At 38.4% G+C, this 72,089-nt stretch overlaps 2 protein-coding genes across 6 annotated transcripts; both read right to left on the bottom strand.

Annotated features, from left to right (window-relative positions):
* Positions 1–15,207: 15,207 nt before the first annotated feature.
* On the bottom strand, positions 15,208–54,661 carry LOC104084645 (uncharacterized). 5 transcript variants are annotated; one of them, XM_033653022.2, is made up of 22 exons: positions 54,405–54,661; positions 53,664–54,010; positions 53,436–53,470; positions 53,216–53,337; positions 48,681–48,770; positions 48,455–48,574; positions 48,220–48,303; positions 42,202–42,279; positions 41,000–41,125; positions 40,836–40,925; positions 24,300–24,335; positions 24,155–24,210; positions 23,375–23,522; positions 19,245–19,689; positions 19,038–19,129; positions 18,346–18,895; positions 18,019–18,154; positions 17,845–17,886; positions 16,944–17,109; positions 16,766–16,849; positions 16,021–16,155; positions 15,208–15,546 (listed from the first exon to the last, which is right to left on the bottom strand). In XM_033653022.2, exons 2-21 carry the CDS (start codon positions 53,960–53,962, stop codon positions 16,057–16,059), a joined length of 2,898 nt encoding a protein of 965 aa, XP_033508913.1. In that variant the 5' UTR covers positions 53,963–54,010; positions 54,405–54,661; the 3' UTR covers positions 15,208–15,546; positions 16,021–16,056. The 5 variants fall into 5 exon arrangements, with proteins under 5 accessions (XP_033508913.1, XP_009586854.1, XP_033508914.1 ...); XM_009588559.4 differs by lacking the exon at positions 15,208–15,546 and having other exon boundaries at positions 15,577–16,155; XM_033653023.2 differs by lacking the exons at positions 15,208–15,546; positions 48,220–48,303 and having other exon boundaries at positions 15,577–16,155.
* Positions 54,662–66,518: 11,857 nt separating this feature from the next.
* On the bottom strand, positions 66,519–66,989 carry LOC138896238 (uncharacterized). The gene has a single exon (XM_070181029.1). It carries the CDS (start codon positions 66,987–66,989, stop codon positions 66,519–66,521), a length of 471 nt encoding a protein of 156 aa, XP_070037130.1.
* Positions 66,990–72,089: the final 5,100 nt, after the last annotated feature.

Here is a 72,089-nt window from a genome sequence, read left to right as displayed (position 1 = left end):
AAATCATCAACATATACCAACTGATCAGATGGTGGTGCATATATAACACCATAACCTTTTCCATATCCAATATACATATAATATACGCGTATATAATGGCATCTGGTCATGAGTCAATGCACATGTATAAATGCATAAGAAATACGTTAATAAGATTTTCTCAAAATGTCATAAAAATAATATGCCAGCCGGATACATTTTATCAAATACATATTTTTCTGAGACAAATGAACAGAAAATATAATAATAATTCACATTGGGAATCAAGAATATAGACACCCCTAATATTTCTATGAATAGAGTCATTTATGGAAATTGTGCATTTGCTCGTTTCGTTCGTGTCGCTTAGATCATGCCAAAATAAAGAAGGAATAACCTTAACATACCTGGAGTAGGAAAAAATTCGTATGATATTCTTGGAAAAGGTTGCACCGTACTTCTTTTGAACCGCAAAATTTTACGTTGCTATTGTGCTAAGAAATCTCGTTGGTTGAAGAAATCACGTTGTAGTGTCTTTGTAGGAACTTGTAGGAATTGTAGGAATTTGTAAGAAATTATGTTGCTAATGTGATAAAGCTCACGTTCTTGATTGTAGTGTTGTGTAAGGAATTGTAGGAATCTGATTGTAGTGGTTAAGAATGAAATGTTGTTTGTATTCAAAATCCTAGAAATGAAGTGTCTTGAAATTAATATATTAGGTTGCCACCTAATCACAAATGACCAAGCTTGCTACCACGTGGGTTGGGGGAAGGGGCTTAATCTTATCCTATAACCAATTAATTAATTAGGTAATATCCCGCTACCCGTATTTCCCGAACTATCTGTAATGCGTGGCGCATAGGGTTTGAACGGTTGCGTCAGGTCACCATTGACGGTGTCAGAATATTCCATCAAGTTCAATAAATTAGTCCGTCATACTCCTACTTTGCTTCCTACAGCCAGAGGGCGAGTCCACAAACTCATTAAAGGACTCAATTATGATCGTAAAATTTTGTACGACTCGGGAGCTACAAGCTGATACTTCATTTCTGCTAGTTGTACAAATTGCCAAGATATTAGAATGTGTTCGGGGTGAGGAAAAAAGGAAACTAAGGAGACCAAGACGTCTCGAGGTTCTGGGAGATTCAGTGGATTCTACTCTACAAGTATAAATCATTATAGAGGGGGCTCGGGCAGTCGGCCAGCCCAGTCCGCACATCGGATTACTCGGGGTGCTTTAGTAAGTTCTTTTAATGCACCACCGACATGAGTTCCTATAATGGTTATTCCAGTTATCTGGCACAGACTCAATATGAGCATCCTAACCCGCAAAGGGGTTGTTATGAATACGGTGATACTAGGCACATCATGAGAAAATTGTCCCAAACTTGGGAGAGACTTGTTTCATCAAAGCACTCAGGCTATGTGCCCCATTGTAGTTACTACACCACCCACACGACCAGTTAGGAGTGAAGGACAGATGGGTAGAAGGCGTCCTAATGGTGGAGACCCAACCGTTGATATATTTGTTTTATGGTATGGAAGAGGTTGCTACATCAGTTGGTGTCATTACAGGTACGACCTTGATATAATATATAGGAATAATTTTCTTAAATTGATTCGGTTCTGAGTATCGAGACGAGTCCTCCTATTGTGCTCCACTTATGAGTGAGCTTCATAATTCTATAATTTACTTATGTGTTTACCCCTATTGGGAGATTTTATGGAGATAACTATGCCTATCATTTCGTGTTGGTCACTAATAAGAGCTGCGAGGCTAAATGTGGCTTTCTGTTACTCATTTCGGTAAATTTTGATGTAAATTCCGAATAATTAATTGCAAATTGTGAATTATATGCCCTATCAGTGTGGGGTTCATTATGTGTTGTGATTTGGTGTAACCGAAATTATTTAAAAGGAGAAAATTAAAATTTTCAATTGGCACAATGTGCATATTACTTGTGATTCAGAACTGAGGATGAGATCCTTACATTTTTATATAAATTGATATGTTTAAACCGGGCTAGGAGCTGCGGTGGAAGTTATATAAGGACGAGATCCTTGTGAGGAAAATTCTTGTGTTTAAGTTCTCCCTTGTGAAATTAAATTTGTACTATAATACTAATAGGGAGTCATGCCTGTTAGGCTTATTTGAACATTCTTGTATGAAATTCTCTGTGCATAGTTGTCAAATTCGTGTTGTAATTATTAATTTTTAACCTACGAGGTAGGTGCCCGCCCAGGTGGCGTTAAATGTGACTCGTTAATGAAGGTAAATAATTATGAGGTCTTCATGCCTCGTATCTAGTTATCAGTATTGTGAAGGTTTGTAACGAGATATTTGTTAACATGAGGTTAAATGACGATTCTGTAATTGATTATGAACAACTATTAAGACCAAATTGACCCAAGAGGGTACCCCATTTACAGGGTCAGACGAATGTGAGTTGATCTTTCAGAAGCTCAAGATCACATTGACTCTGACACAAGCGTTGGTATTACTTACATGTTCAAGGTCTTATATTGTGTATTGTGACACGTCGCGTATTGGTCTAGGCGCGATGTTGATGCAAGATGGTAGGGTGATTGCCTACACGTCCAGACAGTTAAAGGTACATGAGAAGAATTTTTTGGTCCACGGCCTTGAGTTAGCAGCTATTGTTCGTGCCTTGAAGAATTTGGCAGCATTATTTGTACGGTGTCCATTGTGAGGTCTACACCGATCACCGAAGTCTACAACATCTGTTTAAACAAAATGATCTTAATTTGCAACAGCGGAGATGGTTGGAGTTGCTTAAGGATTATGATATTACAATTCTCTATCATCCTGGGAAGGCCAATGTAGTGGTCGATGCCTTGAGTCGTAAGGCGGAGAGTTTGGGCAACTTAACATATTTACCGGTAGCAGAGAGGCCTTTGGCCTTGGATGTTCAGGCCTTGGCCAACCAATTTGTCAGATTGGATGTTTCTGAGCCGAGTCGAGTTTTGGTTTGTGTGGTTTCTCAGTCTTCTCTTTATGATCGTATCAGGGAGCGTCAGTATGATGACCCCCATTTGCTTGTCCTTAAGGATGCAGTTCAGCACAGTGATGCCAAGGAAGTCGCAATTGGAGATGACGGTGTATTATGGATGCAGGGCAGGCTATGTGTGCCTAATGTAGATGGTTTGCGTGAATTGATTCTCCATGAGGCTCATAGTTCGCGGTACTCCATACATCCAGGAAAAATTGTGAATTATATGCCCTACCAGTGTGGGGTTCCTTGAGGCAATATTACTGATGGAGGTGGATGAAGAAAGACATAGTGGAGTATGTAGCTCGGTGTCTAAATTGTCAACAGGTAAAATATGAGCATCAACGACCGAGTGGATTGCTTCAGAAGTTAGAGATTCCATAATGGAAATGGGAGAGGATCACTATGGATTTCGTTGTTGGGCTTCCATGTACTCAGAGGAAGTTCAATGCATCTTGGGTGATTGTGGATATATTGACTAAGTCAGCTCATTACAATCCTGTGATGACTACCTACTCTTTCGAGCAGTTGGCTCGAATCTATATTCGCGAGATTGTCAGATTTCACGGCTTACCGGTATCTATCATCTCTGACCGGGGTACGCAGTTTACATCACGGTTCTGGAGGGAAGTACAACGTGAGTTGGGTACTCGGGTAGAGTTGAGTACAACATTTCACCCTCAGACGGACGGGCAATCCAAACGCACTATTCAAATACTGGAGAATATGCTTCGTGCGTGTGAGATAGATTTTGGGGGTGCTTGGGATCAGTTCTTACCACTTGCATAGTTTGATTACAATAATAGTTGCTTGTCAAGCATTCAGATGGCTCCGTATGTGGCCTTGTATGGTAGGCGGTGCCGGTCCCCAGTGGGTTAGTTCAAACCGGGCGAGGCTAGGCTATTGGGTACAGACTTGGTTCAGGATGCCTTGGAAAAGGTTAAGTTGATTTAGGATTGACTTCGTACAGCCCAATCTAGACAGAAGAGTTATGCGAATCGGAAGGTTCGTGATGTTGCATTCATGGTTGGTGAGCGGGCATTGCTCCGGGTTTGGCCTATGAAGGGTGTGATGAGGTTCGGGAAGAAGGGCAAGTTGAGCCCTAGGTATATTGGGCCTTTTGAGATTCTTGAGAGAGTTGGAGAGGTGGCTTACAAACTTTCACTACCACCTAGTCTCTCTGCGGTTCTTCCGGTATTCCATGTTTCCATGGTTTGAAAATATCACGGCGATTTGTCTCATGTGTTAGACTTCAGTTCGGTTCAGTTGGACAAGGATCTATCTTATGTTGAGGAACTAGTGGCTATTTTGGATAGGCATGTTCGAAAGCTGAGGTGAAAGAATATTGCTTCCGTGAAGGTTCAATTGAGGGGTCATCCGGTCGAGGAGGCGACTTGGGAGACCGAGCATGATATGTACAGCTGTTATCCACACTTATTCACCAGCTCAGGTACTTTTTCTAACTCCGTTCGAGGACGAACGTTTATTTTAAAGGTGGAGAATGTGATGACCCAAAATGTCATCTTTCAATTTAATAATTAATTTTGTATTATAAGACCTTGAAAAGCACTATTTATCATTCCTCGACTTGTGTGCGCAGTCCGTAAAATTTTTCGGAAAGTTTTCAGGTGAAAAATGGATTAAAATGTGAAATAGAGCTTTTAAACTCAACTGAGTTGACTTTGGTCAACATTTTGAGCAAATGGACTCGGATCAGTGTTTTGACAGTTTCGGTAGGTCTGTATCGTGATTTGGACTTAGGCGTATGCCCGGAATCAAATTCCGAGGTTCCTAGCCCGAGATATGGAATTTTAATAAGAAATTAAAAGTTTAAGTTCAAATAGTGACCAGATGTCAAATTATGTGCAAACGACCCCGGAATAGAATTTTGATGATTCCAACAGCTCCGTATGGTGATTTAGGACTTAGGAGCGCGATCGGAATTTTATTTGGAAGTCCGTAGTGAAATTAAGCTTGAAATGCCAAAAGTTAAATTTTTGGGAAGATTGACCGAGGGGTTGACTTTTTGATATCGAGGTCGGAATCCGATTCTGGAAATTGAAATAGGTCTGTTATGTCATTTATAACTTGTGTGAAAAATTTAAAGTCATTCCGAATTGATTTGATGTGTTTTGGCACAAGATATAGAATTTGAAAGTTCAAAGTTCATAGATTTTGATTTAAGGTGCGATTTGTCGTTTTGATGTTGTTTGAGGTGGTTTGAAGCCTCGACTAAGTTCGGATTGTATTTTGGGACATGTTGGAATAATTGGTTAAGGTCCCGAGGGTTTCGGGTGGATTTCGGAAGGTAAACGGAATGGATTTCGGACAAAGAGGGTTGCTGGAAATTTGCAGAAATTTCTGATGCGTGGAGCCGACTTTGAAAGTTTATATCTCGGAATTCATAAGGAATCGAAAACATTTTAAAACATGAAAGTTGTAGTCGTTTAATTCTAGTTTCCAGAAAGTTATACCATTTATCATTTGAACATTTGTACATAAAGTTATGATCAATTGAAGGAAGGCTAGTACAAGCAAGTTCTGGTGGACTTTTAGTGACGGAAAATGCACTTTTAGTGACGGATGGGCAGAAACTTAAGAACCAAAAATGGTCATTTCCTTCGTTTCATTTTTGAATTTTTGGAACACGGTTCTTGGGTGATTTTTGGGCGATTTTTACGGAAAAATATTGAGGTAAGTGTTCATTATACTATATTGATTATATTTCATGATTCCATACTCATTTACATCATGAATTCGAGATTTTTGCAAAATCTTCCAAAAACGAAAATTTAAGATTTGGAGGGCGAGTTGTTATCGGAATGTGATAAAATTAGTATGGGTGGACTCGTAATTGAATGGGTTATCGGATTTTGTAAGTTTTGCCGGATTTCGAGATGTGGGCCCTACTGGCAATTTTTGAGCTAATTTCGGATTTTATTGAAAATGTAATATGTTCTTATAAAATTGATTACTATAATTTTTGTTGACTGTGTCGAATTAATTATGACTAGATACGAGTCGATCGGAGTCGGAAAATCGAGGAAAAGCATAATACTTGGTTAAATTGGAGCAAGTCGAGGTAAGTGACTTGTCTAACCTTGTGTGGGGGAAATTCCCCCTAGGATTGATAATTATAATGTGTGGAAAATCGTGTACACGATGTGACGAGTGTGTACACGGGCTAAATGTGAAATATTATGTTTTAAATTATGTAGATCACTGTTGCACATTAATTTTATTTTGTTATATTCTTCATTATTGATTTAATGTTTATATTTTAAATTTGCTTGACCTTTTCCTGCTAATTATTTTATTTGTTTAGTTGGAACTTGGTTTATTTTATTATGTGCATTATTTGAAGGTTGATTTTCTTTAAATTAAATATTATTAATATGAAGTATTTGACATTTTTAAACTTGATATTGAAGCAACGTATTAAAGATTTTGAAATATTATTTTCCTGAATTATTTACTCCTGAATATTTTTGTAAGATTTTCGTACTCTTTGTGATGGAGCAGTGAGCTCTTTATTGTGAAAAAATATTATTATTGAATTATTTTGACATAGCCGTGAGCTATTTATTGTAGAAAAATATTATTGTTGAATTATTTTGACATGAGCCGTGAGCTCTTTATTATGAAAATTATTGTGAAAAAATATTATTGTTGAATTATTTTGACATGAGCTGTGAGCTCTTTATTGTGAAAAAATATTGTTGTTGAATTATTTTGGCAAGTTAAATTATTTGAGCACCTGAGGTGTAAATTGTGATATATTGTGATATTGATACACATGCGGTGGTATAAGATCTAGGTATTGAAACGCATGCGGTGAGATAAGGGTGGCTTGATATGCATGGCTAGTAGGGGGAACTACTAGAAGTCGGTGTGATAAGGATGGCTAAAACGCGGGATGCTATTTCGGGAAAAATATTTTCTTTAAAATAAATTGTGAAGGCTCCCGCGGTGAGATAAGAAAATGAGATATTGTGAATTTATTTATGATTTGGGACTACGAGGCGGTACCTCGGGAGTGCCCTTGTTGATATTAATTTATGGCCGCAGTTGCCTTTAATTATTTGTTGTGATTTTTTTTGAAGTTGAAAGGAAATTTTGTTTTGTTTCCATGAGATGTTATTTGTCATTATTTTGTGTAATTAAACGGTAACATGCTACTTGATTCATTTTCATCGTAATTTTATTTTATTATATTGTTAAATATTTTACCATGCCAATTATTATTTTTCAGTAGGGCCTGACCTGACCTCGTCACTACTTTACCGAGGTTAGGCTTGGCACTTACTAGGTACCGCTGTAGTGTACTCATTCTACGCTTCTGCACATCTTTTTGTGCAGATCCAGGTACACCTTATCAGACCAGGCATCAGTAAATTAGCTGTACGAGAAGACTTCGAGGTATATCTGTCAGCGTTCGCAGACTCCGGAGTCCCCTTCTATCTTACTATGTTGTCTTCTTTATTTTCTTTAGACTCTGATGTATAGAGACAAAGAGAATAAATTCTTAGAAGCTTGTGACTTATTTATATCGGGTTTTGGGAGTTGAAATTGTTTGAATTGTAGTTTATTTATTTCAGATATTTATTATTATTCTGTATTGATAGGCTTACCTAGTCTTAGAGACTAGGTGCCATCACGACCTCCTATGGAGGGAATTTGGGGTCGTGACATATTTGGGATACCTGCCGAAATAGTGTGTGACAATGAAAATTTATCGGCAGCAAAGTGACGAAATTCCCCGAAGACCACAAAATAAAAAGGATATTATCAATGTCGTATCACCCTAGTGGGAACGGACAGGCCGAGTCGACGAACAAGACTATTATTCAAAACCTAAAGAAAAGGTTGAACGATGCTAAGGGGAAATGGAGAAAAATTCTACCCGAAGTCCTTTGGGCATATCGAACAACGTCAAAATCCAGTACGAGGGCAACCCCGTTCTCCTTAGTATATGGCTCTGAAGCCTTGATTCCAGTCGAAGTTGGGGAACCCAGTGCAAGGTTTCAACATACAATGGAAGAGTCAAATCACGAAGCTATGAATACTAGCCTCGAATTATCGGATAAAAAACGAGAAGTCGCACTCGTTCGAATGGCTGCACAAAAGCAACGAATCGAAAGATACTACAATAGGAGAACCAACCTTCGCCACTTCATAGTCGGGGACTTAGTCCTGAGGAAAGTCACCATCAACACTCGAGATCCTAATGAAGGGAAGCTCGGCCCAAATTGGGAAGGACCCTACCAAGTCCTTAACATCGTCGGAAAGGGATCTGATAAGCTCGGTACGATGGACGATGAACAAGTACCAAATAATTGGAACATATCGCTTCTCAAACGGTATTATTGTTAATGTATGACTTTATTCCCTTTTTTCATTTATATATTCGACACTAACTCACTGCAGATGATCGATCGAAGATATCGAGACCTCGGGTTTTAAAGCACGCGTTGCACTCTTAGATCGGTTTTTGTCCCAAGTTGGTTTTTCCGGCGAGTTTTTTAACGAGACAACAATTATGTGCTACCTGAGGACGATTCAACAGTATCCAAGGCTTCTTTACAATCAACCTCGAATACTGGGGGGTATCACCCTCGTATGTTACATTTTCGAGGAAAATACTTCGTGTCAAAGGGTCTCGATAGAGAAACTTTGTAATGGGCCAAACGGTCGAATGAACCGTGTTTGTATAGATTAGTCGAACCCCGATGGAAAAACATGTACGCATGGATAAATTATACAAAGAAGCATTCTTTCTATATCAAACATCTTGTGTCTTGAAGAAAATTTTCTACTATACAAGCTCCATACTTATGATTTTGTGAGAAATGGCTCAAAGGCCAAGTGCAAATATACCTCGTACACTCGGGGACTGCCGTCGACGGTCGACATATTGGAGTAATCTAATCCAATCCATAAGACCTCAAAAAGACACCCCTCGATCTATAGGCCAAGGGCATCACTCTTGGGGACTAATACTTCGAACAAGTTCGAAATATTATTGGGAAATAAGCCAAAGAGGCATACCCAAAGGCTACGGCCAAATAAAAGCGGCTCGGAGACGTCCGAATTCCGCAATAAAAATAGGCCTTCGAATTCTTTGAAAAAATGGTTAAAAAAGGCTACCCTCGACATTTAATCAAAAGGGCTTCGATAAAATCAGCCCTCGAAAAACCTTAAGAGGTATCAAATTATCTTAACACAAACGTGCTAAGGCACAAAAAGCAAAGGGGTTTCAATCGATTTCGAACCCTCAAAAAATCCAATCGGTAAAGAATATGTGCTAAGATATAAAGGATTTTTTTTTTACTAAGTCTTCTAAGCCAAAAAAAGGAAAAAATAGCCATCTTTTAGAAGCCATATCGGCCTAATCTAAAGAGCCTAAGGGTCAATACACTTAGAGTTCGAGATTTTGTTCTCACTCAATTCAGACCTAAGGGTTCCACTATTCCGAGCTCAAATAAAATATAGCTCGAGGATTCATCATTATTTGATATAAAACCTTAAGGGGTCTGTTACTGTGAGTTTGAAACGTACTCGAACTCGGCTATAAAAGTAGTACATTTACGACATCGATCAAACCATCCGAAATTAAAATCCCGAACATATTGTTAAGCTCAGGGACTCGCCCTCGCTTAACTAAAAAACCTAAGGGTTTGTTCTACTCTGAGTTCGAGCTATTGCTCACTCGATTATAGAGGCTACAGTAACCCGATTGCAACAAAGTTTTCACAAGGCAAAGGCAAAACAGAATTTATCATAAATCAGAAATCGGAGACGAAACGGAAAGAAAAGAAACCTTTCATATATGCAAAGTAGTTACAAAGACCACTCACGGTCTTACACAAAAAAAAAAAGGAAAAAAATTCCTAAGTACCTAGTCCGCCTCGGGAGCCGCATCTTCGAGAGCTTCATCTTCATCTCCGCTCTCGGATCCACTCGCAGACGCGACGCTTAAATCGCTTATGTCCCTTACGTCACGATGTTGATGTCATAATCGATCGAGGTACTAAATCATAGGCTCAGTTCGTTTCTTCTCATTACACTCCAAGAAACGAGGGGACTATCTGTATAAGGTCAAAATCGGGCCTACCCGATTTTGCTGTTTGATCAAGACAAGGGAGTTGCATCGGGGGTAGCCTCGTAATAAATCAGACCCGAGCTCGAAGATGAGACATCGAGCCTAGAGATCAAAGTGTACGTTGAGACCGAGGCTAGCAACAATCGATATCAAGTATGACCGACTTCGAGGGGAGCATAATAACGGAATGGCGAGATATCAGTAACCGGTCGAAGATCACGGCGTGAATCTCGGGACAGATATCCGTAATTGGTCGAAGATCATGATGTGAATCTTGGAACGGACCAAATCAGAAGCGGTTAACTAGTTGTTTATACGATTTTCTTCTGTAATTAGAGACATATCATAATTAGGTTTCCTCTACTATATAAAGAGGAGTTCCAATCATTTGTAGGGCATCATGATTCACCGATAAGAATATACATATACGCTGCTTTCTTTGTCTTACTAACTGTTCATCACTGCTTCTTTTATCCTATGCTGTTCTTATTAACTAAACCTCGAGACTATCTCGAATAGAGGTCGAAGCATTGTTTGCAGACTGGTTTGATTTATTTTATTGTCCAATTTATATATTTAATTCGTTGTTTATCAATTGGTGCTGGTTTAAAACACATATCCTTAAAACCACAATATAAGTTTAATTGTTACTCAATTTTTAAAGTAAACAAACTTCACTTCCGAGTTCATTTTAAGGCACTAGTGAAGAGACATTACAGTAAAAATAATATGGACTAGCCAGTTTTCGGATTGCTAATCGAAAAATAGCCAGCATTTATAATTGAATAATAGCCAGTATTTTATGCAGAGATAAAATCTGGACAAAAATATCCTAGCTGAAACACGAAAAGTTCCAGCATAATATGCTGAATTATAGAGCTCCTGCGTATATACTTCCAGCATATTATGTTGGAACTCCAATACATTATAAAATTCCAGCATATTATGCTGGAATCTCATATGTAAAAAAATTCGAACTCCAGCATATCATGCTGGAATTTTTCTGATTTTGTACGAGTGTTTTTGTTCAGATTTTATTTTTACATGAAAAAGTGGCTAAATTTTGATTACTTTTAAAATTGTGACTAATTTTTAATTATCAATTGTAAATCAGACTATTTCTGAATTTTTTTTTCCACTATTAAAAACTGTCTAATGCTTCTAGAGTTTGCTCATATCGAATTATCCAAATCGCACAGAAAATATCAAAGTTTCTATGTATATGGTCATATTCCAGTATCATATCTTGTTTCGCAATACATGTTCTATTTCATATAATAATAATTATTGAGGATAACAAGCTTTGCTACTATCTTCATTGTATCGACAAAATTTTGACCAAATGCTTGTGCTAGTTAACCTTCTTCTAACCTAGCCTATAACCGGGGCAGAGCTAGAGTGTCGGGACTCGGGAGCAGGTTCGGTCGAACCAGTAGCTTTGATTCGAACCATGTAGTATTTGTCTTAAAAATTTAATTGAATATGTATAAATTATTAATTTAGAACCCAATAACTTCAAATGATTAGAATTTCAAACTCACGAGCTTGAAATACTAGCCCCGCCTCTGCAATCACTACTTACGCACTAATTACCTCATTTTTTGTGGAGGGATGACCCTTTTTCTTGTCTAAAGATTGTATAATATTTACGTAAACACCAACTAAATCTTAGAGTTTTTCATATTTTTCATGTGCTCTTGCCAGTTGCCCACATTATCGATGAGCATTAGGAGATGTTTAGGTTGAGTTTTGAACATCCTGACTTTCAAAATCTTACTTTCCTGAAGCAATGTGAGTCAAAATTGTGATCACCTCTGTTATGGCGGGACGTTTTGTAGGTTGCGCTGGTACACACATTCCTCTGAGTGTAAGAGCTTGTTGTAAACCTTTTGCTGGATAATTATATCTTGATTTCTTATGGATTTTTATATCCAAATCATGGAATTTGTAAGATTTTTTGGGATTTTGACTAAGTTTTAAAAAATAAAAATTGAGGATTTGAGAGTTGATTTGGACTCGATTTTGAAAACTAATTTTATATTTAGACTCGTGGGGTTATGAGTAATCGAGATCTACCACTTGAATCGAGTTTTGACCGTGCGGGCCTAGGGCTATTTTTGTTGACTTTTTGGGAATTAGGTAAAGATTGGGATTTTATTGTTTGGAATTGATTCATTTAGCGTTATTTGATATTATTGAGTATTGTTTTGCTAGATTTGAACCGGACGGGGGTAAGTTTTAAAGGAAAGGCATTTTTGGAGTATTGAATTGGTTTGTTTGAGGTAAGTATCTTGCATAAACTTATGTGGGGGAATACCCCTTAGGATTTGGCATTAATTGCCTATTTGTATTATGTGAAAAATGACATGTACACGAGGTAACAAGCGTGTACAAGGGCATATGTTTGGCATATGACCGGATTAGACCTTAGGCCATTAATATGCCTTAATTTGGGATTGTTTTCTATATGAAACATGATTAAACCACTATGTGACTACATGATCAAGATCGCTACATTTGACTTAGACATAGTCATGCTCAGTGTTTTAAAAGGTGTGGGCATAAGGCGGGGCATTTTACATATGCCTCAGCGAGGCGTAAGCCCCAAGGCACGGGGCGTAAGCCCCATAGGTATTTAATTTTTTATATTTTATAAAATAATATAATTACAATAAATATTTATAAACATGTTAAATGGCATAAAATTGAAGAAAACTATAAATATGTAAAATATATATATATATATATATATATATATATATATATATATATATATATATATACAGAGATTGCTCCATCCCCACAAAAAACTAGTCAAAACAATCTATTATACGCTACTTAGAAGCACAAGTAACTTGAGTCGAAAAGAATAAAGTTTTCTACATGGAGGAACAAAAAGGATGACTAACGTACAATTTAAACTTTGAACTTACTGCTATGAAGGAGAATGGAGTTCTCTTTGTATTTATAAAAAAAAAAATTGAATATTCGTTGCTTTTGGGAGATAGTAGCAGACTAGCAGACAAGATAAAGAATCGGGAAAGACCATGAATTAGGGCTTCAATCAATAAAAAAGGTTTAACTTTTAAATTTAATACATTTCAGTTCCTTTTTAAAACTTTTGAGTAAATACCAAGCTGAATTTTGAGAATTTGGGTATTAAATGAAGGGCTTATTCAATAAATTTTGTTTTAATTTGAAAAAGTCTGAAGCTTACGCCTCACTAAAAAACGTGCCTCAAATGCCCGGGCGTACGCCTCTTGAAACTTTCGCCCCACACCATCGCCTCAGTGCATTTTTGGTGCGCCTCACCCCAGGGCTCGCCCCGAAAACGTCTTTTAAAACACTGATCATGCTTTATTTGTTGGACACTCCTCCGCACTTTTATATTATTATCATGTCCTTGTGCACTTTGTTGATAAGTTGTGAGCCTATATCTTGATGATATGTTATTGTTTTGTGATATAGTGCACATGTAGACATGTTGAGCATGTTGATTAGGGGTGTTAGCACGAGGTCTTTACCGTGCGATTGTGTCTATTGTTGTGTGCGTGGGGCAAATTAAGGGCAGCATTTTTCTCGAGTTGCCCACATAGCAAAATAAGAGTGATGATATGCGCATGTAGCAAAATAAGAGCGGTATTTCATTGTTATGTGTGCATGTAGCGAAACAAGGGTGATTTTATTAATGATGTTATGTGATGATTTGTGGGTGTCTTTCATGATGTTGCTTATGTATTGAAACGTGGTTGATATTTTGATCACATACATGTTTCTTAAAAGTTTCCATCTTGTGGTTTTAATGAGTTAGTTGACTTGATATAATATCACATGCCCCACTTCTACTTGATGATTTGTGAACAAAGATGAATTTTTCTACATTGGGTTATTATCATATGCTCTACGAGATGGTTGATATTGCTTTCCCTTATATATTTTGTTGCCAGTTATTGACATATTGCACAGGTTATTGACTAGTGAGTATCACATGACCTAAACCTCGTCATTACTCCACTGATGTTAGTCTTGATATTTACTGGGTACCGAATGTGGTGTACTCATACTACATTTCTGTATATTTTTGTACAGATTCAGGTATTAGTGACAGCGAACCCCGAGAGTGAGTTTGTTTGTTCGCGAGAATTCAAGGTAGAGCTGCATGCTATCGCGGTCCCTTGGAGTCCCATCTTTTTATTTATACTGTTAATTTACATTCGAATAGTATTAGCTATCAGAGGGCCCAAAACGACTTAACTTGATGCATGATAACGGAAGCATCCAGTTATCTCCTTTAGCCTTCTCCATCCAGCTTAATTATGCCTAGTGTGAAAGTTGAGGAGGAGTTGATGAGAGACCATGTCGTCTAAGATAGTTGGGTTTTGCCATTAAAAGAGAAATGCGGAGAAACTAGCTTAACTTTCCTCAAAGAAACATGCAAAATGGGAACCACCAATGATTTAAAAGAGGCTGAGAAAGAGTTGACATACAAATTAGTAAATATGATAGCTTGCTACTTGTAGAAGCCATCTTTATCGGATTGGAACTACTAAAAGTCCTATTAAAGTTTAGATAGGACTTTAATTCGAATTTTGGTGTTTATATAGTAGCACAACTCTTTAGCCCTCTTCAAATTGTCAAACGATTCAATGTAGTAACACCATTATTTGCCTAGGCCAAAATAGTTAGGCGTCGTCTTCTTGTTATGTGATGAATTGAAATAGCATCTTCTCATCACAATACACAGTGGATTAAGGTAGATTTGCATGTTCAACGTTCAAACGATAAGGCTAGCTGGACGCAGTAGCTGAACTATGATTTTTACTAAGGGATGTCAAAATATAAAATAGTAAATATACACGAAATTGAAGTTTAACACATCGAATATATATGCATAATTTTTATTTTTTTTTATGTATTTACACAATGTAATATTTCGGTAAAAGGGTATCGGTTGACACCCCTTGGATCTGTCTACTAGAAATAGCCTCTTTATCTCCACAAGGTAAGGATAAGATCTGCATATATATTACCCTCTCTAGGCCCCACACTGCGGGATATACAGAGTATGTTGTTGTTTATAAATTCCCCTAGTATAAATTCCCCTTTAGACCAATATCAGTAATCAGTTAGGTCCAATTCACAAACAATCTTCAAAAAGTAATTATCATTCATACAACACATTGATAAAGTGCAGGAATTCACAGTTGAGGAACAGAGTGTCCTCTTATACGTTCATTGTTTATAACAACTGAGAATCGTTCATCGGCAATCTAAGCTACATTTTGATCCTGTCGACTAGAGTTTTGCCAACTGCACCGTTAAGTAAAGCATACTTATTCTATTTTCTTTTTTGGAACATATGGAGATGTCAAAGTTAGAAGTTTGAACTCAGCAGCAGAAGATTGGATATAATGAACAAGCAATTCGAAAATGGTGATGACCTTTACTGTGAATCTGTGATCAGCAATACTTAAAATCAGAACATGGAAACCTCAATGATAATGTTATTTAGTGAGATGGAGTACCAATGAACACCCAAACAATAAAAACATAGGATCAATTCAATCTTTTTTTAGGAGCTATTTTGTGCAGAACTCAGACCAACTAGCTTATTGCCACTGACTGAAAGAATGCTAACCTCAACAGGAGCTTTAAATAATCCATCAAAATTTACCCACTTAAGGTCAAAGCCTTAAATGGTAGCTATGAAACTCTATCCAAAAATCAAAATCCAAGAATGAATCAGGACAAAACGAAACTTTACTATCTTCACTTTTCTTCTCTTTCAAAGAATGAACTCTATTCTACTGTGACTGTATGGGGAGTTACCCTACCTAGGACGATGTATTGATGTTAATGAAATAGAACCATTCAAGTTGTAGATTTGTAAGATTGTCCTAAGAAGTTTCTGAAAAGATTGTCAATCACCTCCACCACGCTTAATTCTTGATGTAGTTTATTTGGTCATGCAAAATAGTATAGTGATGCGAAGCATATGAAGAAGTCAGTAAGAAGAAGACCCACGGCATCAAAAACAAACTTTGGAGCAAATAACCCCCATACCTGCAAGAAGATGTATGCGGTCAGTTGCAATAGCATAGTCCAACTAATGTCCCGGGAAGAAAAAAAGAGAAAACAAAGTACACTCATACACGTGTCCTCCAATTCTGAATTGAAAAAGAATAGCATGTTGTGACTTGATACAACTATTAGGTCAGTAAAATTAATAATACTCAGGCCATTTTGTTAGCATTTTATAGTTTTTACAATGAAGAGAAGAAAAAGGGTACAAAGAAGTGCAAAAGCCATAGTGAAGTAATGGTTTGTGGTATATGGTAGTTGGTTAAAGTTCAATCTTTTTTAAAGAAGACGCTATTCTCATATGGAAACAAAAGGAAAGGGACAGCAAATTTAATATGGAAAGAATATTTCCCAGCGTTAAATGGCACTTTCTACGTTTCAGGAATACATAGGTGAAAAAGTAAACTTTAAGATAAGTACATAATATAGGTCTTTTCATTTTCGATAAGCATGTCATAGCTAGTATTATGACACTAATTTGAGAAAGAGGATATATTTTGGGACCTAGGAGAAAGTAGACCTCCAGTTCAGGATAGGAGCACAAGAAGATTGTATTATGACACTAATGCAAATGCACAAGGATTAGAGGTACCATCAAGTGCCGCCTTTGAATCGTAACACATATAATTGTAAGTGTCATAGTTGTAGCCATAATAAGTCCGTATGTCAGATAGACCTGAAATGTAATATACGACCTTAGTAACCATCAAACTCTTCAGCAGCAATTCCAAACATCACCCATGATCAAGATCCAGCGTAGATTAGTTTACCTGGCATAACTGAAAGAAAAACAGCTGTTTCCTTTTCTCAGCCTGGACTTCTGGACGTCGGAAAGCAACAAGAAGTGGAAGTCCCATTACTGGGAGAATGTGGGAGAAACCAAATGTATCTATGGTAAGCAGGACGGCTTGACGAAAAAGGTTGAATTCGTCAAACCTGGGGAAAAAAAAAAAAGCATGACACATTTTTATTAGATTTACCATAATCCTGGTTGCTTATGATAGATGAGGACTAAAACTCAACCTTGTTCAATATTTCTCAACAAGAACAACAACAACAAACCCAGTGTAATCCCACAAGTGGAGTCTGGGGAGGGTAGTGGGTACGCAACCTTACCCTTACCTTGTGAAGTTAGAGAGGTTGTTTCCAATAGACCCTCGGCTCAGGAGAAGCAACAATTTTTCTCAAAAGAAGGTAAATATATTATAGATGCAGCACTAAGGAAATGCTGGAATATGTACAAGTGAACAAAAACCAAGAGAATTCCCCTTCTAATCTTGGCGGATACCTTCTTCAAATGTTAAACAACTCCTCGATAGAGGGGAAACTTTTTCAAAATTTTGAATAAGATACTTTTGAATTGTACGGGCAATGAAACAACAATTGCAGATCTTGATCCAGATGTCAAGAGTAAACTGCAGCAGTATCTTTAGCAATACAAAAGAGAAGATTTTAAAGAACGACAAAACTAGTGCTGGTACAACATAATGCGCAAAAAATGACTTTTTTATCAGTAACTAAAACTGTCCAATATTTGTTATAACCAAAAATGTCCAATTCAGGAATATTGGCATTACTTTGGACAGACCAAGATGAACACGGGAATCCAACATGGAATTTAATAAACACAGATTCACAACCCTTAAAAAGGAAGAAAACATTTCCTCTTACCCAACAAATGCGGCAGCATAGCGGAGGCCATCAAAGGCACACCTGCAGAAAGATTAAACTCAAATCATTAATGACAAAGAGGAAAGTTTTACAACTGAATGTGATCTACACTTGAAACGCATAGGCTGTAGGAAGAAGTGTTTTTTCCTGATCTGACCATGATAAGGATCTTACCAGTGTCCAGTGCAGAAAAAAAGACACACAGCTAAAAGGCTCCATTTTGTCACCGGAGAAGAATATGAAATCGAACTTCCCGTACAGTCATTCTTTGCTCTTGGTTCCGATGACATCAACCTAATTATGCACCACCCTGTGAAATGAAACTCTGCTAGATTAACAAAGGCGTCAAAAACTAGGACGCAAGACTAAAACCACCAAAAGCAAATTAAGGAGAACGAGAACATGAATTAAGAATTTGGAACAAAAAGCCAGTAAGACACATGAAAAACATCTATAGAGGAGCATAATTTCTGAGACCTTAGGAAGAACATGAGTAAGCACCTTGAATTACTGCTGCTAGAGCAATTAGAGGGCCTTGTTTCCCAGATAAAATGATTAATGTTGAACTCCATGCTGATAACATGGCAGTTGCTTTAACAATTGTATCTTCCTCCCAACCTGAAGTCTTCTCTTTACCACAAAGTTGAGATATTGCTAATAACAATAATTGCAGAAGACCAAAAACATAGATGATCCGAGGAATCCAATATGCTTTTATGTCCACAATCATTGTGCTCCGGCTGAATAAGTCACCATCAAAAGCCCAAGCCAGAGCTATAAGAGAAGAAGCGAATATGTTTCCAACAACAACATACTTGAATATTCCCTGACAGGAACTGTAACTGATGCTCTTGTAAAGTATATAAGCTAAAATGGTAAGAGCTAAAAAAGACAAGATATCAGCAACATAAATCCATAAGTTGGTGGCCTCGTCAATTCCTATAGTCCATGAAGGAAATGACTTCAAAAATAAAGAATTGACAGCCTGCTTTGACTGTCCAAGTTCAATACCAAATCTGAGAAGAGGAACCACCAGAACAAAAAGAAGACCCTGCAGAAAAACAGCAAAAAACAAACAAAGGGCTGCAAATGAGGTATCTTGGCATTGTTGCAAGAAGGGGAATATGCAAGAGAAGAGACAATGAATAACCAGCATGCATGTCTAAAACAAATTTGCAACATGGAATACCTACTTCAAGAAGCATCTTCTTTTTTACTATTGCATGACGTAATTGAAGCATTCCAGCCGTGGCCAATAAAAAACTTGCCACTTTACCTTCCTCCACTGTAATAGAAGCACAAAATAAAGGCAAACTATTAAATGGAACAAAGGAAAGGGAGTATCATTAGCTGAAAGAAATCTGCATAATGCAGCATTCAACTCAAGGATAAGAGCTTACAGATGAAACTATTTGAAAGAAAACTGAATGCGCGAATCAGCACAGCAGCATAAGCAAAAATAGCCTCAACAGAAATTACAAAATTGCCACCGTGAGGAAGATAGAAGCTGCATAGTTTGTCCAATTTCTTGATGGTGAAAATGTGAACAAAAAGAGAGAGCACCAAGATGCAGAAACCAGTGCCCATCATCTTTAGATTGAACTCTGTCCATTTGGAACGAGCAAGCGCAGCAACACTTGATAAGAAATTAGAAAAAGCTTCAACTTGCTTCTTCAATTGAGGTAACGATGTAAAACAATGTTCACTTTTACACTTCAATAGAGCTTCCTTGGTATGTAACCAAATATCATGGGCCTGAGCATAGAGGTTCGATACGTGTAACAGATCTTTGTCCGAAAATCCAATCACTGATGAAGCTGAATATACATCAATGTATCTTTTCACCTAAAACAATAAATTCACAAACAAGAGTAAAAACGCAGATGTAGAAACTAGAGAAACCTATATCACACACAGCATTAAAGCTTTGAAACTTATAAAGGAATATTGAACAACCCCACATCATAATGCATAGTTATGCCTTCAAGCAAATTGCAGGATTAACTCTCTTATTACATCTTCAGAAGTGGAGGCAAACTTTGAAAAGCAGCTTGACCTCATCATAGTTACTGTTTCTCTCTTTCATTGCCTTGCTCAATGAATCTGCGTGCTTGTCCAATCCAGCACGGATCCCACAGCCGTACCCGTGTCCATGGAACCATGAGCACCCTCTGACCCTTGAGTATGAACCATTAATTTTGCACCAATAGACCCTAGACTATTCAATTTGACTGAAGAAATAGGCCTTTACCTATGGCACATGGCTAATAAGATCGATCAAAAAACTCCTAATTCATTAATAAACCAAGACAGTAAGCTGTTAAAATTTCGGTCGGACCCGTTAAAGCCAATAAAGTTAAGGAAGACTTAAAAAATAAAGCAGCAACTCCTTGTACACTAAGACAACATTGAGAACTTCACTTCAGCGTGCATTTAAGCAGAATGAAATTTTTATCTTTTATCAGGGTAAAACATCTTTCATTTGGCTTGAAAGTAATTCATGCATTGGGGAAACTTACAGATGACAAAAGGAGCCTCCAGACTAGAACACCAAATATTCCAATTCCCAGGGCATCCCACCAGCCCACCCAAACTTTTAATAAACATACTATCAAACTAAAGTCTGTCTAAAAGGTTTTTCAAACTAATTGACTGATGTTGTTGGCTGACATTATAACGGACCAGACCTAAAGGTAGCCCAAATTGCGGAATGATTTCCAGTTGTGATCAAGTTAACGTAGAGGAGGAAACTCCCTCAACTATGGGTTCTTATGCTTACTCCTAAATGTTATAGTAATGACAGTGACGTATTAAATCTTTGTGAGTGAACAGGACCTAATTGATAGAGATGAGCAAGGAAAGCTGTAACAAAGCCTGGAAATAAAAGCATTAAGGAAAGCTTAAAAGTATTGAATTGAAATTAAATTAAATTGTAATAAACTGATGATTGGATAATGTCCATCTCTATACAATAAGTCCTCTTTAACTGATACTACTTGTTGGTTGTTCCTGTTATACGTCAACTAACTATATCACTATCCTGTTAAACCGACGTCAGTTGTCCCATATTCGAGCGATGGTAGTTACTTGAGTGGTCGTAAAATCCGTGTATAATGTGGTCAGCAACGGTAACTTCTTCAATTACTCTTGGAAGTGGATTATGTGTGGATCTAATATCCCTCAAAATCCGGCTGAGCTACCTGGATCTAATCTTTCTGATGAAAACCTTTCATCTGTCGTATGTTCAGACAATTATGTAAGATGAAGCCAAAACTATTCTAGCCAGGTTCCCCAAATTTTGGTGTTAAAACTTTGACCCCCTACAATCTTTAATGGATTGATGTACATGCTGAAGAGCTTTACTCTTGACATCAAAATTGGGCCGTCTTATGCCCCATGTCACCTCTTTGTTGGTTGGATTTACATTGGCTACCTCGAGGCTTTGTTTCTTCATCATTACCCCATTTTAGCTTTTAAATTTGAACTTGATATTCTCCTCTTAGTCTTATGTGATACGCTCGAGGAAACCCTATTTCATTCGTGAAGACCCTTTCTTCCCTCCAACTCATATGAGGCATGATGGCTTCCTCTTTGAGACCTCTATTCCATTATCATCCACGGAAAACCCTTTCATTTCTGGACCCATAGTGAAAATCCCTTCCTGTGGGACCAAAGAGTTTTGCAAGTTATTACTATCTGAGAGTACTTCACTTTCCACTGACATTATATCAGTTGAATGAGTGGAAACAATAAGAGATTTATGATGCATCCAGCTCTCAGGTCAAGGCACTCCTTTGGACAAAGGGTTGACTTTTGGTTACTCAGTTTTGAATTTCCTTTTGATGACCTTTTGAATCTTCTGTAGGTGACATGACCTCATCTTCTGCTTGCAACTCCTTTAGTTATACTTATCAACGGGTGGACTTTTCCCAAGGTCTAGCTTGAAGTTGAGATGCACATAACAAAAAAAGTCTTTCTTGCTATCAAAATCTTTAAAAAATAAATGGAAATGAATTGCGTCTTATAGGACTTGAACCTATAGAAAGGTCTAGAAGACCCATGTTCTATCGATTAGAAAATGGACGCTTTTCATTATTTATTTATTTTTTATTTTAACGTTCCTACTTATTTGAAGAAAGAAAAAACAAACAGAAAGAACCGGATGTGAAATTGAAATTGTATATTCAATGATGTACTAATACTAATAAGCTAAATTTGATTTAATTAATAGATTTAAATTTCAGCAACCTTAAACGGGTTCATCTTTCGTACGGAAAGATAGGCTGAATCTGTGTGCACCAAAGGATGTAGTCATTTAAGTGGCCTTAGGTTCAAATACCGATGGAGAAAAAAATACTAGGTTATTTCTTTCCATTTGTCTAAGCCTTGGTAGAAAAAGTTACCTGGTACCTGTGGTGATGGGAGGTAGCAAACCGGTGAATTTAATTGAGGTGCGTAAGCTGGCACGAACACCAAAAAAAGGCATCCCGATGCCCGAAACATTCCACATTCACGTAGGGTCCGGGTAAGGGTCGCACTCTAAGAGGTGTGATGTAGCGAATCTACCCTAAGAGCTCTTGAAAAATCAGAGTAAACGAAGCATATTTGGTTATGGTTAACTCCACATTGAAACATTATCCCTTATTTTCCTTCCCTTCTTCATTTCTAGTACAATAACCATATCTGCCATGTATTAGGTCGAAACTGTCTTTATATCTAACCATATCCCACTCAGATCTCCATCAACAAAAAGTAAAAAGAATCTCAGCAGCAAGGATGAGCAAACATAGTGTTACATTTACCCACAAAAAAAAAATCACAACTCTGATAAGGAAGTCTTGTAAGCAAGGTCGCAGGATGGTGGTTTGATTAAAGTCATGATGCTCATGCTCAATTGACCAACCTTAAACTTGCATAAAACTTGCCCTTAGTCTGGTGGAAGTTCTTACAAGAAGGGGAAAAACCAAATCTCGACCCATTCATTAATTAGACTGTTGAGAATATGGGAAACAGATCGTATCACAGGCCGATTGACTTGGATTTGATTGACTGAGGAACCCAAGTCAAATAGCGCCCCTTCCCTTTGTTCTTGTTTCTTGAATGCCCTATTTTTCATTAATCACTCAAGCTCATCAAGGGAGCTTGAAACCTTGGACCTCGTTGATAAAGAGAGAGTTCCAGATCTTTGTAATTCTTTGAAAAAACTGCTTGCCCTCTTTTTCATTAATACGGTCCTTAAAATAGGAGTAGCTTATTATAAAAGGATAGGAAGCTATAATATAGGTCTTCTGTTATGACTAAATAACATAAACCAAATCTATTAAAGGAAACCTACAAGAATTAAAATACTGACCACGCCTAAGGAAACCTACAGCAATTAAAATACTGGAAACCTAGAATTAGTGATCACGCCTAGTATAGACACGCCCTACAAAGGCATCTGTAACATAGACCACCTTAATCTCGATTGAACTTCAGGAATAGTGGTTGATAGCAAGCAATTGCACAAAGAGAAGAAAGTAAAACTCACCTGCCATGTATTGATGCAGAGGGCATTGACGTAGTTCTGCATCCACCTTTCCAATCTTGAGAGATTTAGGCCACTTTTGGAGGTAAAGATGTCCAAGTTCCAAGTACCAGCAGCTAATGCATATAGTTCCGGATTAACACGCCCAATGCTGAAAACAAGTCAAATGGTAAGCATCACTCAGACAACCTGGTCTTAAACAATTTGACAGTCTAACAGTCCACTGCACTATGAATACTTGAAATGAATTTGTAGCAGTAAATGACTACTAGATCCAAAACAGCAGATGATCTTGACCTTAGAGGGTGAAAAGGAGAATGGTGTGATGCAATTGAGGTACCGTTCAAGATTCCTAAAGATGAAAAAACTCACTATTCTGAAGCTGTTTTCCAGAAGTAGGACAAATTTTCAGAGAGGAAAATTAAGACAATAGGTGAAACTGGATGAGATTGTCCTCACCTTTTCTTTTTAAAACTCCTACCGGTATCTCACCATGAGGTGACCATATAAAGCAAGAAGACAAGAACAAACTTATCAACTAGCACGTAGAAATTCACTAGGTGTGAAAGTTCCCAAGAAATCTTTTTAATCAAATATGGTATGCCAGAAAACATAAGAAAACAACAGACTACAAGTAGATGAATCATTCGTTGCGACAAATTCTAAGAATATAACCCGTCAAACCAAGTGCAGCTAAGAATAGTTGCACGTTGAATATATACATAAATATAACTCTCCATGTTATTATCTCACATAAATATTGAGTGAGTTCTTACACTGCACCTTCCAAAAGGATAAGGAATGCCAAGCAGAGCAGATACTGTTGCGGCAAAGTCAAGCTGTAAGCAAAGAAAGCTCAGTGCAATTTGTAAAGATAAGCATAGCTCATGACTGGCGAGTTCAAGCATCCGAGCACAAGTTATCTGACCTGCTCAATGGAGCTAGTGCATATCATCCTTTTCTCCTGAAACAAAGATTATAAGCAATCAATACCATAAGTAGATGCATGATAATACAAGTGGAATAGGTTTGAAAAGGTTGAGCTCAGAAAATGTTGCATTAAGTTCATTTCAAGAAGATAAAAAATGAAATTGTGACCAATCACACTGACATGAATCCTCAAAAACTTTTAAAAAGCATTATCTTACAAGCAAAGGACATTCAATTCTTGTCTTCAACTGAAATATAGACATGTTATCAATGATGTATCATAATCCACATCAAGTATTGGAGCTCCCGATATCACAGACCAAATGATCAAAAGTAAGAAATACTAACCCATCCTACTCCTGCATGCTTACACCAATCTCCAAAATCTATCAGAAGTGTGTGCTTGCTTTGGAAAGAAAAGTGCACTTCATGATCCTTTTGATGCCATGTCCATGCAGGAATTATATGCATCGTATACATATTTAAGTTCTCTAAAATACCCTTATTATATGCCACTACCTTTTCATTAATAATGGGTACAGTTTTGACTTAACACAAAAGAGCCCCCCACCCCCCACCCAGCAATTTCCCGTCCTCATCGTCAAGCTCCAAACATATTGTTTCAGCAACCCCTTCTTCTTCATTCTTTAGATCTTTGTTCTTAACATATCCTATAATTTATTAATGTTTGGCCTTTTCGATTGAAACCAAGGTCAAGTAAGAATTGTTGGGTGAGAGCAAATTGAAAAAATTCAAGAAAAAGATGCAACCCAATTGAAAAAGAAAATGAGAAGAAAACACAAAGATGCCTGTGATTAAGAAATTGAGAGAACACAACCAACTCCATCATTTTTGCGACATGTTCTTGCTCGATGCACTAAAACCACTCTCCCCTTAGTCGGTTAAGTATATTTCTATGTAGGACTCATTGTTTCTATGCCCAATTCATTTGTTTCAATGACTCAAAACTAGGCAAACTCCAAATAGAGTACTCCCTATCATCACTTTATTTCACGAGGTTGATAGAATGAGAACAGGTTGTTCTTCTAAAATGGAGTGGGAATTGCTGATTGCATCAAAGAACTATGTGCGGCGAGTGTGAATTGCAAGAAGAAAATGAGATATTTTGGTGAAACTTGAAAGACAAAAATATCCATACATTTAATGTGTTGGCATGAAATAATAAACCTATTTTGGAGAACTCAATTACGTATACCCATTTAATATGTAGTAGGTTAGCATTTATATATATATACACATACTAGTTTTTGGGCACATGCATTGCACGTGTATTCCATATCAATCGGTACAAATTATTTAAAATGCCATAAACATTGTTAAACATGAGTGTGAAGGGGATTTAAAGTAGAAAAATACAAGCTCAAAATGTGATGAATAGCAAAAATCAAAATGCTTCAACATTAATTATTAAACCATTCAAAAATGTCCGTTCTGAGAAATTTTGTATTTAAGGGTATGCAATTATCAAAATTCAGTTAGTTAATATTTAAGATTATAGTTAAAAGGAAATTATTCAAGAAATAAAAAATAGATAAAGTAGAATTACAAGCATGGAAACTTCATTAGCAATGTAGCTAGGATGCCAAAGTATAACAAATACAGAGAGCACATCCGATACCTTACCTATAGTACAAAGAAGTGTATAAAGAAAAACATAAGACACCTCTATAGTAATACAAACTATAGAAAACACTAAACAAGTTTAGCTTGCCCTTTAGATTTGGTTGCCATGATATGACTCCCGTGCTATGTCATACATTGATTAATTTTATTTGAAGAGCCTTACTAGAACCCCCACCCAAATGAACGCATTATGCTCCTTAAACCTTCATCATACAACATTATAATAGCTTTATAACCAAGATTTATTGAACTTTGAGCACCAGACTTTCGTCAATGATTTCTATTGTATGAAATCATATTGATTGATTAACAACAAAACAATGTCAACGCAAGGTTAGAGATTTGGAGGTGGAGTCTAAATGTTTCAAGTTGACCATGACCAATACCTGGAGTGCAAGTTCAGTGGAGCGACTCAGGATGTGGACGAAGACGTGAGGCTTGCGTAACGACCCGACCAGTCGTTTTGAGCTCTAGCACGTCGTTCGGCGGTTTGAGGCCTTGCGTAGTTTCACTTCATGTAATATGACTTGTATGCATAGTCGGAATTGAATTTCGGAAAGTTCGGAGTTGATTCGGATGGAAATTTCTCAATTCGGAAGTTTTAAGTTGGAAGAGTTAACCAAGGTTTGACTTTTGAGCAAACGACCTCGGAATCGGGATTTGAAGGTTCCAATAGGTTCGTATGATGATTTTGGACTTGGGTGTATGTTCAGGTTGAGTATCGGGTGGTCCGAGAGCATTTCAGCGCTTATTGTGGAAAGTTGGCAATTCGAAGGTTTTAGAATTTCCTAAGTTTGGTTTGAAGTGGACTTTGGTGTTATCGATATCCGTTTGGGGTTCTGAGCCTTAGAATAGGTTCGTATCGTAATTTATGACTTGTACGTAAAGTTTGGCGTCATTCCGGAATGTTTAAGTGTAATTCGGACGCGTTCGTCGAAGTTTGAATGTTTGAAAGTTAAAAGGAGGATTTGATCGTTGATTCATGGTTTTGATGTTGTTTGGTGTGATTTGAGGCCTCGAGTAGGTTCGTGTTATGTTTTGGGACTAGTTTGTGTAATTGGACGGGGTCCCGAGGGCCTGGGTGTGTTTCGGATGTGTTTGGGTTGTATCGCGCTCTTATTTGATGTTTCAACGTCGTTTCTTTGGACATAAAGGGTACCATATTGAGCAAACGACCTTTGATTTGTGATTGGATTGAACCATTAGATCCGTATCGTAATTACAGAACCATAGCAACAAGAATCGCCGAATTCTGAGGTCGTATGAGAGAGTTATGCCCATTTCCGTGTCGGGAAAGATTGTTGGTTTCTGGTTTGGACTTTGTTCTTTGCGAACGCGAGGGAGGTCCCGCGAACGCGAAGAAGGAAATTTGGGTTGACCGGTCAACGCGAAAAATTGATGTTCGCGAACGCGAAGAAAAAAATCCCCCAGAGAGTGTTTTAAATGGGCAGACCGAGCATTTTAGTATTTTGAGCATATTTTGAGTTTTAGAGCTCTGTTTGAGATGATTTTCGCGGCGTTGTTCTCGTCTCAACAAGCGGGCAAATATCTAACCTTTATTTTGATGTTTTTCCATGATTATTTTCTTTGGTTATCATTTTTATCCGTGTTTGGGTTGTAGAAATTTGGGTTTTGAGCCCTAAAGTTATGAGATGGTACATCCTTGATTAGAGGGTCAATTCATGGGCGAAATTGGATGATTTTCGGAATATAAACTATATGTTATGGGTAATAATTAATTTCGATAATTTTCGAAATCCGGGCACGTGGGCCCGAGGGTTGACTTTATTGACTTTTCGAGCGGAATTGGGAATCATTATAAATTGTTAAATTGTAAGCATTGGAGTATATTTTGATTGATTTGCACGTTGTTTGACTAGTTTCGGAACGTTGGGCTTGAGTTGAGGTGTTAGAAGCGTTGGAGCCGGTTATGGAACTTCGGAGTGAGGTAAGTCTCCTGTCTAACTTTGTGAGGGAGAAACTACCCCCTAGGTGATGTAATTGTTATGTGCTATTAGTTGTGGGTGCTACGTACACACGAGGTGACGAGAGTCCGTACGTAGTTAAAGCATGTTTATGTCCAGGTAGACTTAGGACTTTACCTTGTAATATTTGGAATATTTGAATTCATTCTGCTGGCTTAAATGATTGAAATTATAATTGAACTTGATTTAGAAATATATACATATATCTTAGACCGAGCCTTATTACCTTGAGTTGTTGGCAAGTTATTTGAGAAACGGTAAAGATTATACTCACCTTGTGTTCATATACTATATCGAAGCTCGTGTCTCGTAAATCGATAATTCCTTTCCTTTCTTGTGGAGCGGGCCGAACGCCTCGGCAGGAATTATGTACCACACTCTCATGGGAGCGGGTCGTTCGCCTCGGCAGTATAATAGATGCATCTATGGTTCGTGCCGCTCGACCCTCGGCAGTGTACACGTTATGATGGAATCGGGCTGATCGCCTCGGCAGTATCATATTCTTTCTGAGATCTGGCCGTACGACCTCGGCATAATCGTGCGTTATATAGTTAGCAGTCTGAATATTCGCGAGATTTTCCTTCCACGGATGCCTTGCATTTTATATGGGAATTCTTATCTGTTTGTTATTGGCACTTGATATTTCTGAGTTATCGAGATAGAATACGAGATTGAGAAATTGATATTGTATAAAGAAATTGAGGAAGATTGTGTTAGTTACAGATTTACCTCACTACTATTGTTGTACTCTTATCTGTTTATGATTTACCATATAGATTTATTGGACCACTAGTAAGTGTCGATGTCGACCCCTCGTCACTACTTCTCCGGGGTTAGGCTAGGTACTTACTGGGTACGCGTTGATTTACGTACTCATGCTGCACTTCTGCACTAAATGTGCAGGATCTGACAGGTTCATTTGATGATCATCTTGGCGCGTAGGCGCAGCTGTTGAGGAGACTTCATGTGAGCTGCATTCCAGGCTACGCATCACAGTCCACAGAGTCTCCATCGTACTATTTATTTTATCCTGTCTTATTTACATTCTAGACAGATGTTGTATTATTATTGTATTCCTTAGTAAATGCTCATGCACTTGTGATACCGGGTTTTGGGAGTACCTACTGGGTGTTCATTATTGTAGTTCGCGTAATTATTATCATTTCATCTTGTAATTTATACCTTATACGGAAATTGGAAAAATAAAATCACGGGTTTTCTACGAGTACTAGATTTTACACTACTTATTCAATGGGATTCATGATTTCGAAAGTAATAAAATGAGTAACTAAGTTGATTAATCACCGTTGGCTTGCCTGACGGCGGCGTTAGGCGCCATCACGACCTATAGTGAATTTTGGGTCGTGACAGCTTGATTCACAAGTCATCCCTAGGAGGGATAGTTTCAAGTACATTGGGTCAATTATACAACGAAATGGGGAGATTGACGAGAATGTCACACATCGTATTAGGGCAAGGTGGATAAAATGGAGGCTCACTTCCGGTGTTTTGTGTGATAAGAATGTGCCACTAAAACTTAAAGGTAAGTTATATAGAGCGGTGATCAGACCGACTACGTTGTATGGGGTTGAGTATTGGCCAATCAAGAACTCTACTACCAGGTTAGATAGAATTATGAATGAAGTTATTCGGGACAAGGTGGGTGTGGCCCCTATGGATGACAAGATGCGGGAAGCGAGACTTAAATGGTTCGGGCACGTGAAAAAGAGAGGCACAGATGCCCCAGTAAGGAGATGTGAGAGGTTGGCCTTGGAAGGCCTAAGGAAAGGTAGAGGAAGGCCGAAGAAGTATTGGGGAGAGGTGATTAAGCAAGATATGGCGATTCTCCAGCTTACCGAGGACATGCTCCTGGATAGGAAGGTGTGGAGGTCGAGAATCAAAGTAGTAAGCTAGGTAGCCGACGGTGAAAAAAAAAAGCTAGGTAGCCGAGCGTTGTCCTTGCTCGTTCCAGTAGTTTTAATGCATCCCTCAGTGTTAGTCTTGTATTTTTTTATTATTAGATTTCTGTTATTGCTTACTCTTTCGCTTCGGTTTTCTGTTTGGTTTGCTGGTGTTGTTGCTTGTTGTTACTCCTTCCTCTCTATCTTTCCTGAGCCGAGAATCTTCCGGAAACAGCCTCTCTATCTTGTTCAGGTAAGGGTAAAGTCTACGTACATTCTACCCTGGCCAGACCCCACTAGTGGGATTACACTGGTTGTTGTTGTTGCTACATATTTGTGATAAAGACACATATAACAAATGCATTCTCTATACATATTTTTACATGAATATAGATATTAATTTCTTGAGAATTTAAAATAAAATTTACATATATACAATTAAACAAAATTATAGTATAACTTAAAATGTTTTGGAAAAAAAAACTATTGTCACTAAAAATATTATTTGACAATAGAGTACCAAAATGATTTTATCATTTTAACAGGAAACTATGAATACAAAATTTATATAATCTGTAAATATATAAATGTCTTTTTCTAGAGGAACAAAAAAGTAAAAAAAATGGAGACAGGAAAGATTATCTCTTAAACATACCAACACTACACCTTAGCGGTATATAATATTATTGAAGGATTATTGTATGCAAAGCGTAGATGCCATGAATATCTAAAACGGTTAAATAAGAAAATAATCTTTGACAATTTCTGATTTTCTGGAAATCCAAACAAAATTTCTTTTAACACCAAATATGGTAATTAACTGCCAAATGCCTCATATATCATTTGTTACTGATATATAGTTACCACAAAAAAAAACTAAGGGATTATTTCATAGTACGAAACAATAATAGGAAATGTTTTCTAACCATAATTTGCATAAATGAGAATATACGGTTTCATGAATTCTCATAGAAAGTAACCAAAAAGAAAATGAACTTTCATGAGTTGACACTTGCTAGTTTGTGTATCACAAGAGGTGAGCATATAGGTCTAATTAATATTGTGAATATTTTTACCGAAGTAGGATATTCCAATTGCTTTGAAAATCCACTTATATAATCTGATGTTTGATAAGAAAATCTAATTGAGCAACGGATGAGAAAATTCATTAGCAGTTTAACATGTATCTTTTGGTTTTCTTCGACAGATGAGCTAATACACTAAGATGATGAGTAACAGTTTTTTCAATATATTCATTACCCTTTGAAAGGTTGAAATTTTGAATGTAAAAAAATGCTCAAGCTTTTACATACACTGTTTCCGCTTTTCCGTACGTTTTCCTTGACTTGACAGATTCATTCAATTGAACCCACACTCAAAGGAGGATCACAAGCTCGGAGCTCGACGAAACGGAAAGTTTGAAGAAGCCCAAAGGCATTACTAAAAGCTGACCATTTCAATGGCCTCCACATTTGTATTTTTCTAGTTTAACTTTTTTTTTATCTTCATTAGAGCGTATATTTACCTTTTTGTATACAAACATGGTTGGAATAGTATTTGATTTTAAGGGCAAAATCGCCATTCAGTTTTTAATGGGTAAATTTGTAAATCAATTTATGACTTAAGTGTTCCCACTTTTAGTATAGTATTATATATATATATATATATATATGACATTACAAAAGAGAATGAATCTATCATGTCAACTAGGACTTTCTGGATTAAGGGATAAGCAAGATGGGTTTTAAAGAAAAATGGAGAAACTAGGTTCTTCAGCTCGAAAGTAAAAGCAGGAGTAATACCGGTTTCTTTGGCAGCTCCAGAGGTTTAGTCAAAGGGGCCCTCCATCTCTTATGTTATGTTAACAGAAGCTTTGAGCAAAATGATGGATAAAGCAGTTATGGAAGTTTATTTGAGGAGTTCCACAGCTAGTGCAAGGAGACAAGGAGAATGACAGTGTGCAGGTATCCCATATACAGTCTGATGATAAGTTGGTATTTCGTGATGCAGAGGTTAGCTAGTTACAACACCTAAGGTTCGTGTTATTTTGATTCCAAGTAGTATCAGCACTAAGAATTAATTAAAGAAATGTGAAATCATCACAGCAGAACTGGACAACCTTGAAGAAATTACACAGGTATTCAGCTACATGATTAAATCAATACCGACAATTTACCTGGGATTATAGAATCCGGAAGCAGAAAGAGTAGAAAAAGGGTTGTGCATTTTTGAATTCAGCAAGAGAGGTACTTATCCAAAAAGGGGCAGGGAGCAACTGATAGAGAGGTACTGTCAAGCATACCCACCTATTACAGGTCACTTATGCAAGCTCCAATGATGGTAACAACAAAACTGAAGGGTGGCTTATGAAGAAACATAACAATACCTTATGGGGGTGGTTTATGAAGAAACATGATGAAAGGGTGGGAGATTTCTATGAGAATATTCACTTGAGGATGAGCAGTGGCAACAGAGTCAGTTTCTGAAACCAAGATGGTGGGGTGAAGTATCACTAAGCAACTGTCATCCAGGCATCTTTTTTTTTTTGGTGATGACCGAGAAATGGGCCAACCCTTAGGACCAGAAACAAGACTTTGAATCTCGGGAATATTGGCCCTTCTCCACTTAAATACCAGACTAAGTTCGCATGGCGCAGGGCTCGAACCTGTGACCTAAGTCATAAGTCCCTCAACCTTTGCCGCTTGAACTAAGCCCTGGAGCCAACTGCCATGCAGTCATCTTTAGCACATCAAGCGAGAAAACAATGAACATTGCATAAACATATAGAATAGATGTAGTTGTAGATCTCTAAAATTTAAGAGTTAGAAGAATTAACAGGATTGCAAGAATTAAAACCCTCCTTACTGTACTGTGTAGGCTGAAAATCACAACAACGGACTAGGTTACATGGAGAATGGAGATGGAAGAAAAGGGAATTAACTTTTATCCGTGAAGTAGTTCTACCATAAGAAACTTAGGAAATACAATTAGTGTTTCTATTCTCACAAGTATGAAGACTCGATAACATACGTTAGTTGGTGCTACGTATGCTCTGTGTGCAAGAAAGTGGGAAAAGATGTGAACCACCTGTTGTTGCCCCACCACAAAGCATGTCGATTGTGTTGGACTGTGTTAAATAGAATGGATCATGCCAGCAGGTTACAGCAAATAAGCTTCAGCATGAAGAAGAGAGAAAAACATGGCAAGTAGAGCCTCTAAGTTTCTAAATATGATGTGGACAACGGGAGAGAAAAAATTGGAGGGATTTTGTCGACGTAGAAAATTCTTGGAAATAATGAGAGGTCCTTTGCTGTTTCTAGTGAACTTTTAATGCACCCGTGAGTTCCAGTAAGCATAGATAACTAGGTGACATTGGTAGAGAACCAGCTCTATTGTAGATTCTTTACCTTTTTTGTATTACCTCTTATATACAGGGACTTTCCCCTTTTGACCAATACAATTATTACCATAGCAGAAAAGGGAGTGAATCGATCATACCACAAGGTAAGCTTTTGAAATGATTATGAAGCAGAAGCCTACAATGCAGCTTCTAAGAAAACCTTAAGGATTTGACTGTGAGGATAAAATTTGTTTGGCCTTTTTTCCTTGTCAAAGACACCATAAGTGTTTGAAGACTAAGACCATCATGATAATGGAACTGAAAAGGGAAGCTATCAAAAGTAAACATAACATGGAGTTTCCGAACATAAAGGAAATAGAGGCCATTAAACTTGGATCAAAAGAAAGAAGGAATACTAATTTTCACCTGCATAAGGTGTTATGGGAAATCTAATATAGAATGTTAAATTTCAACCATAGAAGAGGAAAAAGTAAATGTATTATACATCCTTCCGCTTAATTCCAAAAACATCTTGAAGGCACTGATGCATTTTTCCCTTACAGTGAGAGCCAGTCCCAACCCATCATTCCATTTACCTCCCCATCCTTGGCCACCATCTAGTAATGAGCAACAAATGCTTCTCCATGATCACAAACTGCCCTCTCCAGATTCCATTAGGGTAAGCATGATACTCCAGCTCCATCCACCTTTTTTGGGCCTAAAAATCACTAAAATTGACCCAAAGACTAAAGGCAACTTGACACATACTTCTTTTCTAGATTAAGGTAAATTAACTCATACTTTTAGCCAACATATATTAACAGTGGCCCAAACAATGGAGGTACAGTTATTGAAGCAACATGACTCGTACATTGAAAGGTCTTTGAAATAGAACATCAGGATTGAAGCTCCAAATAGGCATGGAGTAGGGAGTCAAGCACATAGTTCCAATGCGGCAAATTTCAGTTGGACCAAGTAAAGGGTGCAAATGAGAAACTACTACAATAGTTTATTTAGAAAAGGGTTTTAATAATAGTACTGTAAATAGCATCAAAAGACCCTTCTGGCTGATGATAGGAACAGTAGCCAGAAGCAGAGGAAAAGCAACAAATATTTTGCTTACCGAGTCCCTATGTAACTAGTTGTTGATTTAATTATTAGGAAAATTTTGATTCTGATTGAGATTTGATTTTATTTTGATAGATTTTAATTGATTGTAATTTATTTCCCTTCCTAAAATAGTCATAGATCCTAGTGTATAAATACATTTGCTTAGGGATGTAAAAAATACACAAAAATATAAGAAGTCTTTTCTTCTTTTCTTGATATTCATGGTATCAGAGCCATTGCTGCCTTTTGAGGTGAGCTTTTCTCCCTCGCAGCACTAGGGTTCCTTAATCTCAGAAAGAGGTCGAGTTTTTCTCCCTCTGTTGGTTGTTCGAAACTAAACACCTTTCTATTAGTGCTGTCAAAAAGGTAATACCACTATAGAGTCCGGCAGATAACGGTGACCAAACCCCAATTAATTGCTACTGAAATCACTGCCAGACGCACCTCCACGTGCTACCAGAAGAGACTGACTTCCGGCGTCATGCGCCGATGCGTGACTCATCCTCCGTAATTGTTTCCGTCCAACTTATTCTCTGGGCCTACGACTCCACCGAGCCAAGTTCAGATCTTCCATTCACCGGAACTAAAGTTCCATCGAGATAGATTTGGTTTCCGGCGAGGCAGATATCAGATTTCCTTCAGGCAGAAAATATGGAGACGGTTTCCGGAGAAATCTCGTCTGCGGATGAAATTCAACTTCTCCGTCGCCTCCTAGTCAAACTTGACTCCACTAATATTGCCACATCCAATTATGTGCAATCAGGTACTGCCTTTGTTGCTCATCTTAATTTTGGATTGTTGATTCTGGTGCAAATAGACAACACATGACAGGCTCTTCTAAAGGCATTCAAAACTATTCTCCGTGTCTCAAAAGAGATAATATCAAAATAGCCAATGGTTCTTTAACACCAATCTCTGGAACAGGTTATGTCGTTTATACTCTTAATATTAAACTATCATACGTGCTTCATGTCCCTGAGTTCCCTTTCAATCCTTTATCTGTTAGTGCCATCACCAAAACTCTAAACTGTAAAATCGAGTTCTTTCTCGATCATTGTATTTTTCAAGATCTTCAAACAGGAAAAGGGATTGGCAGTGGTAGATTGAGTGATGACTTGTTTATATTAGATGGAATTTAAAAATCTGATCAGGCCTTTTTTTGGGGAAAGAAAGGATGCCAGCCAAGAAATAATACAGCGGCATAGACGGTTAAAACACCAATCATTCTTTGATTTGAAGAAGTTATCTCCTGATTGTTTTCAAGGACACAATTTGATTCTTTGTTTTGTGATGTGTGTGAATATGTCAAGCATACTAGAAACTCTTATCTTGTGAGTGATAATAGAAGCACAACTTTGTTTATGACTATTCATTCAGATTTATAGGGTCCAAGTTGTTTCTTTGTCTGATAGTCGATGGCTTGTTACTTCCATTGATTGCTCACTAGGATGACTTGGGTATATTCGTTAAAAGCCAAAAGTAAAGTTTTCTCTTGTTTTTAGTCATTATTTCATAAGATGATTTGTACTCAGCTTGATGCCAAAATAAAAATCTTGACAATTGACAATGGCAGCGAATACATGGATAACAAATTTAGAGCTTATTTGGAGTCCAATCAGATAGTCCATCAAACTAGTTATCCTTACCCTAGTGCACAAAATTAGGGATGTTCAAAACCGAACCGTAACCGTTAACCGTGCCGCAAAAATGGCTTATTGGCTTATTGGTAGCGGCCTATCGGGGTAATAATTGGTGAACGGATTGAAATTTTATAATTAACGACTTAACGGTTTAGAGGCGGATTATTCAATTTCCTTATCGGATAAACCGTTAACCCGTTAAGAATTTTTATATTTATATTTTTACCCCTGTGTATAAAATACTATTTGAAGCCCTAAATCCCTAATTTCTCAATTCAATACTACCAGCCCGCAACAACCATCTCTATTCTCTTCTCTATCACCTAAATCCCTAATTAAAATTTCTCCCAATCTCTATTGTAAACTAAACAGAGTTGTTGCTGAGGGAGTCAGGGAGAGATGTAATATAAACAATAGCAGACAAACAATGGCGAAATTCTCTTACTGCAGGAAAAAAGGCCATTAAAGAGGATACTAGCGCCAAAGGTATAGCTGATAGGATATAGTAGCATAAGCATTTTATCTCTTTACCTCATCAAGCAAAAAATCAACAGCAACTTCATCATTGGCACTTGGCAGTGTCCTTAAGAGCCCGTTTGGCCAAGCTTCCAAAACTGCTAATTTTGAGAAGTGTTTTAGCTCAAAAGTACGTTTTTTTTATGACCGAGAAATCCGCCTAGGGCCGATCCTTTGGACCAACCGCAGCCTTCGAAACTCGGTGGATAATCAATAATGGGCCCGCCCCTCTACCCTTCTCCACTTAAATACCAGGCTTTGCTTTGCATGGTGTGGGGGCTTGAACCTGTGACCTAAGACAAAAATCCACCACCCTTTGCCACTTGAGCTCAAAAGTACTTTTTAAAAAAGTACTTTTGGAAAATTACAGTTTGTGTTTGGCCAGTTCATTTGAGAAGTACTTCAATAAGAAAACTGTGTTTGGACAATCTTTTCAAAAAGTACTTTTGAGTATCAAATTACGAAAAAAGACAGTATGTATTCAGTTTACAAGTAGTATATTATTTACAATAGAGAAATTAATTTAAATAGTACTTATAATAAAAAATTTAATTAATTTTTCTTATTATTTAATTGGAATATAAAATATAAAGTGTGTGTGTGTATATATATATATATAAATAGTACTTATTATAAAAAAATTAAATAATTTTTCTTTTTATTTAATTGGAATATATATATATATATATGTGTGTGTGTGTGTGTGTGTGTGTGTATAAATATTTATCCAAAGCAATAATATTACGTATCCGGTATTACTTATTGTTTACATGATGATTTAAATATATCAAAAATATAGTCATTCAATATAAATTAAAAATTTGTTTCATTAATCCTATATAAAAGAAGAGATCTATTTACAGTGAATAGACTATTTCAAAGAAGAGTAGGAGAAGGAGAATAAAAATATGATAGAAATAAAATAAATAAAGGAAAAGGATGGTAGAAACAACAAACAACAAAAAGGAATAAATAAAATTGTTGAAGGATAATTTGAAAGATATAAATTTATTGTAAGGGTACTTTTGTCTTAAAACAATTAATTTTCTGCTTCCGCTTTTTTTAAGAAGCTAGAATTTGTAGCTTCTTCCCAAAAGTAGAAAAACTGTTTCTGCTACTGCTCAAAAGCACTTCTCCATCTTGGCCAAACACATCAAATTTCTAAAAAAGTACTTTTTCTAACCAAAAAAGTACTTTTGGCCTCCTAGAAGCCTTGGCCAAACTGGCGCTAAGAGTGGTTTTAAGAAAAAGAATGTCCAGCTGAATTTGTTGAAATCCACTACGGTTAAAAGTCTGAAGTCGGTCAAATTCTCTAATTCTCTACTTTTTTTTCCTGTCTATTTGATTAGCCGATAAACTGCCCAATGACAGCCCGATAATCACTAATCTAATACCAATCTGCCTGATGTCTTATTGGATGGCTAGCGGATTACTACGTTTATAAACCGATAACCAATAAGCCAAACCATTAAGTGTAAATATCCGTTCGATCCGCCCGATAAGCACCCCTACACAAAATGAAATCGTTGAAAGAAAAAATAGGCATTTATTAGAAGTAGCAAGATCTCTTATGTTCACCATGCATCTATCAAAACTTTACCGGGGGATGCTATTCTAGTAGCTGCCGATCTTATCAACAGAATACCACTTAAAACCATCAATTTTCAAAGTCCTCTGGAAACTTTAAAGGATAAGAATGAATATATTGTTCCTCCGAAGGTATTTGGGTGTGTTTGTTTTGTCCACACTAGGAATTCAGGGAAAGTTGATCCTGGAGCTATAAAGTGTGTTTTCATTGGGTATTCTCAGACACAGAAAGGCTACAAATGTTATCATTCTCCCTCTAAGAGATCTTTTGTTAGCATGAATGTTACATTTCGAGAATCTAAGCTTTATTTCACTATTACCCCATCAACTCAACAGGGGGAGAGTAGTAAAGAGGAAGAGGTGATTCTACCTAGTTCTACCACTTGACATCTTGATGACATTGTCACCGGAGAAAGTGAAATTGGAGAAAAAATTCATGGGCAGATTTGGATAGGCCTGATTTGAAAACATACTCAAGGAGAAATAGAGCAGAAGAAGCTATCATGCAATCTACCGAAACTAAACCTTCTTCTACGGGTGAGTTATCTATATTTCCTAAAGAGTTAGATTTGCATATTGCTGACAGAAAAGGAGTCACATCTTGCACCACCAAACACCATTTATCTAATTATGTTTCCTATAATTCTTTGTCTCTCTCCTATAGAACCGTTTCCTTGTCTATTTCTTCTGTGTCAATTCCCCAAAATTGGAGGGAAGCTTTTGCAGATCCTACATGAAAGCAAGGTATGATTAAAGAAATGAAGGTCCTGTCAAAAAATAAAACTTGGGAACTTGTCACTTCACCATCGGACAAGAAGTTGATTGGCTGCAAATGGATCTTCACTGTGAAGCACAAAGATAATGGCTTGATTGAAAGATTCAAAGCAAAATTGGTAGCTAATGGATCCACTCAGACTTATGGATTGGATTATCAAATTACATTTGCGCCCGTCGCAAAAATGAACACTATCATGGTTCTTTTGTCTTGTGCAGCTAATCTTGATTGGGATTTACAACAGTTTGATGTGAAGAATGCATTTCTTGAGATGTGTATAAGGAGATTCCTCCTGAATTTGATATTGAACAAAGTCAAGAAAAGGTGTGCAGACCGAAGAAAGCCTTGTACGGATTGAAGCAATCCCAAGAGCATGATTTGACAGATTCTGTAAAGCAATGATCTCCTTCGGCTACCAACAAAACAATGTTGATCATACCCTCTTTATAAAACATCAAAAAGGTAAACTCACTCTTCTCATAAACGATGTTGATGACATAGTAATGACATGAGATAACAAAGAGGAGATAACCCAATTGAAGAAGCTATTGGCACAGGAATTTAAGATCAAGGATCTAGGAAAATTGCAGTACCTCTTGGGAATTGAGGTTACAACAACAACAAACCCAATATAATCCCACACGTAAGTATGGGAAGGATAGTGCATATGCGGACCTAACCCCTACTTTGAGAAGATAGAGAGGTTGTTTCTGGTAGACCCTCGGCTCAGAAGGAATTTTTATTTCTCAAAGAAAGTATATTTTGGATCTCTTAAAAGAAACCAGTATGACAGGTTGCAAACTAGCAGAATCGCCCACTGAAAGTAATCACAAGTTACAAACAGGAGTTGAAGAGCCAGTTGATAAGAAGAGATAACAGAGGTTGGTTGGAAGACTCATTTATCTCTCATACTAGACCTGACATAGCCTATTCAGTCAGCTTGGTAAGTCTAAAAATGCATAATCCCCGAGATCCTCATATGCAAGTTGCTTTCACATTTTGCGGTATCTGAAGTCTGCTCCAGGCAAAGGTCTGATTTTCTCCAAACATGATCTACCTTCAGGTAGAAGCCTATACATATGAGGAGTGGGTTGGATCTTTAGATGATAGAAGATCTACATCCGGTTATTGTACACTTGTAGGAGGGAATTTAGCTACATCAAGTGCGGAACCAGAATAAAGAGCTATGGCCCAGGAAATCTGTGAACTTCTTTGATTACTAAAATTATTAGAAGAATTGAGACCGTCTACAAAGCAAAAACTTTCCTTATATGTGACAAGGCTTTCATCAGCATAGCTCATAATCCAGTCTAGCATGACCGAACAAAGCATGTCGACACTATATCAAAGAAAAAGTTAGAGTGGTCTCTTGAGCTTGTTTCATGTGTGATCAGAAAAGCAGCTAGCTGATGCGTTTACCAAGGGTCTCAACAAACGGACTTTTCATACATTAATTTGCAAGTTGGACATGTGCAACATCATTGCACCAACATCATGGGGAGTGTTGATGACTTTTGATTTTATTTTGATTGATTGTAATTGATTGTAAAATGATTGTAATTTATTTTCCCTTCCCAAAATCTTCACTAGTTAGAAAAGCTACAACGATGTAAAGCAAGTGACAGTATTTAAAGCCCAAATCCACCAAAAGACTTGGACTAATAAGTAAAAGAGGTAGTAAATGTAACAGATTCCACAAGCCTATAATCTTTTCTTTCTTTCTTTCTTTTTCTTTTTTGGATAAGTTCCACATGCATATACGCGTTACTCCAGTTAACTCTTTTTGTGATAACCTTCAATTAACTTCACTTTTAGTAAAACCTCAAAGGAAAATATTGGAAGGACGGTAAGCAAAGATTTTAATATAACAATCAAATGAAAGACCAAGGGATATTACCATGTATTCTCATACTAGATTTAGGTAGAAAAAAGTGGGGGGGAAATAATAATCCAGTGTACAATATATCAATCTCAGGGAAAACAAAAGTTACATAAGCCAAAGAGAGCATATAATTTGTACTGAAAGTATATCATACCATGTCAAGTCGACAAGACGAGCTATCAGTTTCAGATGGTAATGAAGATGGATGCTTTTGCAAACTTAAAGCAAATAATGACGTTTCAACCTGCATAACATATTCTTCAGCATAACAAGGTCACCACACTTTATCGTCTTTAGGAAACTTGGAAGATATGTTACCTCCTCTGGAGCACCTCCACCATGATCACCATTGATGGTTTGCCCATGATCACCCATCACAAGAAGCAAAGTATTTTCATGTAACCCTCCAGGTCCACTTTGGCTTTCCAGGACATCAACAGCTTTCTGGAGTCAGCGGCAAATCAATTACCACTCTATAGAAAACAAGGAGTGGAGGGTGGGGGTGGAAGGTGGGAGTCAGGTGGGCAGGCGGTGCAATTTATTAAGCCTTCAATAATGCATAAGTCCATGAAATATCCAACATTAAATTAACAATAACATATATCAGAGTGAAGTCTTATATCTCATGCCTAAGCAAATCAAACTTTTGGACCGGTAAAAATACTATGTCTATATCCACATTCGCGAGCTTTTATTTTTTAAGTAAATTCATCCTAGAAGATGTGTCCCCAACAAGCAATTTGCAATAGACAGATGAGCTTTTTATTAAGCGAAGCAGACAAAAGATGAGTCTTTTGAAGACAAGATTTCTCCAACAAAAGAGGCTGCCATGACTATATAAAAAACCAGAGATATTTCAGCAGCTTTAACAAAGTAGAACCAAAGAAAAATAATTTGTCTCAAACACACAAACCAAGGCTAAAAAGCTAAATATATTTGGAAATTCTGTTAGAACTTTATATTTATTGCTCTATAGTATAGCAAACATAACCCTCTTCAGTAGCTTTACTGCCATCAAAACCTTGAAATCTGTATAAAATCATTTAAAACCCTAAGAAAGCAATATTCTCCAATGACATTTAACAACCAGCAGCACAATCTTCTGGCAAATGAATTAGCATGATATTCACTTAGGCTTTTCCACACTATACGCCATCTAGAGGAGGAGCTGTTTATATCAGCCATCAGTGTTCACCAACCATGTAGGCATGAACCATAAAGGCTTTTATTTTTGGGGCTAACTCAGCCGTCCTAGAAATCATGGGATATACAACCAGTAGAAAGCAATCAATGAGAAGTTGAAACAGAAAACAAGTTCCTATCACCAGCGATGGTTGAAAGGCAATCATGATTTTCTAATAAGAAAAATAAATAAAGGCTTTAAGGATGTTAATATGCAGAAGAATAGGTGAAGTAGCATTTTCTTTCGACCTACAATTTTTATTGAGATTTTCCACTTTTCTCTCCTTATATTAAAATGGCATTTTTAACGTGGACAATGCTAAGTTCAGAAATATTACCTCCAAAATCCCATTGTACTGATCCAATTTTTCTATCATTTCAGTAGAATCAACACCAAATATATGTCCAGCATGATCCTAGAGATTTAAACAAATACAACAGTCAACTAACTTGATTATCTGGATAAGATAGAGGACTAACTTCTGAGGAATATCTATCATTATGAAAATATAAACAACAGCGAAAAGTGTACAAGCACACAGCTATGATAAAATATTAGGCAAGCATTGCAGGAAACAAAAAAGATAGCCATAGAATGAGTACAAACAACAACAACCACATAGTATAATCCCACAAGTGGGGTCTGAGGAGGATAGGATGTACGCAGCCTTACCCTACCCTGGAAGGGCAGAGAGACTGTTTCCGATAGACCCTCGGCATAGCCATAGAATGAGTAAATGAAGAAATTAATCTTCAGAATATTCCATTCGGTTATCAACCTTTTAAGCAGAGCTCCAGTATATGACATCAATTTTCATATCAACAGTTCTGTACGTTTCTACTAATTAGCTCTGTTAGTTTACAGCATGTATATAATGTAGTATTGTCCCACATTGGTAGAAGAGTAGTATGTCATTGTATAGTATAGCTATAAATAAGGACCTCTTGTATTGTATTATTCATCTAATATCAATAACATATTTTCTCCCGTGCCTTCTCACATGGTATCAGAGCAATTGTGAGAGACTTATCGCTGTGCATAAATTCCAGCGATTTCGGGAAAGAGAAATCGCTGTGCATAAATTCCAGCGATTCCGGGAAAGAGAAATCAGTATTTTTTAAGGCTATTTTCTATCTGCTTCATTTCTGTCAGTGTTGTGCAAAATCCAACACTACCACGAGAGTCGTCACTGTCCGGCGACCAAACCCCAGTGAAAAACTCCGGCAGCAACCTACTCACGCGCCACCAGAAGCTCACGCGCCGGCGCGTACGACCACTTCCGGCCATTTTTTGAAAATCTTCCTTCAGAAGAGTTGGGTCGCCTGGTAATTCCGATCCTACCCCTACTGTTTTCATTTCATTCCGACAACTTTGAGTTTTTTCCGGCAGCTACAGTACTATTCCGGCAGCTACAGTTTTTCAGTATTCTGTTTCTTTGTTTCCGTACACTGTTTCAGTGGATTACAGTTGATTCTTTCTCCTATTTGGTAATAATTTGCAACAATGTTTTTGGGATTTGATGCTTTTGGGTCTAGAAACATGAGCTCTGGAAGCTCTAGTGCTATTATTACCTCGGAACCTTTAATGGGAGGTTCAAACTACTTAGCTTGGGTTTCATCTGTCGAGTTATGGTGTAGAGGTCAAGGTGTTCAAGATCATCTAATCAAACAGTCTAGCGATGGAGATGAAAAGGCAATAGCACTTTGGGCAAAAATCGATGCTCAGTTATGTAGCATCTTGTGGCGATCTATTGATTCCAAGTTGATGCCCTTGTTTCGTCCATTCCAGACATGTTATTTGGTTTGGGCAAAGGCACGCACCTTATACACTAATGACATATCTCGCTTCTATGATGTGATATCACGGATGACAAACTTAAAGAAGCAGGAATTGGATATGTCTACTTACTTGGGTCAAGTACATGCAGTCATGGAGGAATTTGAGAAGTTGATGCCAGTTTCTGTTAGTGTGGAAAAACAACAATAGCAGCGACAGAAGATGTTTCTCGTTCTTACCCTCGCTGGACTTCCTAATGATCTTGATTCAGTACGCGACCAGATTTTGGCTAGTCCGTCTGTCCCGACAGTTGATGAATTATTCTCTCGATTACTCCGCCTTGCTACAGCACCAAGTCCACCAGTGATCTCATCACAGATACTTGATTCCTCTGTTCTTGCATCCCAGACAATGGATGTTCGGGCATCTCAAACTGTGGAGCATAGACGAGGAGGAGGTCGTTTTGGAAGATCTAGACCCAAGTGTTCTTATTGTCACAAACTTGGACACACTCGTGAAATGTGCTATTCCTTACATGGTCGTCCACCCAAAAATGCTTACATTGCTCAGACCGAGACTCCAGGTAACCAAGGATTTTCTTTATCTAAAGAAGAATATAATGAGCTCCTTCAGTATCGAGCAAGTAAGCAGACATCTCCACAAGTAGCCTCAGTTGCTCAGACTGATACTTCTGTTTCTGGTAATTCTTTTGCTTGTGTTTTCCAGTCTAGCACTCTTGGCCCATGGGTCATGGACTCCGGCGCTTCTGATCACATCTCTGGTAATATATCACTTTTGTCAAATATTGTATATTCACAGTCTCTTCCCACTGTTACTTTAGCCAATGGATGTCAAACTAAGGCAAAAGGAGTTGGACAAGCTAATCCCTTGTCTTCTATCACCCTAGATTCCGTTCTTTATGTCCCTGGCTGTCCTTTTAGTCTTGCATATGTTAGTCGTTTGACTCGTGCCCTCCATTGTGGTATATATTTTATTGACGATTCTTTTATTATGCAGGACCGCAGTACGGGACAGACAATTGGTACAGGACGTGAATCAGAAGGCCTTTACTACCTTAACTCACTCAGTCCTTCCACAACATGTCTAGTTACAGATCCTCCAGATCTAATCCACAGACGTTTAGGACATCCGAGTTTATCCAAACTTCAGAAGATGGTGCCTAGTTTATCTAGTTTGTCTACATTAGATTGTGAGTCGTGTCAACTTGGGAAACATACCCGAGCCTCCTTTTCGCGTAGTGTTGAGAGTCATGCAGAGTCTGTCTTCTCCTTAGTTCATTCTGATATATGGGGTCCTAGTAGAGTCAGTTCATCCTTGGGATTTCGTTATTTTGTCAGTTTCATTGATGATTATTCAAGATGTACTTGGCTTTTCTTAATGAAAGATCGTTCTGAGTTATTTTCTATATTCCAAAGTTTCTGTGCTGAAATCAAAAACCAATTTGGTGTTTCTATTCGCATTTTTCGCAGTGATAATGCCTTAGAATATTTATCTTCTCAATTTCAGCAGTTTATGACTTCTCAGGAAATTATTCATCAGACATCTTGTCCTTATACCCCTCAGCAAAATGGGGTTGCTGAGAGAAAGAATAGGCACCTTATTGAGACTGCTCGCACACTTCTAATTGAATCTCGTGTTCCGTTGCGTTTTTGGGGCGATGCAGTTCTCACAGCTTGTTATTTGATTAATCGGATGCCTTCATCTCCCATCAAGAATCAGATTCCGCATTCAGTATTGTTTCCCCAGTCACCCTTATACTCTCTTCCACCTCGTGTTTTTGGGAGCACGTGTTTTGTTCATAACTTAGTCCCTGAGAAAGATAAGTTAGCTCATCGTGCTCTCAAGTGTGTCTTCCTTGGTTATTCTCGTGTTCAGAAGGGATATCGTTGTTATTCTCCAGATCTTCGTAGGTACCTTATGTCAGCTAACGTCACATTTTTTGAGTCTAAACCTTTCTTTACCTCTGCTGACCACCATGATATATCTGAGGTCTTACCTATACCAACCTTTGAGGAGTTTACTATAGCTCCTCCTCCACCTTCGACCACAGAGGTTTCATCCATACCAACCGTTGAGGAGTCTAGTGTTGTTCCCCTAGTTCCCCAGCCACAGGAACACCACTCGTGACTTATCATCGTCGTTTGCGTCTTCCATCAGGCCCAACTGGTTCTCGTCCTGCACCTGACCCTGCTCCTGCTGCGGACCCTGCTCCTAGTACACCGATTGCACTTCGGAAAGGTATACGGACCACACTTAACCCTAATCCTCATTATGTCGGTTTGAGCTATCATCGTCTGTCATCTCCCCATTATGCTTTTATATCTTCTTTGTCCTTGGTTTCCATCCCTAAGTCTACAGGTGAAGCGTTGTCTCATCCAGGATGGCGACAGGCTATGAGTGACGAGATGTCTGCTTTACATACAAGTGGTACTTGGGAGCTTGTTCCTCTTCCCTCAGGTAAATCTATTGTTGGTTGTCGTTGGGTTTATGCAGTCAAAGTTGGTCCCGATAGACAGATTGATCGACTTAAGGCCCGTCTTGTTGCCAAAGGATATACTCAGATATTTGGGCTCGATTACAGTGATACCTTCTCTCCCGTGGCTAAAGTGGCTTCAGTCCGCCTTTTTCTATCCATGGCTGCGGTTCGTCATTGGCCCCTCTATCAGCTGGACATTAAAAATGCCTTTCTTCACGGTGATCTTGAGGATGAGGTTTATATGGAGCAACCACCTGGTTTTGTTGCTCAGGGGGAGTCTCGTGACCTTGTATGTCGCTTGTGTCGGTCACTTTATGGTCTAAAGCAGTCTCCTCGAGCCTGGTTTGGTAAGTTCAGCACGGTTATCCAGGAGTTTGGCATGATTCGTAGTGAAGCTGATCACTCTGTGTTTTATCGGCACTCTGCTTCAAGTCTCTGTATTTATCTGGTAGTCTATGTTGATGATATTGTTATTACTGGCAATGATCAGGATGGTATTACCAATCTGAAGCAGCATCTCTTCCAGCACTTCCAAACTAAGGATCTAGGCAGATTGAAGTACTTACTAGGTATTGAGTTGCCCAGTCTAGCTCAGGTATTGTTATTTCTCAAAGAAAATATGCTTTAGACATTCTTGAGGAGACGGGGATGTTAGGTTGCAGACCTGTTGACACTCTGATGGATCCGAATTCTAAACTTATGCCAGGACAGGGGGAGCCGCTTAGCGATCCTGCAAGCTATAGGCGGCTGATTGGAAAATTAAATTATCTCACAGTGACTAGACCCGACATTTCTTATCCTGTGAGTGTTGTAAGTCAGTTTATGAATTCTCCATGTGATAGTCATTGGGATGCAGTTGTCCGCATTATTCGATATATAAAATCGGCTCCAGGCAAAGAGTTACTCTTTGAGGATCGAGGTCATGAGCAGATCATTGGATACTCAGATGCTGATTGGGCAGGATCACCTTCTGACAAACGTTCTACGTCTGGATATTGTGTTTTAGTAGGAGAAAATTTGGTGTCCTGGAAGAGCAAGAAACAGAATGTAGTTGCTCGGTCTAGTGCAGAAGCAGAATATCGAGCAATGGCTATGGCAACATGTGAGCTAGTCTGGACCAAACAATTGCTCAAGGAGTTTGAAATTTGGTGAAATCAGTCGGATGGAACTTGTGTGCGATAATCAAGTTGCCCTTCATATTGCATCAAATCCGGTTTTCCATGAGAGAACTAAACACATTGAGATTGATTGTCACTTCGTCAGAGAAAAGATACTTTCAGGAGAGATTGCTACAAAGTTTGTGAGGTCGAATGATCAACTTGCAGATATTTTCACCAAGTCCCTCACTGGTCCTCGTATTGGTTATATATGTAACAAGCTCGGTACATATGATTTGTATTCACCTGCTTGAGGGGGAGTGTTAGTTTACAGCATGTATATAATGTAGTATTGTCCCACATTGGTAGAAGAGTAGTATGTCCTTGTATAGTATAGCTATAAATAAGGACCTCTTGTATTGTATTATTCATCTAATATCAATAACATATTTTCTCCCGTGCCTTCTCACAAGCTCCAATAAGTTCTGTTGTGTACACAATTGTTATGATTTTTCAGAATTCTAAAGAACCTTCCCAAGATGCTGGATCTCTTGTTTAGCTCTTGATCCAATCTAATAAAACATAGTTCAAACTAATTTGCTCCTGCTTTACAGTTTGAAATTCCCAAACACTACCTTAACCAACGACATCCCTTTTTTCCTTCTTCAAATTGAATATCACTTTAGATTGTTCTGATTAACACACACACAAAAACAAACAAAAAATAGAACGGGACAAGTCCAGCAAAGGGATTACTCGCCTTGACCTGCAATCTAATTATCTAGCAATTTACAGTTCAGGGCTCCAAAGCTCTCTAATGCATTCTAGTTTTGTCAATGATACACTAATACGGACAAAGAATCCAAACAAGTGCATCTTTCAATAATAGTTGACATAGAAAATGAAACACATTGGTTCAAAATATACTAATCAGTGAGCAAGTGAATATTTCCATTCTAAAGGATTAATGCAACATAAAACGTACCACACCAAGAAAATGTGCTATAAGTACATCCCAATCTTCTTTATACAAGTAAGGAAACAAGTGTTCAATGCAGCCATTATCTACCTGGTAACGAAACAACATGGAAATTCAGCAAGAAAAATAATTGTTGAGCAGAAGACACTATACTCAAGTCATTTAAACAATATCAATTCTCAGTAAACATTTCTCGAGAAAAAGAAACTTATATCTTCAACAGTGATAGCAAAATAAATACCGTGTCAAGGTCTTTAACATTAAATGAAGGGAATGGATGAGATATATTAAAATGATGAGGAAACAGTTGAACCCATGTGTCGTCCCCCATCATCACAACTCGCTTGCCATTCTTAGCCATCTACAAGTAGGTTTTAGGAACAACGAGGAAGGTAATTAGCATAACTATTAAATGGTTTAACCTTCCAAGAAAACATTGATTTATAGGAAAACATTATCTTTCTTACCTGATATATCAAATTATCTTCAACTATAGCTGGTGCACCAAAGCTATTACCGACATCAACAAAAGTTGGAAGCCCACCAGTTGTTAATCCCTGCAATCATAGAAAGCCCTCGTTACATCATTGATTTAAGAAGAACAACAACATGTAAAAGATAAAATAGCATCAAATACTAACAAACTGGAAAATACGATACACAGAGCGAACGAAACAATAAGCAAATACTAGGGGTCAAAGAATACAAAAAAAAAACAAGGGAGCTACTAATACTACTAAAAAGAACGGGGAACTCTCGACTACCTACTAGCCAACTATCCTAATCTTCGACATCCACACCCTTCTATCCTGGGTCATGTCCTCAGTGAGTTGAAGTAGCGCCATATCCTGCATAATCACCTCTCCCCAATACTTCTTTGGTCTTCCTCTACCCCTTCTCAGCCCCGCCACGGCCAGCCTCTCACACCTCCTAACATGAGCATCCGTGCTCCTCCTTTGCACGTGCCCTAACCATCTCAGCCTTAACTCCCGCATCTTGTCCTCCACGGGGGCCACTCCCACTTTGTCCCAAATAACTTCGTTCCTAATCTTATCTCTCCTGGTATGCCCACACATCCATCCCAGCATCCACATTTCTAGGGGTGGGCGTCGATCGGTTCGGTCGGTTATTATGAAAGTACGGTTCGGTTTATCGATTTTCGGTTTTGTAATATTAATAACCAAATCAAACCAAAGTATTTATGGTTCGGTGCGGTTTTTTCAAAGTTCGATTCGGTTATTTCCGGTTTAGTTTTTCGGTTATTAACGGTTCAAGATTTTTATATCTTGGATTTACTTCCAGTGGTCATAAACTTCCAGTCCAGTGGTTTTTTGCATCTTGAGCCACTGGGCATAACGTTTTATGGATGTAACATTGTAACTTCTAGCAGCATCCAAACATGAACAACATGCATCCTTGACCAAAAAATTTGAGGCACAAGGATATGGCTGCTTTTAGTGAAAATGGACAAAAACAGCTGCTCGAACTAGCGATACGTGTTCCCAATCAAGAAAAATACACAAGAAACAGGCAGTCCGGCCGTGAATAATTTTTTTACATCATAGTTTTTACTGCAGCTCTAGCTGCCTTAAAACTTTGAGTTCACAGTGGAAGACCCTGATGCTAACTTAGGCACTGTGTTACAAATTACAATACTACTACAAGCTAGGTTGAACTTCCTAAGCTAGGTTACAATCTATAATAGTCTATCTCAGCAAAGTGGTGAAGGCCGACGAGGACCAAATTTAGTAAACCAACAATTTTGATAGGCGTTGGTGGCTGCTACTGCAGGCTGATGCTTGTACAAAGCCTTTTCTGGTGTCCCAAAATGTGAAAGATTGAACTTGCCAAACTCTTCAAATCTAATGTTTGGTAATACTAAGCCATTATTTCCTTGGAATTGTGATGAAGTGCATTGCTGCTGTACTATATTCTGAGAGCATAAGTATTTCACCAGTAAGAGTCTTGACTGCAAACATGAAGCAAGGATCTGCCCATATTTCATCAGAAGGTAAACCCACAGTGGAAGGAGCATTAACAGAAGGCATATTCGGTTTTTCGGTTTAACCGAAAACCGAAACACCAAAACCGTAAACCACACCGAAAAATCAAAATTTAATAATTTAAAAACCGTGCACCGACCGAATAACCGATTAAACCGAAACCGAAAAACCAAAATTCACGGTTCGGGCGATTTTTTCGGTTCGGCTGGTATTATGCCCACCCCTACTCATTTCTGCTACTTTCATCCTCTGAACATGGGAGTTCTTGACTGGCTAACAATCAGCCCCATACAACATAGTAGGTCTAACCACCACTCTGTAGAACTTAGCGTTAAGTCTCTTATCACACAAAACACTGGATGCGAGCCTCCATTTCATCCCCCCGCACCGATACGGTGGGAGACCTCATCATCAATCTCCCCGTTACCTTAGATTATAGACCCGAGATACTTGAAACTACCCCTCCTCGGGATGACTTGGGTATCAAGCTTCACATCCATGTCCGCTTCATGAGTCTCGTCACTGAACTTACACTCAAAGTATTCCGTTTTTGTCCTGCTCAACTTGAAACCTTTAGACTCTAAGGTCTGCCTCCAGACCTCCAGCATCGCATTAACCCCGCTTCTCGTCTCATCAATCAGCACTATGTTATCGGTAAATAACACGCACCATGACACCTCCCCTTGAATGTGTCGCGTCAGCACAACCATCGCCAGAGCAAATAAAAACGGGTTAAGAGTCGATCCCTGGTGCAACCCCATCACTACTGGGAAGTGATCTGAGTCACCTCCCATTGTCCTCACTCGAGTCTTAGCACCATCATACATGTCCTTGATTACCCTAGTGTAAGCTACCGGAACGCTGCTAACCTCCAAACATCTCCACAGCACCTCCCTCGGGATTTTATCATACGCCTTTTCTAGGTCTATAAAACACCATGTGTACGTCCTTCTTTCTCTCCCTGTATTGCTCTACCAATCTCCTCACCAGGTGAATGGCTTCCGTAGTCGATCGCCCTGGCATGAATCCATATTTTGAATATCTCTTACAATTAATATAGCACTGAGGGGTTGTTTGGTTTGCCTTCCTTATACATTACTTCATGTATAAACATGTAGAAAATCCAGCATAACTTATTACAATGTTTGGTTGTTGTTTCTATCTCCATATAAAATCTTGCAAAACTTATACAATGTTTGGTTACTGGTTTGATTTCCGTATAAAATCTTGCACAAATACAACATTTGATTAAGTTTTTTTTCTTTTTTATATCCCTATAAAATAATACTTATATACAATAATGGGGAAATTTTTGTATTATTTTACACAGGATAGAATGTGGAATAAGAATACGTGTATTAATAATACATGGATTAAAATATCAAATGACAAAAATACCCTTTCATTTTAGGCTTAAAATCTCTTCCCTTTTTCTAACTACTGCTCTCTGTCTATGCATTTTGGATTTCTAACACAACAATTGAACTCATTTCCATAAATAACATCTCAGAAATACTGCAACATGAACATACTTTAGCTCAACATCCAAGGAGAAGAAACTCAATATTCGAAGTTCTCGATATATAACTCAACTAAAGATCTATCGTGTAGTAAATGAAACAAACTCTAGATAATTTTAGACAACTGATTGTTCAGAACACGAGAAGAAATAACAAACATCGGTTCCAATGGGAAAAGATATGTGGCTCACCACAAGCCATCAATTGTTGAAGGAGATGGATGTAATTACTCTAGAATTGCCTTGATATTTACTACACATTGTGTATTTTAAATTATACAATGTGTATTAATTTTTAATACAGCAAACTAAACATCCAAAAATAATCAATCTTTGCCTAGTAATCTCTGCATAACTAATGCATAACTTAATCCCTGCATAACTAATCCTTACATAACTTAATTCATGCTCCACTAATCCTTGCATTACTTATCGTCGAACCAACGACCCCTGAGTTGTGTTAACTGATGATGCGCCAGATGATGAATAATAGGAATCAGTTTTCTAACTCATGTTTTTTATAATTATAACATCTAAAACACAAATAGCGCTCTTAATCATGTCTTACAAACAAGAATTGAGCTAAATAGGTTTTATCATATAAAAGAAACAGAAAGGTCTTCTTTCATTTGGATAAGTAAAGACACAGAAGGGAGAGTTTCGCACGGTTCCTTGAAATGCAGTTCTTTTGATCCCTACTGATTGCATCAGGACTCCATCATTCCAGAAGCCTATCAATTAGTGTCACAGAAACACTGAGAAGGCAAAGATCAAATGACTAACACTCTTATCTTATAGCTAAGTGACAAAAAAAACTACTCCCTCCGTTTCAATTTAAATGACACACTTTCCTTATCACTTATCAGTCTGTTCCAAAAAGAATGACACATTTCAATATTTAGAAACAATTTAACTTTAAACTTTTCATTTTACCCACTTTACCCTTAATGAGAAACTTTTATAGCCACACAAATATTATGGTCCCACAAAGCTTTTGAAATGATATAAATTACTATTCATGTTAGCATTGTGAAGCCCAGAAGATTTCATTCCTATAAAGCAATATTTTATTTTTTTTGATGAAGTAAGTGATTTCAAAAGAACGCATTAAGCAGATGCAGAGAGTACAAGATAGTATAAAAGCAATATTATGATGTTTGTGAAAGCTTAGAAAAGAGACAGAGAACCTAAAGGTGATAACACCTTCCAGTAGCTTTCTTATTATGCTTACTTCCGCTTCAGTGATAAAAACTAAATGTTAAACATGAGAGTTTTTTATCTTTAAATACTTGCGTCTGGAAGAACACAAGCACATAGGTAATGGCTATTTGCCAAATGGTTGTCACAAAAGCAGTATGTGACATTGTTTAATGGCTTTGCTGCTGCCTTTTTTAGTGCAAACAAGATGTATACACAGAAGCAAAAATGAAGTTATTTAAAATTAAAGTCTTCCAATTAACATGCAAAGCATTGGATTTACCTTTAGGCGTTGCAAACTGGTTGTTGGTGGATCAGCAATAGCTTTAAAGATCTTAGCAGATGAACCTGGCTTAGATGCCAACTTGTGCAAAACCTGCAATCTGTCCATCCATGGCTTTTTCTCTAAGGACAAATACAACATGTGCTACAGTCATCAGGAAATGAAAATGCAGATACACCCTCATCATATTATGAACGAACTAAGTATACCAAGTACTCACCTTCAAAAAAGGTACTCGGAGCAACAAAGTCATACCTGTTACCAGATTGCACAAATCAACACGAATTTGCAGTTTGTGTTACTGATAAATAAATAATAGCAGGTATTTTCTTGAATCATCATCACACATGCCTTTACCCATACATAGTTAAGGAAAGTGGAAGTCGTAAAAGTTTCTGAAACATCCTGAAAAAGGGAAAAGAATGACAACTGACACAAAGAAGAATACCTGAGTGCGTCAAGAACAAGGATGACAAGGCGACCCACGGCTGGTTTCGTCCAACAACCTTTAGAATGGTTAACCATTTTATCGTCTTGAGGAGGAGAGAAGCAAGGAGATTGTTGAATTTCAGAGCAGTGGCTATATTGTGAAAGTTCAGTGCGAGTAAGGAGGAAGCCTCTGGTGAATACCAGAATAGCCAATCCATGTAGTATGAGTATCCCAAGGAACATCATGAAAACCCATCTCCGCTTTCCCAAATTCTCACTTTTCCACCATACCGAAGATGCAGCAGCACTCTTCGACATTGTAAATAAGGGGACAGTCTGATCAAATTTTTAGCAGCAATTATGGATCTGCATCAAGCGTGACGCTAATGAATCTTTAAGAACTTCAACACTTGTTACCTCCGTATTAAAGGCATGAACCAGGATACAATTGGAGAACTTTAAAAGAGAAAGAGGGCTATGACTACTTCTTCCATATGTACTATTGAGCTTATTGGGCTACATGTGCTTTAATACAACCCATCGAGCAGGGACTACACTTTAAACCTTTTACTAGCAGATCTAAAATAATACAGATACCCAACCAAGCATCCAATTTTTATATTCCAGCTATTATACCATGTGTGTTTTGGTTTTAAACTTCAAAAAAAAAAATACAGCAAGATATGGCTCGATTTTGATTTCTCTGTTAAACAAATCCACTCAAAAAGAGATGATAACATAAGATGAAAGGAAGGAATACCTCGGACGGATTCGAAGACCTCGAACGCTACGGACCAAAAACCTCACCGAACCATACAACCTCGAATGAAAAGCTGGAAGCCGGTGCTCTATTGATGGAACGATAGCAGTAAAGTCACATTCAACAGACAAGAAGCTCCAACAAGTAACTACTCCTATGAAATATTATATAAAATATAAAATGAAATTGAGACAAAGATAGCAGACGTATCGGATCGGACTGGATAATTTTTTTGGCGAGAAAAATAATGAGCAAATTATGCAAAATACAATTACGATTCTCTTGCTCATTTGTAAACTAGTTACAATATATACCTACCCAAATTAAACTAACTATCCAACCTATCCACTCCTCCCAATTTTTTTTTACCCATTTGGCTTGGCTTTGCTTAGCTTAACTTGATTTGGTTTTGACTTGGTTTGGCTTGACTTGATTTGGCTTGATTTAGCTTGGTTTATTAGCTTAGTTTGACTTTATTTGGTTGTTTTTGACTGATATTAAAAAAAATAGGTAGGAGAAAATATCATGGGCAGAGGCGGGTAAATAATTTCTCTCGCCTAGGTATTTGCCAAATATCCCAAAAAATAATGGGCTTAATGTCATGGATGAGGGTGACGAATGGGCGAGTTGGGCCGATTTTGGATAAGTCAAAATGGGTTGAGTCAATAATTAGGCGGGTCATTGGGCTAAGATGGATTTGGTCAAGATGGACTAAAATTTGGGTCATAACCCAACCCGTCCAACTCTTATCAATCTTTAATAAATAAATGTTGTTTCTTATGAAGTATATAAAGAAATTTTACCTCATATACCAAAGGTATACACCTTATTTATTATAAACCAAAACCATTTTAAAATATAATTTTCTATAGCTACCTTTTATATTTTATAGCAAAATAGGTATTTATGGTATACACTACCATTGAGGAGTAAAATACGTTATTTATGTTTTTTTTTTCTCTTTCTTTCAGTTAACACACGATTCTCTCTCAAAATCTCAACAAAAATTTTCTTTTTTCTCTCTCTCTTCGAGCAAAATACATGCTTCTAATCGTGAATTCTCTCGCTGAATCCTCTTGTCACGACCCAAAATCCAAACCGTAGTTGGAAGGTTAATTCGTAGGAGTTGCCCTTAGTTTGACTTGTTTGAAGATGACTCCGGGATGGAGTTTTGACGGTTCCAATAGCTATGTATGGTGATTTTGGTCTTAGGAGCATGTCGGTTGTTGATTTGGAGCTCCATGGGTCGTTTCAGAGTGAATTGGCGAAAGTTGAAAAGTTGAAGGATTTTGGAAATTGAACGGGAGTTAACTTTGATGATATCGGGGTCGAATCCCAATTTCGAAAGTTAAAATAGGTCTGTAATATTATTTATGACATGTGTGCAAAATTTGGTGTCAATCAGAGTTGTTTTGGTATGAATCGGCGTTGGTTTTGGAATTTGAAAGTTCATGGGCTTGAATTTAGGTTGTGATTCATAGAATTTATGTTGTTTGATGTGATTTTTAGCCTCGAGTAGGTCTGTTAGGTGTTTTGGAACTAGTTGGTATATTAATACGGGCCCCCAGGGCCCCAAGTGTGATTCAGATCGAATCCGGAATAATTTGGACTTATTAAATTTTGCTGAAGGTGCTCAGCTTCTGGTGTCATCGCACATGCAGAGGGTTTGACCGCAGGTGAGGGCTCGCAAAAGTGAGGAACTAGTCGTAGAAGAGAATTTGTCTTAACCCAGCTAGGAGCGTAGGTGCGAGGAGTTATCCACACCTGCGAGTCTGCAGGTGCGGAGAGGAGATTGCAGATGCAGACAAGCCTGGCCTGGGCTATGGTAGCAGAAGCGAGAGGGGTTCTCCGCAGAAGCGGGCTCGCAGGTGCAAGCCATGGTCCGCAGAAGCGAAAATTGTAGACTTAAGTGTTTTCCGCACCTGCGATAGTTTTTCCGCAGTTGCGACATCTCAGAAACGACCCAAAGGCCGTAGAAGCGGAAGTCGCTGGGCAGAAATATGAAATTCGAGGATTTTGATTCATAATTCATTTTGGGACGTAGAGAGCTCGGTCTGAGGCAAAATTTGGGATTTTCAGAGAGAACTTTGGGGTAAGGAATTCTAACTTGTTTTTGATTAATCTACATGAATCTATTGATAATTTCTTCATTTAATTAGTGTTTTGGAGTTGGAAATTGGGGGGAAATGGTAGAAACTCCTTAGACTAAATTTTTGAGTTTTGAAAGGCGAAATGAGATTGGATTTGAATAATTCTTGTATGGCTGGACTCGATATCGAATGGGTTTTCGGTTTTTGTAATTTTGGTCGGGTTCCGAGATGCGATCCCGGGGTGACTTTTTTGGTCAATTTTTCAATTCTTTGCAAGGATCGTAATTTTATTGTTTGAATTATTTTCCTATAGTTATATTTATAGTATTCCCCAGACCCTATTTATGGGATCAAATTGGGTTTGTTGTTGTTGTTGTAGTAGTTATATTTATAGTATAAAATTATTTTGGCTAGATTCGAGTCGTTCGGAGTTGGAAAATTGAGGGAAAGACCTTCTAGTTGATTGATTTAGCGTGGTTTGAGGTAAGTGACTTGTCTAACATTATGTGGGGAAATTTTCCCTTAGGATTTGGTATTGTTGTGATGATTGTGATATGTGAAAGCCGTGTACGTAAGGTGACGAGTGTGTACACGTGCTAAATGTTAAAATTCCCGGTCTTTAGCTATATAGTTCCTATCATGCTTTAATTGAGTTACTTTAACCTGTTATAGACATCATATTTAGTCTAATTTCACATGTCTACTTGTCTTGTCTCCTATTTGCAAATTGTCCTACATGTTTAATTGAAGTACTTGCTTCCTTTATTCCATATTCATTATTTAACTGTTAAATTCTTTACTTGAAATTACTATTCTTGGAATATCTTGATGTTGAGTTTGGTATTGAGTTGCAAATGTCGTGGTTCCGATTGAGACAAAGTGTAAGTTGTAAAATATCATTTTATTGAGTTACTCTACGATTGTTATTGTTGAGACTTTGTGTACATTGTGGTTGAGTCGTGGGCTCTTTATTGTGAAATTCTGTTATTGTTTGGTTTTTCTAGCAAGTTGTGATATTGGGCACTTGAGGTGCAAATTGTGATACGTTGTGATATTGATACGCATGCGGTGGTATAAGGTCTGGGTGTTGAAACGCATGCGGTGAGATAATGTGGGGTTTGAAACGTGTGGCTAGTAGAGGAACTACTAGAAGCCATGCGGTGTGATAAGGTGGGCTAAAACGCGGGATACTATTTCGAAAAAAATAATTTTCAAAACTAAATGTAAAGGCTCTCGCGGTGATATAAGAAAAGACTGTGAGTTACTTTTGTGATTGGGGACTACGAGGCAGTACCTCGGTAATGGCCCTTGTTTATCTTCCTCTATTTGCTGTATTTGTCTTGGTTGTTTGTTTCCTTAACGTGTAAATCCTTGTTTCTTTCCGTGTTGTATTACTGCCTTGATTCTGTGTTGTTAACTTTTGGTAAAATCCTTATTGTTTCATTTCCATTGTCATTATCTGTATATTATTATATCTTTCGTCTTGTTTCTTATTATCTCCAGTAGGGCCTTGACCTGACATGTCACTACTCTACCGAGGTTAGACTTGGTATTTACTAGGTACCGTTGTGGTGTACTCATAATATGCTTCTGCACATCTTTTTGTGCAGATCCAGGTATATCTTATCAGCCCCGACTGTCACGCCATGTTTTTCTCGCGAACATCAGGCTTTGACATCGTGACAACTCTTTTAAATGGGAGGGTAAGAGAGCCGCCACCTAACGGATTAAGGTGCGTTAGGGCACCTATTTTGCAGATAACTCTGATTTAACTAGTTTGCATCACCAAAGATCGGGTAAGGGCTCAAATTACCTCAAGGAGAAGGTGTTAGGCACTCCTCGAGGTCCACAACAGTGGGTCCCGACCGAACTCAAATTATATGAATTAGTCTAAGGGAAGGGAATCAATTTGGACAAATAAAATGATTGAATTTAACAAAGGTGGGGGTCCTAAGTTTTTTAGCCTAAAGGATCACCCCGTGTAACATAAATAATACTTCGTAACTCCCTCAAGATGGGGTGTTACTCATATTATTCAGCGGGCACAAACTATCATCTCCTGCTACCCGATTACTATCTTTAAGTTGTTTACCTAAAGCGCACTAGTCAATTCTAAGTCGTACTCTATGCGTGCACTATCCGTCTCATGCCTATGGTCAAGGAGGCATTTGGACTTCTATTTCAGGGGGGGTCTAGACTTTAACTTAGGTTGCTCAAAAATGATAAAACTAGGCAACATAAAAAATAAAAAAAACAAGTTGGGATTTCATGTAAAGGCAATTAAGGGCTCAAGTTAGCCTCCACACACAAACAAACAAATGCACGCGGGCAGTACATAGTTTTAGAACTTGAGACTTAGAGTCTGATATGCATGGATTCTAGGTGATGCCGAATTCAATATCGTATATGTGGTGCTGCTGTCCCAAGTTAATTGATTTGCAGATTATGGAGGTCATGAAACCTATAGACACGAATTCTAAGCGATCATACAGTTTATGAGCATTTGGTATTACACACTGATTATTGAGACTACAGATTGTAGGTTATTAAACATATAAACATGATCTCTAGGTGATTCACGATGTAGGGTCAATAAAACTTATTGGAAATGCTCAAAATTGCTTATGCCTCCTTATAATCGCATGGATAACAACGTTTGAAGAGCGAGTGGTGATGTCCTATAGGCATGATTTTTAGAGACTAGTGATTGGAATTGATTCTCAAATGTTAGCTCCTATATGCATGCTTTCTAGATTGACAGTAAGATGCAATAGCGATTTTAAGTAATTAAAATCCTACAGGCATGATATCTATTGAGCGTGGTGCAGATTGAAATGACTATTATTAGCATTCATTCCCTATAGGCATGATATCTAATAATCGGACAGAAATAAGCATAAGAGGAGGTAAAATATTTAGTCAAACGATCATGCTTTTGAATAATGTGCAGGTATTAGGCAGGTTAAGTGAAGTGTGTGATTTCCTATAGGCATGGTTTCTAATAAGCAGAAATAGAACACGATTGAACCAAGTATTGAAACCATAGGCAGGATTGCTAACATATAATGACTGAACATAATAGGATACCTATAGGCATGATTTCTAACATACGATAACTAAACACACATTATTGAACCTATAGGCAGGATTCCTACCCCATTGATTGCAAATATAAGATAAAAATCCCTTTCCCAATTTCACTAATACCCAAAATGTTATTACAAGAATTATTACAGGCCCAGAATGAATAGAATGAATTACAAAGTAGAATAGCTATAGGGAGCCTACAACAGGCCCAAAGATACACCCGACCAGGCCAGGCCTTCATTCTCATATTTCATAACAGCCCAAAATTACATCTTCATGGGCATAAGGCAGCCATGAATCAAGTGATTCACCCACTGGGCACATGGCAGAGTTAAGAATTAGAACCATGGCCCTAGTGTGTCAGAGTTCCCAAGGTTTTCAAGAACCCAGGTCAGTGCTCACACTAGGGAGGTTGATATGGGAAATTCAAAGAAAGCCTAAGGACCAAATCCTAGTATATCAGAGCTCACAAGAGTCTCAATTGGACCCCGAACAATGCTCACACTAGGGAAGTCAAACGATAGAACCTAAGTAGCCTTGGCTTTCAGTCGGCTAAGAATAAGAGCTCAAAGAGACCAAGTAGTAAAGGAATAGACTGAGGTTAGGGGGACAACATTGAATGATACAAACAGATTCAAATTGAGCACATAGAACAAGTAGTAAAACATGCTTAGGTTTTGAGAACAGACTTAACAAAGTTTCAAAAAACAAGTTCAACACATAATGCATATACTAGCAAGACAAGATTGCAAAATTGATGTACACAGACTTAGATTTAGAAAAAAAAAAGGTTCAGATTATGCTAAGTGTAGATGCTAGTGTCCCAAGAAGGGATCATATCAATTGGCAACAGAACTTAACAGAATGAGAACAAATTAAGGCCACTATTGGGAAGTCAAGACATGGTAGAAGCATACATGATCAAACATGCTACATGTCATCACAACAAATTTAGAAACAGACTTATGCTAAACACTTAGTGAATACCTTCATGCTTAGTCATCTAATCCATAAAAAAGGATATGAAAGCATGTTCAAGTAACAGGGTTAATAGCAAATTTAAACACTAAAGAGATGGCTAAAGTGCAAAGGTTCTAAACATCAGTAACACATAGGCTAGGCAGACTTAAAAAGAAATTAATCAACTTAAAGCAGGTCTGAACATGTCTCAAACTACAAGCGTAATGGCATTTTAGATTAGAAAGGCCTAGAATTGAAGTAAGACAGTCAGGATTGCATACGAGAACAACCCAGAAACATATTGAACAACAACCTTCAGAAGTGAAAACACATGCTAATGACAGGTAAATAGGAATGAAGTGACGAAAGTTCAGCAACTCACTAGCTAAATGAAAAACAAGAAAGAACAAAGTCCACAGTATCAAGAACCTAGAATTTCTACCCTTGGTCGTTAAGCGAAGAGACAAGAAAGAACAAAGTACACAATAACAAGAACCCAAAATTTTTGGCCTTGGCTTTCAGCCCGTCAGGAACCAGAACATAGAACAAGAGTATTTAGAGAACAAAGACCGATAATTTCAGTTTTTAGTAAACATTCACGATTCAAGTCTGTCCCAAAAAGGGGAATGGGGAGGGGTTTATAGAGTAGTAGAAATTAACATCCAAACAAGGAAAATTATCAATCAAACACGAGAAAGGAAAGAATCATCGCATGCAATCAAATCAGTAAGGAAAAGAGAAAAATCTCAAACCCTAATTTTAGGAAAAGTGTAAAATCGGCAGAAACCAAAAATAAATAAAAGGTGAAAATCACATGTTGCATAGAATAAGATGAACATAGACAGAAATACCTTTTAAAATCAAAGAATCGAACCAGATTTGGTTCGATTTAAAAGAATCTGAAACCCTAATTTTAGGGTGAGTAGGAATCACAGAAATGCACAGAGATTACTACCATAAACGAACAAGAACGAACATAGACGGAAAAGGTCAAGGAAATGAACCAGCTTTGGTTCGAAATCGATGAAATCCGCTTGCCATGTTTAGGCAAGCGATATATAGAAGGTTCCAGTACCGAGGGGGAGTCGAATATGGCAAGAAGCGACCATAGAATCCCATGATCGGTTGGATTAGGAGAGAAAACTAAGGGGGAGATGGCTAGGGTTTGACATAGAGAAAAGGGGAGTTTGAGAGAGTTCGAGGGTGACGGGTGAAAGGATGAATAGTTTTGGGTTTAGGGGAGTTCGGGTATAATTTAAAAGGGAGGGTGTAATATGGGTCGTTGATCTCAGAGATCAACGACCACGATTAGTCGGGGGTTCTGGGTCGGGTTAGTGAAACGGGTCGCGACCGGGTATGGGGTTGGGTTAATTGGTTTGGGCTCGAGGGTTATTGGGCTGGGATTGGGTAGTTAGTTCCGAAATTAAAAGGAATCTAGGGCTAGATTTTAAATACCCAATGTTTAATAAATAAATAATTTATAAAAATAATTAATAAATATCAAAATTATCATTTATGCATGAAAATGATTAAAAATAATTATTTAATATTATAAAAATATAAAAAGTTATTTTCTACAAAAATAATATAATTATACATGCATATGGGCTATTATTGCAAAATGTGCAATTTGGCCCTAGAAAAATGCAAATGTAATTATAAAAATGCCCTGAAAATATTTAAACCCCATATTGGTGTAAATGATAAGTTTAGATGATTAAATCATCATAAAATAATTTGGAGGATAATTATTGGATATTTATACAATAAAAATGCATAAATAAATTGGTTTAAAGTCTTTAAAAATCATGAAAAATTATGAAAATACTTGTGTATGCTTGTAAATCAAATAATTATGCATATGCACTATTTGAAGGTATATATATATATATATATATATATATATATATATATATATATATATATATATATATATATATATATATATATATATATGGAAAAATATGAGGAAAAAATCGGGTATCAACAGCTGCCCCTCTTTACCCGGAAAGGATGAAAGATTTGTCCGGTAAAGAAATGATGACCGATTTTGACTGAATGGGGTGATTTGAAAAGATATTGGCCAGACCCTGGTCTCTGAGATGCTTACATATCCTTGGTTTTAGAGGAATCAGGCCATGTGTAGTTCCGGATCCAACGGTAAAATAAACCGACAGAGTTATTGTAAGAACGAACAAGATATTCTGGATAAGACAATATCGGGATTGGGAATGGATGTGTCTGATAATGGTTATGGATATTTTAACGGGTATGGTGATTGGTTACGTTTGAAATAATCGAAGGATATGAACGTTGAATGGAAACTGGAGCGAAGATTGCTCCCGTTAAGAGAACGGTTACTTCCTGGATCACCTGCAAACTCAAAACACGATGTATGCACAATATATATATTGATTATTGCAAGAATTTAAACATGATGTAAATTCCCTCTAGACCATGGAGATCGTCTTTGGACGGTGCATATAATGTTCTTAGACCATGACGTCACGGGCCATGAGTTGCGAGATAGGGGATTCGCAGGCGATGAAATGATGTTCTCGGGCTATGAAGGTGGTGCCTCTGAACCATGATACCTTTGAATAATGATGTGCAATATTAAGAGATCCTCAGGCCATGGTATGGTGTCTTCCGGCTATGAAGATGATGCCTTCGGACTATGACGCCCTCAAAAAATTTGGCTATGTATCAGCCCATGAGATGCAAAGACACGATGCTTGAGATAAGACAAGACAGAGCTTAGTCTTGTGTAAGGTCAGAGGCAGAGCTCAGCCTCGAGAGAAGAGAATGATGCAAGGTTTTGGGAATAGAGCAACATTTGTGGTCATGCAAGGAGAGACAATGCTTAGTCTCGTGGTGTGGGGGGGGGGGGAGCTTAGCCTTATGCAGTTGAGAGGCAGGGCTTAGCCTCATGCAAGATTTGAGACAATGTTTAGTATCATGCAATGGGAAGGCAGAGCTTAGCCTTATGCAATTAAGGAGGCAAGGCTTAGCCTTATGAAAAGATTTGAGACAATGCTTAGTCTCATGCAATGGGAAGGCAGAGCTTAGCCTTATGCAATTAAGGAAGCAGGGCTTAGCTTTATGCAATTAAGGAGGCATGGCTTAGCCTCATGCAAAGATTTGAGACAATGCTTAGTCTCATACAATGGAAAGGCAGAGCTTAGCCGTATGCAATTAAGGAGGCAATGCTCAGTCTCATGCAAAGATTTGAGACAATGCTTAGTCTCATGCAATAGGAAGGTAGAGCTTAGCCTTATGCAATTAAGGAGGCAAGGCTTAGCCTCATGCAAAGATTTGAGACAATGCTTAGTCTCATGCAGTGGGAAGGCAGAGCTTAGCCTTATGAAATTAAAGAGGCAGGGCTTAGCCTTATGCAAGGTTGAGACAGTGCTTAGTCTCATGCAATAGAAGGCAATGCTTAGCCTTATGCAGTCGAGGAGGCAGGGCTTAGCCTCATGCAGGATGTAGACAATACTTAAGTCTCATGCAAATGAAAGGCAATGCTTAGCCTTATGCAGTTGAGGAGGCATGGCTTAGCCTCATGCAAGATGGAGACGGTGCTTGGTCTCATGCAAGGGGAAGGAAATGCTTAGCCTTATGCAGTCGAGGAGGTAAGGCTTAGCCTCATGCAAGATTTGAGACAATGCTTGGTCTCATGCAAGGGGTAGGCAATGCTTAGTCTCATGCAAATGGAAGGCAATGCTTAGCCTTATGCAGTTGAGGAGGCATGGATTAACCTCATGCAAGATGGAGACGGTGCTTGGTCTCATGCAAGGGGGAAGGAAATGCTTAGCCTTATGCAGTCGAGGAGGCAAGGCTTAGCCTCATGCAAGATTTGAGACAATGCTTAGTCTCATGCAAGGGGAAGGCAATGCTTAGCCTTATGCAGTTGATGAGGTAGGGCTTAGCTTCATGCAATATTTGAGACAATGCTTAGTCTCATGCAGCGAATAAGTGATAGTGGAGTATTTCTTAGTTGTGGATGAGTTCGATAGCCTTGTTGTTGTGAAGACAGTGATTCTAAGGTGCGCACGTACTGGCGACTATCTCTTGTTCCTGCATTCAAAGAAAAATTGTGAGTTTTGCGGGGGAGGTTGGTTCATGCCTTTGCCTGCTTGCTTTGCTCTGTTCCGCATTGAAATCCTGTCCGAGTTACCATGGGTAGCATCTGGCTAAGAATAAAGTTTTCGAAAAAAATATGCATGCATAGTTATTGAAAGTATAGTAATGTACAATTTAAAAATTGATTAGATGAACCAATAACCGCGACACTGTTAGAGACATTGCGACCTTCTTGCCATAGAATTTTGAGGGTCCTCCTCAAAATTCTGCCCTAGTTTTCGATTATAGGGAAAATGGAAATTTTATTGAATTGTGACTGAACCCACAGGGCTGCCTACGTATCCCCTCTTAAACGGGAATCAGGTCAAGCGTAGTTCAGTTACATCATATGCAAAAAGTTTAGATATAGTATCTTTTGACTGCGTCTGAATTAATAGGCTTTGGCCAAATTTCTCCATCCATCTCTGCGAGTATAAGTGCTACTCCTATTATTACTTTGTGAACCATATAAGGCCCTTGCCAGTTGGGTGAGAATTTTCCTTTGGCTTCATCCTGATGTGGATAGATCCATTTCAGCACTAGCTGCCCCGGTGCGAACTGTCTAAGTTTAACCCTTTTGTTGAAAGCTCTGGACATTCTGTTCTGATAAAAGCTGGCCATGACACACCGCATTCATTCTTTTCCCATCAATGAGAGCTAACTGCTCATAGCATCTTCTTATCCATTCCGCATCACTAAGCTCAGCTTCTTGTATAATTCTCAAGAAAGGAATTTCTACCTCGGCGAGGATGACGACTTCAGTACCGTAGACCAATAGGTAAGGAGTTGCCCTGGTTGACGTGCGGACTGTGGTAAAGTATCCCAATAAGGTAAATGGTAACTTCTCGTGCCACTGCTTGTGATTCTCTACCATCTTCCTTAGTATCTTCTTTAATGTTCTTGTTGGCGGCTTCCATAACTCCATTCATTTGGGGTCGGTATACTGTGGAGTTTTTGTTCTTGATCTTGAAGGTTTCATACATGGCTTTCGTTAGATCACTGTTGAGATTGGCAGAATTGTCAGTGATGATGGATTCTGGAACCCCGAATCGACAAACAATACGGTCCCTGACAAAATTTGCGACGACTTTCTTAGTTACACCTTTGTAAGATGCAGCTTCAACACACTTTGTGAAATAGTCGATGGCCACTAGAATGAACTTGTGCCCGTTTGAAGCGGTGGGCTCGATTGATCCAATGACATCCATTCCCCATGCAGCAAAAGGCCATGGTGTGCTGGTTGCATTAAGTTCATTTGGAGGTACCCGTATCATATCTATGTGTATCTGGCACTGATGACATTTCTGGACATACCTGGTGCAGTCTGTTTCCATAGTCATCCAAAAGTATCCAGCTCTGAGTATCTTCTTGGCTGGGACAAAACCATTTATATGTGGGCCGCAGGTTCCGGCGTGTATCTCTTCAAGTAGTTTGGAGGCTTCTTTGGCGTCAACACACCGTAATAGCCCTATATCTGGAGTTCTTCTATAATTCCTCTACTCTGGAAGAAATGGTTAGACAACCTCTGAAGTGTGCGTTTCTAGGTGTGTCTTGCGCGCTCTGGATATTCTCCTTTTGTCAAATATTCCCTGATATCATGGAACCATGGATTCCTATCTGTTTCTTCTTCGACATGAGCACAGTAAGCCGACTAATTATGAATCCTTACCGGAATGGGGTCGATGAAATTCTTGTCCGGATGCCGTATCATGGAGGACAAAGTGGCCAATGTGTCTACGAACTCATTCTGGATTCTCGGGACATGTCTAAACTCTATCTTCATGAACCTCTTCATTATCTCTTGCACATGATATAGATATGGTAATATCTTGGTATTCTTTGTAGCTCATTCTCCCTACACCTGATGTACCAGCATATCTGAATCTCCAATTACCAGTAATTCCTGGATATTCATGTCAACGGCCAAATTGAGCCCCAATATGCAAGCCTCATATTTTGCCATATTATTGGTGCACAGAAATCTGAGTTTCGCATATATCGGATAATGCTGAGCTATTTCTGACACCAAAACGGCTCCAATACCCACTCTTTTGAAGTCTGCGGCTCCATCGAAAAATATTCTCCACTCGTTGTAGGCTTCGGTGATATCTTCTCCTACGAATGATACTTCTTCATCAGGAAAATACGTTTTTAGTGGTTCGTATTCTCCTCCTACATGATTTTTCGCAAGATGATACGCTAATACTTGTCCCTTAACCGCCTTCTGAGTCATATAGACAATGTCGAATTCACTCAACAATATCTGCCATTTTGCCAGCTTTCCTGTAGGCATGGATTTCTGAAAGATGTACTTCAGAGGGTCCATCCTTGATATGAGATATGTGGTTTAGGCACAGAAGTAGTGCCTCAGTTTCTGGGCTATCCAGGTCAAAGCGCAACAGGTGCATTCCAGCAAAGAATACCGTGCTTCGTAGGGTGTGAACTTCTTACTCAAATAGTATATGACCTATTCTTTCCTTCCCATCTCGTCGTGTTGTCCCAAGACACAACCAAAAGCCCCATCTAATACGGAGAGATAGAGTAGAAGTGGTCTACCAGGTTCTGGCAGGACCAGTACTGATGGTGTGGACAAGTATTCATTAATTTTGTCAAAAGCTTTTTGGCAATCTTCTGTCCAACTAGTGGCGGCATCCTTCTTCAGCATTTTGAAAATCGGCTCACATATTACAGTTGATTGTGCTATGAAGTAGCTGATGTAGTTGAGACGTCCCAAGAAACTCATCACGTCCTTCTTGCTCTTTGGCGGAGGTAAATCCTGGATAGCCTTGACCTTTGACGGGTCTAACTCAATTCCTCGGCGGCTGACGATGAACCCTAATAACTTTCCTGTGGGGATCCCGAAGGCACATTTTGCGGGATTTAATTTAAATTATACCTCCGAAGCCGATCAAAAAAATTCCTCAAGTCTGCTATGTGATATGTACTCTTCTTGGATTTGATGATGACGTCATCCACATATACCTGTATCTCCTTGTGTATCATGTCATGGAAAATAGTTGTCATGGCCCTCATATAAGTGTCCCCAGCATTCTTCAGATCGAACGATATCATTTTATAGCAGTACACCCCCCATGGTGTGATAAAAGCTGTCTTTTCGACATCCTCTTCATCCATCCATATCTGATGATATCCCGCGAAGTAATCCACAAAGGATTGGAGTTCATGCTTGGCGCAATTGTCGATCAGTATGTGTATGTTGGGTAACGAGAAATCATCTTTGGGACTTGCTCTATTTAGGTCCCGATAATCGACGCATACTCTGACTTTCCTATCCTTCTTCGGAACTGGCACGATGTTAGCCAACCAAGTTGGATATTCAACCACTCTGAGAACCTTAACTTTGATCTGTTTGGTGACTTATTCTTTGATTTTTAAACTCATATCTGGCTTAAACTTTCTGAGCTTCTGCTTTAATGGCGGACACATTGGGTTGGTAGGTAGTTTATGAGCCACTATGGACGTGCTCAAACCGGTCATATCATCATAGGACCATGCAAAGATATCCTCATATTCCTTTAGGAAACGAGTGTATTATTCTTTCTCTGATGGTGACAGGTGAATGCTTATACGTGTTTCCTTGACTGTTTCGGAGTCTCCTAGATTAACTGTTTCAATCTCATCCAAATTGGACTTAGGCTTGTTTTCAAAGTTTTCCATTTCTCTGACAATTTCCTCGGGCATTATATCCTCTTCCAAATCCTCTGAATCATTATCCTTATGTTGCGTTATCTCATTACATGTCACAGTCGTAAGTTCACCGGGATAAGTAATAATAATACTGTAGAGAACAAAACACAAAGAATAATAATAAATACTAAAAACAGCAATGCATTTAGATAAATCTTGAAAACGTCAAACAGGTGCGGCTCGATGACCCGAGCAATTATTTCAAACAAAACATGCTTAAAACAAAATGCTGAAAACATCTTAAATGCTCATAAAAATTGCTTTTAAAATAAATGATGCTAATTGCCAGGCTACCCAGGAACTCGATGGGCCCTTGATAGTGCAACAGTCCAGTTCTTGAGAACAACTCCCTTCTCCAAAGTCTGAATAATGAGGCCTTCCTCCTCTTCCTCCTCATCTATCGCACTACAATCCATGTCTCTATCATCCAGAAATAGATTCCTTATAGTGGCTAGAACTTCATCTTCTTCGGAATCCCACATCATGTCAGCTTGGTGAAATGACTGGCTCAAATATGGTACTGGTTGCTCTAGAGGGTAATAAGTACCACGCCATGGCGGCGACCAATTCTGATACTCGTGCCAGGTGTATTCATACCCAAGACCAAAAGTTATGCCGTGACGCTTTAGCTGTATCGGTTTGGTAATACCTTGGAGGTTCTTCCCGAGCCCTTTACTGGGTTCATACCTTGCCCACGCTAGTATGCTTTCTATTTTGCTGCTCCACCACTTGTCTTTCTCAATTGCATTGACGCGCTCGATACAATGATAAGTCTCCCCACCTAACTTCCTTCTATTTTCCACGATCGGAATAGTTTGGTTAGTATAAATGGTATTACTCCCGTTTCCATAAATGATCACCTCCTGATGGTTCCATTTGAACTTTACAGCCTAGTGCAAAGTAGAAGCCATGGACCCGGCGGCATGTATCCAAGGTCGTCCCAACAGCAGATTGTGTGAGGCAGATATGTCTAGCACTTGAAATTCAACGTCAAACCAAGTCGGGCCCATCTGCAAGCATAGATTGGTTTCCCCAATTGTGTCCCTTTGAGACCCATCGAACGCCTTCACATCCATAGTCCCTGCTCGTATTTCATGCAAACATTTACTTAACCTTTTCAGAGTAGTCAGAGGACAAAAGTTGAGACTGGACCCTTCATCTATCAAAACCCTGGCAATGAAATTATCCTCGCATTGTACCATGATGTGCAGCGCCCTGTTATGGCTTAATCCCTCTGGTGGCAGTTCGTCTTCATGAAAGGTGATCTTGTGGCTCTCCAATACTAGCCCTACCATGTTAGCCATCTCCCCACTGGTGATATTGTTGGGTACGTAAGCTTCATTCAATACCTTCATCAAGGTATTCCTATGTGCCTCAGAATTCTGCAGTAATGATATGATGGATATCTGAGCAGGAGTTTTGTTCAGATAGTTTACCATAGAATATTCTCTCGTTCGCACCTTTCTCCAAAGATCATCCGGGCCATTTTCGATGATGGGTTGCTTGGAAGCAACTTCTCTACTCGTTCCTCCCAAATTCTTAGGTGTATAAATTCTACCAGTCCTGGTCATCCCTTGTGTTGCACCAGATTCTTCCATTTTTGCTTTTCCTTTCCTCCTGGCTTCTGCAACATAGTCCCAGGGTACGACATTGGATTTAAAGGGTGGTGTGGATGCTACCGTCACAGTGAAGGGTGTGGTTACTTCTATTTCGAATGGAGCAGGTGCAGCTGCAGGTGTTGTTTCCACCTCAAACGGGGTTGGTACGGCCACTTCAACTTCAACGGGTGGCTGTATCTGTACCACAATAGGAGAAAGAGTGACCACAGGTTTCTTCGGGTTATCCCCTTCTCGAATAAGCCCAATCGACCCTTCTGGGTCCCATTCTTCATCAGTCTCTATCACATTTACTCCCTCACACCTATGATCCGGGAGGGGATCGTTGCGGACGTTAGGTGCAACCTCCTTTACTTGTATAACCTTGGTATCGATTAGTGTTTGATTTTGTCTTTCAGGGTGCGACATTCATCAATGGTATGACCTTTTATGCCGGAGTGGTAGGCACATGTTTTGTTTTGATTGACCCATTGAGAGGAGTTTTCCATGGCAACAGTGGGAATAAGAGTGACATATCCAGCAGCTTTCAGTCTCTCGTATAATTGATCGATGGTTCAGCAATAGGGGTGTATTGTCTGGGTGGCCTGCGGTCGAAATTTGGTCTATTTTTTTTATAGTTTTGGTAGGCTGGAGGTGAGTGATAATATGCTGGATGGATGTTATAAGTGTGGTAGGTAGTGGCAGGTTGTGGATATCTAGGAGGTGAAGGCTGATATGTGGGTGGAGGTGTTTGGTATGTAAGAGGAGATTTTGGACCTTGGGCTACCATCACGGCCCCTACTTCTTTCTTCTTGGATATACCCCCTGACTGCAATGCTTTGTTTGTAGCATGTGATGCCTCAAAATTAGTTACCATTCCAATCTTGATCCCCTTTTCAATCATTTCCCCTAGTTTGATGATATCGGAGAATTTGTGGTTCTCGATAACCATCAACCTTTCATAGTATTGTGGATCCTGGGCCCGGACGAAGAACATGTTCATCTATTTTTCTTCCAATGCCGGCCTTACTTTTGCGGCTTCTGATCTTCATCGAGTAGCATACTCACGGAAAGTTTCCGTTGGCTTCTTCTTGAGATTCTATATGTAGAAGACGTCTGGTGCATTCTCCGTATTAAACCTGAATCGATCCATAAAATCTGATGCCATGATTACCCAACTAACCCACTTCTTGGGATTTTGACTGATGTACCAAGATAGGGCGTCCCCAGTGAGACTTCTCATGAACAGCTTCATGTGAATCCTCTCATCCTTTCCAACTCCTATGAGCTTAACACAGTATGTCCTTAGATGCACTTTTGGGTCACCTGTTCGGTCAAAAATCTTGAACTTAGGAGGTTTGTAACCCTCTTGCAGTTCTACGTCTGGCTGAATACACAGATCTTCATAATTCAAACCCTTAATACCTTTACCCCCTTCGACACCCTGGACACAACTTATGAGCTTCTTAAGTTCCTCTACCATATTCTTGATGAGCAGGTCCTTCTCGGCAGATTTCGGTGTGTATGGGGTTTGTTGAGTGGGGTGAGATAGGGTTTTTATGTATATGGGTTTACTTTGGTGGATCCCGGGGATTTGGGTGTAGTGATGATCATTGGTTGAGTTCTGCGGATTGGGGGTAGGTTGCGGTGTATTTTGAGGAGTATGGTAGGTAGTAGTTTGTGGATACTGAGTTGGAAGATGTTGGTGTTGAGGAGGAGTTGGCAGTAGTGGAGGGTTAGGATTGTGAGGTGGTGAGGGAGGGGTTTTCCAAGTTGCGGACCTGCTCAAGTTCCCCTTGCAAATCCAGTATTTTCTGCTCCAACCGTAGAACCAAATCATTCTGTGCCGGAGTACTCCGACCATCTGAAGTTTCAACATTTTCCGCATGCGCAATGTTATCTTTCCTGATACCACTCATGTCATCCATCTTAGCATTTCCCTTACTTTTAGGATCACTTAGAGGAGGAGGAGGAGGTGGAGGGCCTCTGGATCTGGTATGATACGTTGATGATGCCAGTATGCAAGAACCAACCTTAGGGGATGGGAATAATCAAAACAAAGAAAAGCAAAAAGGTAAACAAGTCAGTAGGGGATTTTGGAAGGACAATTGCGGTATTTAAAC

The sequence above is a fragment of the Nicotiana tomentosiformis genome, chromosome 7 (assembly GCF_000390325.3).
Source record: "Nicotiana tomentosiformis chromosome 7, ASM39032v3, whole genome shotgun sequence".
NCBI classification, from domain to species: domain Eukaryota; kingdom Viridiplantae; phylum Streptophyta; class Magnoliopsida; order Solanales; family Solanaceae; genus Nicotiana; species Nicotiana tomentosiformis.
This window is presented reverse-complemented; position numbering and strand designations above follow the sequence as displayed.

Bases quoted from the DNA above. Each gene is read 5' to 3' on its own strand.
- LOC138896238 (XM_070181029.1), bottom strand. From the start codon at position 66,989: ATGGACCCTCTGAAGTACATCTTTCAGAAATCCATGCCTACAGGAAAG.
- LOC104084645 (XM_033653022.2), bottom strand. From the start codon at position 53,962: ATGTCGAAGAGTGCTGCTGCATCTTCGGTATGGTGGAAAAGTGAGAAT. The intron at 53,471-53,663 runs GTATTCTTCTTT...ATCTGGTAACAG, and splicing joins CTTGTTCTTGACGCACTCAG to GTATGACTTTGTTGCTCCGA. The intron at 24,211-24,299 runs GTCAGATAACTT...CTTTGCTTACAG, and splicing joins GCACTAGCTCCATTGAGCAG to CTTGACTTTGCCGCAACAGT.